At 44.3% G+C, this 72089-nt stretch overlaps 1 protein-coding gene across 1 annotated transcript; it reads left to right on the top strand.

The window, feature by feature from the left end:
- Positions 1 to 17772: 17772 nt before the first annotated feature.
- Positions 17773 to 55832, top strand: LOC311138237 (chemokine-like protein TAFA-2; the record flags this gene model as incomplete). The annotated part of the gene is made up of 4 exons (XM_084172911.1): positions 17773 to 17884; positions 35221 to 35370; positions 39690 to 39814; positions 54957 to 55832. The coding sequence occupies 4 exons, from the start codon at positions 17773 to 17775 to the stop codon at positions 54966 to 54968; spliced, it is 399 nt and encodes a 132-aa protein (XP_084029037.1). The 3' UTR covers positions 54969 to 55832.
- Positions 55833 to 72089: the final 16257 nt, after the last annotated feature.

Below are 72089 nucleotides of genomic sequence, written 5' to 3'. Positions count from 1 at the left end.
ATGACTGGACATGACAGTATGACTGGACATGACAGAACTGACTGGACATGACAGTACTGACTGGACATGACAGTACTGACTGGACATGACAGAACTGACTGGACACGATAGTACTGACTGGACATGACAGTACTGACTGGACATGACAGTATGACTGGACATGACAGTACTGACTGGACATGACAGTACTGACTGGACATGACAGAACTGACTGGACATGCCAGTACTGACTGGACATGACAGTACTGACTGGACATGACAGTACTGACTGGACATGACAGAACTGACTGGACATGCCAGTACTGACTGGACATGCCAGTACTGACTGGACATGACAGTATGACTGGACATGCCAGTACTGACTGGACACGACAGTACTGACTGGACATGACAGTACTGACTGGACATGACAGTACTGACTGGACATGACAGTACTGACTGGACATGACAGTACTGACTGGACATGACAGTACTGACTGGACACGACAGTACTGACTGGACATGACAGTATGACTGGACATGCCAGTACTGACTAGACATGACAGTACTGACTGGACATGCCAGTACTGACTGGACACGACAGTACTGACTGGACACGACAGTACTGACTGGACACGACAGTACTGACTAGACATGACAGTACTGACTGGACATGACAGTACTGACTGGACACGACAGTACTGACTGGACACGACAGTACTGACTAGACATGACAGTACTGACTGGACATGACAGTACTGACTGGACATGACAGTACTGACTGGACATGACAGTATGACTGGACATGCCAGTACTGACTAGACATGACAGTACTGACTGGACATGACAGAACTGACTGGACACGATAGTACTGACTGGACACGACAGTACTGACTGGACACGACAGTACTGACTAGACATGACAGTACTGACTGGACACGACAGTACTGACTGGACACGACAGTACTGACTAGACATGACAGTACTGACTGGACATGCCAGTACTGACTGGACATGACAGTATGACTGGAGACATTAGCAGAATATTTGTTTAATATGATGGTAGCCTAGGCCTACTCTACTGACACTGACAACTGATAAATAAAAACGACCTCGTCTTGAATGCCACCATGTAATCTAGGCCGAAAAGGGGTCCTGGCTAAAAGGGATCCAGCTTTTGTCAAATGAACGTCAAAAGTAATTTTTTTGCATTTTAGCTAACCTTAACCTTTTTCCTAACCTTAACCTAATTCTCTTAACCTGCAGCATAAATTCTCCTAATCTGCTACGAAATGTCAAATATTACGTTAGTTTGACAAAAGCTGGATCCCTTATAGCATGACCATAAAAAGGGGAGACGCAAATTGCATGATATGATGTCCATATAGCCTGGAGGACATTATTGTCCCAAAAACTCCAGTGGTTATCATATATTCATATATTCATATGATTACCCAATGATAATTTGTTGAGAACTTTATTCATAAGAGGAGGGAAAATGTTTGGACATTACAGAATAGGACAAAGGCTTCAATGGGATAGGACAACCTACTGTGTTGACTATTGGTTGTTCCAGCCCAACAATAGATTTAATCTTTATATGACACTAAAACACCTGAAAGAATTAAACACAACCAAACACTTAAGAGCTCTGATGGCATAAGTAACCTGAAGCTGTGCCACTAGAGATCCTGGTTCGAATCCAGGCTCTGTCGTAGCCGGCCGCGACCGGGAGACCCATGGGGCGGCGCACAATTGGCCCAGCGTCGTCCAGGGTAGGGGAAGGAATGGCCGGCAGGGGATGTAGCTCAGTTGGTAGAGCATGGCGTTTGCAACGCCAGGGTTGTGGGTTCGATAAAATAATGTATGTGCTAACTGTAAGTCGCTCTGGATAAGAGCGTCTGCTAAATGACTAAAATGTAAATGTAAATGTATAACATCAGGTGTGCTTTTCATTTGTTTATGTACTACTGTAGGTTCACCAGCTGACTTCCATCAAGACACCCATGTCGACTGGATTCCCACTGTGAAGATGAGCAATGCTGCAGCAGCATCAGTTTCTACTTCTACTTCGGCCTTTTCCAGATATGAAAGGAGACATCCCTCAATTATATGAGATGGCTGTGCTTTGGACTATCTGAATGATTCTGTTGTGCCATTTGAGTAGAGAACACCTTCACCTTGTCGTCATGGCAAAAGTGCCCCCTTAAACCATATGAATATATAAAATGTAATTTGGAACGTGTAAAATACTATTGTTTATGATATTGTAAACATACTGTACTTTAATAATAGGTTATATTGTTGTATGGGTGAAATGAAAAATATTTTATCATCTCTGCTTTGCCTAGCCCCGTTGAATAAAAAGTATTTCTTATAGCCTAACTATTTTATTTATTTTACAATTTAAACACATTTATCATAGACAATGTAATTGTTGTGGTAGTCTTACGCAAACCACCTTCATTATCACAGTAGCACCTCCGAGTGCCAATCAGACCTTCTGAGAGAAAAGTATCTGGCATTGAACTTGGTGGTAGTAGTTGTGTGTATGTTTTAAGCTAAGGATACCATCATCTCCTGCTTCCAGACATTTCACCACCTAGATTACAAGGGTTGGATTTGCACTAAACTATTTAATGTCAGCACAAGGCATGTACAAAATCCAGTATAATAATTAGCCTCATATACATTGTCTACTGGTATCATTTTAAAATTGAGAACATATAGCTGAACAATATGTATACAATGTGTGAGTTAAGCTATTCTCTGCTTCAGATGCACAATGTCAAGGGCTGCATTGCAAATGCCCATAAGGCTAATGGCATCATACTGTAGGGCAGTGGTTCCCAACTCCGGTCCTCCAGTACCCCCAACAGTACAGTTTATTGTAGCCCCGGACAAGCACACCTGATTCAACTTGTCAACTAATCATCAAGCCCTCTGAGTTGAATCAGGTATGTTTGTCTGGGGCTACAACAAAAATGTGTGCTGTTGGGGGTACTGGAGGACTGGAGTTGGGCTGTTGGGGGTACTGGAGGACTGGAGTTGGGCTGTTGGGGGTACTGGAGGACTGGAGTTGGGCTGTTGGGGGTACTGGAGGACTGGAGTTGGGAAGCAGTGCTGTAGGCCTATGGCTTGGCTAGCTAGTTAGATAGCTGGCTAATTGTTTTTGTTTGAATGATGCATCTGGACACTGTACCAGCTTTTTTGTTTCACCTGGCTGCTGGTTCCTGATCTTTTGAAAACATCAATTAAGGAGTCACCTCAAGCTTGAGAGGAATGGGAGATGCAGTAAAGGAATGCAGTGCAGAGGGCTCGTAGTGAGGACGACTGGCAACTACTCTGAACTGTGTGTGGTGAGCTTTCTGGCGGCCAGAGCTGCTGAGGCATCACCCAAGTAGGTGCCATACATTGTGAAGGAGGAGAGGTCCAGTGGCTACACGACTCAGGCTGGTTTCCAGAGTAGCCCTCTACATGATCGTCACCAGACTCTTCATCAATCATCTCCCTGACCACCTTCCTCTGATCAAGCCATGAACTGTCTTCTCCATCTTTAGAGGATGCATACGCTCAAAGACTTGGCCTCTATTGGTTGACCTAGCTAACTATAGCTAGGCTATTCATGATGATGTATTGCTTGTTTATTTTTTGTTTTTGAAGCGCTTTGACATTCTTATGAAAGTGCTAAAGTAAAGTGTGAGTGTTAGTTCATGTAAGGCTTTATTTATACATTTTTGGGTGGGGGGGGTTGCAAGAGGGGGTGCCGTGGGATTATTTAAGATACTCTTTATCACATGAATATAGTTTTACTCTGAAGATGCTATGTCGGTTTGAAAAGTTTTTGCAAAATCTTGAATACTTTCAAGTTTAACCTATTTAAGACTCAATGTAGGGCTTCACTGTGGGAAAAAAAAGTGCTTGCTAAAGGAGAAGTAGCATCAAGATTCTGTCATTCCTCTAAAAGAGATGAAAGGTTACCTCATGCAACATTTAATTTGGAGGCGGTATTGGGGTCAGCAGAAAGTCCTCCCATTGCTTTGTAATTGCCACTTGGTCGGGCACAGGAACCAGTGGGCTCCATCACGTTCCACATCATGTGACTCAGAGTTAGAATATTATGCCAGTAAATCATTGAGGATCATTGAAGGGGAGATGTAAGAGACAGGTCCATGGTGTAAGAGGCGGGTGCTTGGCATGGCTGGTTCAGCCCCATGGTCAGTCACTTTCTATGAGATCAATTTCCTGATAATTCAGATCTGGGCACTCAGTCGTATTGGAGTTTAATCATATGAGTACAAGCATCACCGTTTATTGTGTTTATTCTAGAGTGACTTATATTGCTTTAAATCAGCAGTATAATTTTCTGCTTCAGCAGACACATTGTTGGATGAAATGTGGAAATAAAGCTTGAAGATCCACTTAGCATGACTTTGATCCTATTACAGATCATGCATTCAATTTATGTGTTCTCTTCACGGTTTTGAATATTCATTTAGGGGAATGGAACACACAGTCCAAAAATGTCATTTGATGTGTGAGTCTATATCAGAAGTGACAACTGCTTTGACGAAAAGCCCCCCCACATAGAACCAACGAGCAAAGCTTACTGGGAGTTAATTCCTCTGAAATGCTAATAACTCTGCCATATATCTGCAAAATCTTTAATCCAGTCGTGGAAATAATGTCGATGTAACTGAGAGTAGGGTAGTTAGCGTGCGGTTCTAGGGAGTGGATTCTTTCTTCCAAATATTTGAAAATACCTTTTAAAAGACTGTTGAAAATACATTATACAATCAGGTAAACCAGAAGAAAAGAAATATCATGATGATATCAAGGTGTCTGGGAAATTAGTTATGTTTTGGCAGTGTAGAAAGCGTATTTTTACAGCAAATATATAACCTGACCATGACGTTATATAAGATGTCAGCCTGACGTCAATGCAACTAATTTTGCCCGCTGGGTAGTCCAACTGTAGCAAGACATGCTGTCAGTCAGAACCACTGGGTAGTCCAACTGTAGCCTGGTGTACTGTCAGTCAGAACCACTGGGTAGTCCAACTGTAGCAAGACATGCTGTCAGTCAGAACCACTGGGTAGTCCAACTGTAGCCTGGTGTACTGTCATTCAGAACCACTGGGTAGTCCAACTGTAGCCTGGTGTACTGTCAGTCAGAACCACTGGGTAGTCCAACTGTAGCAAGACATGCTGTCAGTCAGAACCACTGGGTAGTCCAACTGTAGCCTGGTGTACTGTCAGTCAGAACCACTGGGTAGTCCAACTGTAGCAAGACATGCTGTCAGTCAGAACCACTGGGTAGTCCAACTGTAGCCTGGTGTACTGTCATTCAGAACCACTGGGTAGTCCAACTGTAGCCTGGTGTACTGTCAGTCAGAACCACTGGGTAGTCCAACTGTAGCCTGGCGTACTGTCAGTCAGAACCACTGGGTAGTCCAACTGTAGCCTGGCGTACTGTCAGTCAGAACCACTGGGTAGTCCAACTGTAGCCTGGTGTACTGTCAGTCAGAACCACTGGGTAGTCCAACTGTAGCCTGGTGTACTGTCAGTCAGAACCACTGGGTAGTCCAACTGTAGCCTGGTGTACTGTCAGTCAGAACCACTGGGTAGTCCAACTGTAGCCTGGTGTACTGTCAGTCAGAACCACTGGGTAGTCCAACTGTAGCCTGGTGTACTGTCAGTCAGAACCACTGGGTAGTCCAACTGTAGCCTGGTGTACTGTCAGTCAGAACCACTGGGTAGTCCAACTGTAGGCTGGCGTACTGTCGGTCAGAACCACTGGGTAGCTGTAGCCAGGCATGCTGTCAGTCAGAACCACTGGGTAGTCCAACTGTAGCCTGGTGTACTGTCATTCAGAACCACTGGGTAGTCCAACTGTAGGCTGGTGTACTGTCATTCAGAACCACTGGGTAGTCCAACTGTAGCCTGGCGTACTGTCAGTCAGAACCACTGGGTAGTCCAACTGTAGCCTGGTGTACTGTCATTCAGAACCACTGGGTAGTCCAACTGTAGGCTGGCATGCTGTCAGTCAGAACCACTGGGTAGTCCAACTGTAGCCTGGTGTACTGTCAGTCCGAACCACTGGGTAGTCCAACTGTAGCCTGGTGTACTGTCAGTCAGAACCACTGGGTAGTCCAACTGTAGCCTGGTGTACTGTCAGTCAGAACCACTGGGTAGTCCAACTGTAGGCTGGCATGCTGTCAGTCAGAACCACTGGGTAGTCCAACTGTAGCCTGGTGTACTGTCATTCAGAACCACTGGGTAGTCCAACTGTAGCCTGGTGTACTGTCAGTCAGAACCACTGGGTAGTCCAACTGTAGGCTGGTGTACTGTCAGTCAGAACCACTGGGTAGTCCAACTGTAGCCTGGCGTACTGTCAGTCAGAACCACTGGGTAGTCCAACTGTAGCCTGGTGTACTGTCAGTCAGAACCACTGGGTAGTCCAACTGTAGGCTGGCGTACTGTCGGTCAGAACCACTGGGTAGCTGTAGCCAGGCATGCTGTCAGTCAGAAGAGAGGGGTGCTGTGGGATTATTTAAGATACTCTTTGAAGAGGTAGAGTTTCAGATGTTTTCAAAAGATGGTCAGGGACTCTGCTGTCCTAGCTTCAGGTTGAAGCTGGTTCCACCATTGGGGTGCCAGGACTGAGAAGACCTTGGACAGGGCAGAGTGGGAGATGCCCTCCCGTAGGGGTGGGAGGGCCAAGAGACCAGAGGTGGCGGAACGGAGTGCTTAGATTGGGGTGTAGGGTGTGAGCATAACCTGAAGGTAGGGAGGGGCCGTTCCACTTGCTGCTCTGTAGCCAGCCTTGTGATCTTGGGTGTATACTGTAGCAACACAATAGTTATCTGAGCCCTCACCTCTTCCCTAGGTTATCCACCCTGAGTGCACTGGCCCCAAACACACTGGGAGGAGAGTGGATGAGTGAGGAGTGTGTGTGTGCGTGTATGTGTGTGTGTGTGTGTGTGTGTGTGTGTGTGTGTGTGTGTGTGCAAATGTGTGTGTGAGGGAATGTAAATATAAACCTGGAGAACCCAGAGAGTGCAGCCAGGCATTATAGACTACCCGTGGCAGGCAGGGGAGCTCCAACATTATTGAGATGACCTCTGCCATATTATAAACTGGAGGGGATGTTTTCAGCCAGGTCAGCCTGCCCAAAGTTAGCTCCGTTAACAGGGCCAACAGGGCTTTGTCAGCCTCTTCCTGTACTGTAACTAATGTTGCCAACTCTGAGACCCCGGGGGGGAGCGAACTCTGAGATTCTGCCACATTTCTCTACCCTGGTTTGCTGAATTCTGTTGGGGCTTCATTCAACTTCTAACCTCAATTTGGTTGTCAGCTTTAGACAAGATAAAGGTTGCCAGTCGCTCTGAGTGTGTTTGTGGTGGGTTATTGAACCAGAAACAAGTATGCAAATCAGTGGGGGTTTAGACAGGAGAGAGGGGGTAGAGAGAGAGGGGGGATAGAGAGGGGAGATAGAGAAGGGAGAGAGAGACAGGGGGAGAGAGGAGAGAGAGATGGGGGAGAACGAGGGGTTAGAGAAGGAGGAAAGAGGGGAGAGGAAAGAGAGCAGGGGAGCAGATATCTTGGAGCCATTGTTAAATAGTGCAAACTAATAGCTCTTAGAATGCTGTTGCTATTTCCCTGGAAGCGCAATGGTGCTAGTTCTAATTGATTGGTTCAGAAACAGAACCGTGGGAGCATGGCAGGAGTTCTCTACGCTCCACAGACTAGCACTGGGTGGGTGCCTTGGACTCACAAGCCTCACCCCAAATATATTTTCTAAATCCATACTTCCAAGACCAAGGGCAACAGAGCTGAGTTAATCTACACCCATTCCAACTGGTAGACAAATACTTTTTGTGTGTGCAGAATTGATCCAAGATTTAAACAAATCTATTATACATTATAAGGCAGTATTCTGACTTGAGATCCATTCACTTAAACTGGAAGTTGAACTCTCACAAAGTCTCCCATTGACATAAATTCATGATGTGTATGTGAAAGTCTGAGTTTAGAACATCGCCCATAGTGTCTCTGTTTTCAAAATGATTTCTTGGGATGTATACAATTGGGTGTCAGCAAGCTACCCCTGGGTCATGGATAAAGACCCAACTGAAGTCTTCCCATGATGTTCTTTACTGGTTGTAGCCTTAACTTTTATACAAGATGAATCAAGGGGGGATACATCATTGTTTATGCATCACTTCAAATCAATCTCAAATAGATCTACATATTTTCTTAAAAGCATTGAAATTCCCATATCTGTGGGTTACGCTTTGGGTTCTTAAGTCTTTGGCTCTTACCAAAGTAGGGTGATGCCATGAATAGAAATCCACTCTACTCTGCGTTCCACTGCCAATCTAGCCATATGCTCCAACGTTAATTGCATTTAAGTTCCAGAATGTTTGTGTTTTGTTTCCTTGATTGCATGCTTAGGTATTCCCAAATAATCTGTAATTGTGTCAGTTACTCAGTGTGGAGTAAAGTCGAGGGCTGGCACTCCTTCATGCCTAGTGGTATTGAGAGTGACCATCTCCACCATTGGCAAGTACAGTACATACTAATGATGTACCCACCTGTGTGCTACCTTTTGAGCTGAGTCTGGGTTATCCATAGGGTTCAGTAGGATGCTCCAAGGACATCTACTGATGATCTACCACTGGTTATGTACTGGTGATATACTGGTTATATACTGGTGATATACTGGGGATATACTGGTTATATGCTGGTGATATACTGGTGATCTACTGGTTATATACTGGTTATATACTGGTGATATACTGGGGATATACTGGTTATCTACTGATTATCTACTGGTGATATACTGGTGATATACTGATCATATACTGGTTATATACTGTTTATCTACTGGTGATATACTGGTTATATACTGGTCATATACTGGTTATATACTGGTGATATACTGGGGATATACTGGTTATCTACTGATGATATACTGGTTATATACTGATGATGTACTGGTGATATACTGGTGATAAACTGGTTATCTACTGGTGATATACTGGTTATATATTGTGATATACTGGGGACATACTGGGGATATACTGGGGATATACTGGTTATCTGCTGGTGATATACTGGTTATATACTGATGATATACAGTGATATACTGGTGATATACTGGTTATCCACAGGTGATATACTGGTGATATACTGGTTATCTACTGGGGATATACTGGTAATCTACTGATTATCTACTGGTGATATACTGGTGATATATTGGTAATCTACTGGTAATCTACTGATTATATACTGGTGATATACTGATGATATACTGGTGATCTACTGGTGATATACTGATTATATACTGGTGATCTACTGGTGATATACTGGTAATCTACTGATTATATACTGGTGATATACTGGTGACATACTGGTAATCTACTGATTGTCTACTGATTATCTACTGGTGATATACTGGTTATCTACTGGTAATCTACTGGTAATCTACTGGTGATATACTGGTGATATACTGGTGATAAACTGGTTATCTACTGGTTATCTACTGGTAATCTACTGGTGATATACTGGTGATATACTGGTTATCTACTGGTTATCTACTGGTAATCTACTGATTATCTACTGGTCTTCAGGTCATCATACCTTGAACCTGAACCATGAACCTGTAAACCACCTGAGGCCTGGATTAGCATGCCCTCCTGTTCTCCTTTCTGGCATTCCAGTCATTTCCCCTTTACATCTCAACCCTCCGTGTACTATACTGTAGCAGATGTCTGGGTCCAAGTCCAAAGCTGGTCCAGGCCCAAACTGTACTACAGCCTAGCCTTCCAGGCAGAGAGCCCAGAGGGTAGGAGCTCAGCAGAGCACAGACACACCTCACCCACCATCATTCCATCACACACCCACCACTACACACAGGAAGGAAGTTAGAAGGATGGTTGTCTGGTTCAGGGCTGCTAGTGACGTCACCCCAGAGTCAACCCACACTCTCACCAGCTCAATCCTGTTCCATCCTGAGTAACCTCTACAGTTTGGCTACAGTACATCCTGTTCCATCCTAAACCATCTCTACAGTTTGGCTACAATACATCCCTCCTGTTCCATCCTAAACCATCTCTACAGTTTGGCTACAGTACATCCCTCCTGTTCCATCCTAAACCATCTCTACAGTTTGGCTACAGTACATCCTGTTCCATCCTAAACCATCTCTATAGTTTGGCTACAGTACATCCCTCCTGTTCCATCCTAAACCATCTCTACAGTTTGGCTACAGTACATCCCTCCTGTTCCATCCTAAACCATCTCTACAGTTTGGCTACAGTACATCCTGTTCCATCCTAAACCATCTCTATAGTTTGGCTACAGTACATCCTGTTCCATCCTAAACCATCTCTATAGTTTGGCTACAGTACATCCCTCCTGTTCCAACCTAAACCATCTCTATAGTTTGGCTACAGTACATCCTGTTCCATCCTAAACCATCTCTACAGTTTGGCTACAGTACATCCCTCCTGTTCCAACCTAAACCATCTCTATAGTTTGGCTACAGTACATCCTGTTCCATCCTAAACCATCTCTATAGTTTGGCTACAGTTCATCCCTCCTGTTCCAACCTAAACCATCTCTATAGTTTGGCTACAGTACATCCTGTTCCATCCTAAACCATCTCTATAGTTTGGCTACAGTACATCCCTCCTGTTCCAACCTAAACCATCTCTACAGTTTGGCTACAGTACATCCTGTTCCATCCTAAACCATCTCTACAGTTTGGCTACAGTACATCCTGTTCCATCCTAAACCATCTCTATAGTTTGGCTACAGTACATCCTGTTCCATCCTAAACCATCTCTATAGTTTGGCTACAGTACATCCCTCCTGTTCCAACCTAAACCATCTCTATAGTTTGGCTACAGTACATCCTGTTCCATCCTAAACCATCTCTATAGTTTGGTTACAATATATCCCTCCTGTTCCATCGTAAACCATCTCTACAGTTTGGCTACAGTACATCCCTCCTGTTCCATCCTAAGCCATCTCTATAGTTTGGCTACAATACATCTCTACTGTTCCATCCTAAACCATCTCTATAGTTTGGCTACAGTACATCCTGTTCCATCCTAAACTATCTCTACAGTTTGGCTACAGTACATCCTGTTCCATCCTAAACCATCTCTATGGATTGGCTACAGTACATCCTGTTCCATCCTAAGCCATCTCTACAGTTTGGCTACAGTACATCCTGTTCCATCCTAAACCATCTCTACAGTTTGGCTGAGTACATCCCTCCTGTTCCATCCTAAACCATCTCTACAGTTTGGTTACAGTACATCTCTTCTCTTCCATCCTAAACCATCTCTACAGTTTGGCTACAGTACATCCCTCCTGTTCCATCCTAAACCATCTCTACAGTTTGGCTACAGTACATCCCTCCTGTTCCATCCTAAACCATCTCTACAGTTTGGCTACAGTACATCCCTCCTGTTCCATCCTAAACCATCTCTATAGTTTGGCTACAGTACATCCTGTTCCATCCTAAACCATCTCTACAGTTTGGCTACAGTACATCCTGTTCCATCCTAAACCATCTCTACAGTTTGGCTACAGTACATCCTGTTCCATCCTAAACCATCTCTACAGTTTGGCTACAGTACATCCTGTTCCATCCTAAACCATCTCTACAGTTTGGCTACAGTACATCCTGTTCCATCCTAAACCATCGCTATAGTTTGGCTACAGTACATCCTGTTCCATCCTAAACCATCTCTACAGTTTGGCTACAGTACATCCTGTTCCATCCTAAACCATCTCTACAGTTTGGCTACAGTACATCCCTTCATGGAGGAATGAGAGGGAGTTTAGAAGCAGGAATATAAATAAATCTGTCAGGCATCTTCCCACATGTAGGGGAGAATTCCAAAGGGACTAATTAGAGAAAATAAGCCAGCTGAGCCACTCATCTGAAACCATACCACTCTTCTAGAAAATCAGGTGCAGAGTGCAACCCTAGCCTGCATCGCTGACTCACTCTGTCCAATATGTTGGAGTGTTTGTTTGGAGAATTCTTCTTACCACGGTTAAAGTAGCATTTCACTTTGTATCTAATTTTTTTGCCTTTTAACTTGATAAGGTGATTCAATGTTGATACTGTATGTAGGCTTGGTCAAATCGCTGTACAGTATGTTTTTATTTACAATAAATGGTATGAAAAATGTATTGCAATTCCATGTTGTGGTTTCATTTTTAGGAATTGAGAGCTGCTATACATAATTTATTGCCTTTGGGAGGCACAACACATTGGGGGGATTAATTTGTGAATAACGTCTGATTTCTGTGCAATATGATTAATTTCATAACCAGAAAACATTTAATGATCATCGACCCTTATCAATATTATTCAATAAAGCCGGTTTGGTATACTATTTATTATGCCCAGATTTTCTCTATCTAATCCATTAGAAGGATGCATGTTTATCTAGGTTCTGTTGGAGAGAGTAGACATGGCTTGGCTTGGCTCGGGGGCATGACAAGTGACACACAGCCAGCTGCATCACACATAAAAAACAAGCCTCAAGAAGAACAACACTGGTTTGTTTTGCCCTCCAACCACAACACATCAGCTTTGTCCACCCAGCTGCCCTATTGGTCCCATTGACTAATCTCTGTCATTAACCAGGAAATGCTGCATCTTTAAGCCTTGGAGATGTACTGTGGGAAGATCTCAATTGCGTACTCCTCACGTCCTCTCTCCTCGTTTCCTTCTCAAAACCTATTGGATGAGAAAGCCAGAGGACCCTCCCCTCTGACCTTCTCCTCCAATGGGTTTTGAGAAGGAGACGAGGAGAGAGGACGTGAGGTGTACGCAATTGAGATCTTCCGTTTCCTATGTCCAGTTGTGCATTATACAGCATGTATGCAGAAAGACCATCCCTCAGCCTCCCTCAACTAACCTAGTGGTGTCATGTCCTAGACCTGTACAGTATGTGCCTGAGCCAACTCCTCTATAATTGTCATGCCATGCATGTGTTGCCATGCATACCACATGCAGAGAGTTGAGCAAAACTCCTCTAACAATCGTTGTCATGCCATACATGCATGGTGTGACAACAATAGTTGTCTAAATAAAGCACATACAGGTCTAGGACCAGTAGTCACCAAGTGATATCTTCACCTGTTCAGCTGGTTTTCCATTCCCCTCCAAACCATTCTGATACGCCACCTGGTCCCATCATCATCTCTATCAGGGGGGATAATTGTCCCTATTTTCCAAGGGCCTTCAGCCACCTGAACACAGTGGTCTGGTCTGGTTAGGTAGATGGAGGTTGTGCCCAGACCTGGGTTCAAATAGTATTTGTTTTATTTCAAATTCTTGCTGTGCTTAATTCAGCTTACCTGGCAGCGCAGTAGAACCAGGTGCCAAAATGGAATTGTCCCAAAACGGTCCAAAAAACCGCCCATCTGGCACTCAAGGCAGGCTGAATGAAACACTCAAAGAAAGGGAAAGATATACTATCCGAATCCAGGTCTGGTTGTACTTGACAGAAGCCATCAAAGAAGCCTCCTCTACATAGGCTACAGTAGATAGAACCTCCCATTAGATGCCACCCAGCTCTACAACTGTAGATGTCTCCCTCTCTACTCCCTTCACGAGCCACTGCCAAATAAGCAAGAGTTAAGCTCTTTGCATGAAACCAATCTTTTCACTAATTTGAGTGGATACACTGGCAAGGAGTTGAAAGGATGGCTGTGATTTGTGACTGTTTTTCCTGTGAGAGGAGTGGGCTCTGTTGGCAATAAGATGAGCCTCTGATTTCATTCTTTGTAGTCCTCTCCCAGGGCCTCTTACACAGCCACACTGTATTACTGAACAACAGACTCTGAACACTACATGATTACTGAGCTGGGGAACAGGGGGAGAGGAAACAAGGGAATGAGGGACAGTCAGACGTCATTTATGAAGAGGGAAACGGGGGAATGAAGGACAGTCAGACGTCATTTATAAAGAGGGAAACGGGGGAATAAGGGACAGTCAGATGTCATTTATGAAGAGGGAAACGGGGGAATGAAGGACAGTCAGACGTCATTTATAAAGAGGGAAACGGGGGAATGAGGGACAGTCAGACATAATTTATAAAGAGGGAAACGGGGGAATAAGGGACAGTCAGACGTCATTTATAAAGAGGGAAACGGGGGAATGAGAAACAGTCAGACATAATTTATAAAGAGGGAAACGGGGGAATGAGGGACAGTCAGACGTCATTTATAAAGAGGGAAACGGGGGAATGAGGGACAGTTAGACATCATTTATAAAGAGGGAAACGGGGGAATGAGGGACAGTCAGATATAATTTATAAAGAGGGAAACGGGGGAATAAGGGACAGTCAGACGTCATTTATAAAGAGGGAAACGGGGGAATGAGAAACAGTCAGACATAATTTATAAAGAGGGAAACGGGGGAATAAGGGACAGTCAGACGTCATTTAAAAAGAGGGAAATGGGGCAATGAGGGACAGTCAGACATCATTTATAAAGAGGGAAAGGGGGGAATGAGGGACAGTCAGACATCATTTATAAAGAGGGAAAGTGGGAAACGGGGGAATGAAGGACAGTCAGACGTCATTTATAAAGAGGGAAACGGGGGAATGAAGGACAGTCAGACGTCATTTAAAAAGAGGGAAATGGGGCAATGAGGGACAGTCAGACATCATTTATAAAGAGGGAAAGGGGGGAATGAGGGACAGTCAGACATCATTTATAAAGAGGGAAAGTGGGAAACGGGGGAATGAAGGACAGTCAGACGTCATTTATAAAGAGGGAAACGGGGGAATGAAGGACAGTCAGACGTCATTTAAAAAGAGGGAAATGGGGCAATGAGGGACAGTCAGACATCATTTATAAAGAGGGAAACGGGGGAATGAGGGACAGTCAGACATCATTTATAAAGAGGGAAACGGGGGAATAAGGGTCAGTCAGACGTCATTTATAAAGAGGGAAACGGGGGAATAAGTGTCAGTCAGACGTCATTTATTAAGAGGGAAACGGGGGAATAAGGGTCAGTTAGACGTCATTTATTAAGAGGGAAACGGGGGAATAAGGGTCAGACATCATTTATAAGAGGGAAACGGGGGAATGAGGGACAGTCTAACGTCATTTATAAAGAGTGAAATGGGGGAATGAGGGACAGTCAGACGTCATTTATGAAGAGGGAAACGGGGGAATGAGGGACAGTCAGATATCATTTATAAAGAGGGAAACGGGGGAATGAGGGACAGTCAGACGTCATTTATAAGAGGGAAACGGGGGAATGAGGGACAGTCAGACATAATTTATAAAGAGGGAAACGGGGGAATGAGAGACAGTCAGACGTCATTTATAAAGAGGGAAACGGGGGAATGAGGGACAGTCAGACATAATTTATCAAGAGGGAAACGGGGGAATGAGGGACAGTCAGACATCATTTCATTTTTTCTATTTATAGATCTTCTTGCACTATAGAGAGGTACAATACTGGAGGTTGTGGTGGGTTTGTGGTTGCTGCAGTGTTCCTTTAGCTATGCGTTGGTAAGAGAATACAGCACATAATTTTAGGAGAAATGAAAAGCACCTGTATGTTTACACTTGAATACTAACAAGTTATTTAGCTAAATCAATTCACACTGAATCTCAAACCTCAAATACACTACAAGTTCTTAATTTCCGGGTAATCAAATTAAGATCCTGAATCTGTTATTCTGGTTTGTGGGAAGGAAGCCACATTGTACTGTATCAGCAGGATGGGACACCCTGCTGTGTTTGATACCCAACAGGTCTGTCAGATGATGCTGATCACTAGTGCTCATAAGGGGGCCAACGCACAAAGTGTCACGGATCCCCCCGGTACTGCTGCTCATTCCGTTCACCAGTTCCAGAGGTCTACGTCACTGACCTGGATCATTACCACCAACCCCAGACTGTCTTGTCTCATTACATCCCTTTGATATATATACAGTGGGGGAAAAAGTATTTAGTCAGCCACCAATTGTGCAAGTTCTCCCACTTAAAAAGATGAGAGAGGCCTGTAATTTTCATCATAGGTACACGTGAACTTTGACAGACAAAATGAAAAAAAAATCCAGAAAATCACATTGTAGGATTTTTAATGAATTTATTTAGAAATTATGGTGGAAAATAAGTATTTGGTCAATAACAAAAGTTTCTCAATACTTTGTTATATACCCTTTGTTGGCAATGACACAGGTCAAACGTTTTCTGTAAGTCTTCACAAGGTTTTCACACACTGTTGCTGGTATTTTGGCCCATTCCTCCATGCAGATCTCCTCTAGAGCAGTGATGTTTTGGGGCTGTCGCTGGGCAACACGGACTTTCAACTCCCTCCAAAGATTTTCTATGGGGTTGAGATCTGGAGACTGGCTAGGCCACTCCAGGACCTTGAAATGCTTCTTACGAAGCCACTCCTTCGTTGCCCGGGCGGTGTGTTTGGGATCATTGTCATGCTGAAAGACCCAGCCACGTTTCATCTTCAATGCCCTTGCTGATGGAAGGAGGTTTTCACTCAAAATCTCACGATACATGGCCCCATTCATTCTTTCCTTTACACAGATCAGTCGTCCTGGTCCCTTTGCAGAAAAACAGCCCCAAAGCATGATGTTTCCACCCCCATGCTTCACAGTAGGTATGGTGTTCTTTGGATGCAACTCAGCATTCTTTGTCCTCCAAACACGACGAGTTGAGTTTTTACCAAAAAGTTCTATTTTGGTTTCATCTGACCATATGGCATTCTCCCAATCCTCTTCTGGATCATCCAAATGCACTCTAGCAAACTTCAGACGGGCCTGGACATGTACTGGCTTAAGCAGGGGGACACGTCTGGCACTGCAGGATTTGAGTCCCTGGCGGCGTAGTGTGTTACTGATGGTAGGCTTTGTTACTTTGGTCCCAGCTCTCTGCAGGTCATTCACTAGGTCCCCCCGTGTGGTTCTGGGATTTTTGCTCACCGTTCTTGTGATCATTTTGACCCCACGGGGTGAGATCTTGCGTGGAGCCCCAGATCGAGGGAGATTATCAGTGGTCTTGTATGTCTTCCATTTCCTAATAATTGCTCCCACAGTTGATTTCTTCAAACCAAGCTGCTTACCTATTGCAGATTCAGTCTTCCCAGCCTGGTGCAGGTCTACAATTTTGTTTCTGGTTTCCTTTGACAGCTCTTTGGTCTTGGCCATAGTGGAGTTTGGAGTGTGACTGTTTGAGGTTGTGGACAGGTGTCTTTTATACTGATAACAAGTTCAAACAGGTGCCATTAATACAGGTAACGAGTGGAGGACAGAGGAGCCTCTTAAAGAAGACGTTACAGGTCTGTGAGAGCCTGAAATCTTGCTTGTTTGTAGGTGACCAAATACTTATTTTCCACCATAATTTGCAAATAAATTCATTAAAAATCCTACAATGTGATTTTCTGGATTTTTCCCCCTCATTTTGTCTGTCATAGTTGACGTGTACCTATGATGAAAATTACAGGCCTCTCTCATCTTTTTAAGTGGGAGAACTTGCACAATTGGTGGCTGACTAAATACTTTTTTTCCCCACTGTATATACGTGTTTGTGGAGTAATAAAACCCCTAATACGTATTCCTGCGCCTGTCTTCGAATCATTATACAACGTGACACAAAGCCAGTTGCTTTCTCCATTGTGATTTTGTCTTGTACTGTAGGACTGTATGTTGAGTTGAGACACCCCAATAATGCCCTAATTACTGATATGTGACTGACCAAATTTTCCCCACCCTGTCTTTTCAGAATGCGGGAGCGAGACCTACGGAGCGTGTGCAGAAGGGTGCTGCTGCTGGCTGTCTGTCTGGTGTCTCTCTGGGGACAGCTGACCCTCGCTTCGTCACACAGAAGTCACATAGGTACGTCAACACAATTACAGTAGATACTATATGCATCTCTATGGGCACGTCACACACATCCTCATCATAATGATGGTGTGTAATTACTGTCAGCAAATTGTGTAATAACTTAATACATATGTGCAATAACGTAAACTGTTCAACTATTATGGGGTAAATGCAAAGCACCTACTATGTAACAACATGTTATTACACAATACTTCATGTAAAGTATTTCCTATACAGTATGATGGATTTGATTTACATGGCTTAACATAGCTCTTCCACCAGGTTCTCAAAGCACTTGACATTGTATGGCTTTAGTAGCGTCCACCTAGGCGATGTCAGGCAGCCATTTTGGGCCAGAAAGATCCCCACAACACATTGCTATCAGCTATCAGCTATCACAGTGGAGAGGTGAGGATGTTCACAATGGTCAGGTGCTAGGATAATGTAGCCTACTGTAAAAGCAGTTGTATGGATTGGTTCTTCACTCCAACAGATCTCACTATAAAAGCAGTCATATGGATTGGTTATTTTCTCCAACAGATCTCACTATAAAAGCAGTCATATGGATTGGTTCTTTGCTCCAACAGATCTCACTGTAAAAGCAGTCATATGGATTGGTTCTTCACTCCAACAGATCTCACTATAAAAGCAGTCGTATGGATTGGTTCTTCACTCCAACAGATCTCACTATAAAAGCAGTCATATGGATTGGTTCTTTGCTCCAACAGATCTCACTGTAAAAGCAGTCATATGGATTGGTTCTTCGCTCCAACAGATCTCACTATAAAAGCAGTCATATGGATTGGTTCTTTGTTCCAACAGATCTCACTGTAAAAGCAGTCATATGGATTGGTTCTTCGCTCCAACAGATCTCACTATAAAAGCAGTCATATGGATTGGTTCTTCACTCCAACAGATCTCACTGTAAATAATTAGGGGACACTTATAAGTTGTGCGACACTCAAACGAGGAGAAGCTGATGAAATAGGGATGTAGGGTGCTCTGGGGTCACGTGTTGATCTTTTTGGCTTCAAACAAAATGCCAATATAACAAAACAACAACAGACATTTACAGCTTTAGGAGAACCGTTGAGAAGTTCAGAGTGATTTTAGTGGTGAGAGAGAGTGAGGGATCCCCAGGGCGAAAAGGTAGAAATTGTGACGTAACGTTGAAATAATTAGGTAATTTCACTGGGGGTGAACAGCGACACAACTAACGACAGCCGACTGGAGAGACGTCTCTGCATTAGACAAAACAACAACAACACTGGAACAGCAACACTGATCGCAGATGAAATGAAACCCTGGGCTACTAGAGACAGGTAATAGAGAAAATAGACTCCAAAAATACCTAAAGTTCAAAATGTTCTCATGATAAACACACTTGGGCACATTATTAGTTTACTAGTATCCAAGCGCCTGTAGTATGGCCACAAGCCATGTTCTTCTCCATAGAAGCGGGTGCACCATTATGCGGAGTGAGTGTGATTGATTTGGAAGAGATGGCCAGACCACACAGCCACTCGACAGCCCTGGAAAGTGGACTAGTTGCCAGTCACTGGTCTCTGAGGGCAGGGCCAACACTGAGGTAATCACAAGGCAGGTCCCGCAGCTCCAGAGGTCAAGCCAAGGTCTGCCCAATAAACAAACCTCTTTAGCACCGCTGTTTATTGAGGTGGGGGCCTCGCCAGAGCAATTGAACCTTTCACCGTAACCTGACGAGAGCACAGCCGAGCACATTAATAAGACTGCAAGCCCCCAGAGCACCATCCACATTCATTAGTTATAGTCATGAGAGGGAGGGAGGGAGGGAGGGAGGGAGGGGAGAGAGAGAGAGAAACCAGTTACTTTTATGCTGGTGTGATCTATACAACAGATTCATGAAATCGCTTGGTCAAAAGTCTGTCTGAATCACACACAACACATCAATCGTGTGGATGTCTTTCAATAGCTGTGTTTCATTCAAATAAAATCAAATAAAATGTTACTACGAGCAGATCCCTTTTTTTCTCTCATTTTGAAAACAGCAATCAGGCTCTCTCTGATTTGTTAGTCAGTCAGCAGCCCGATGGACAGATGCTGAAATGCAATGGAAAGGAAAACGGGCGTGAAAAACACATTGGCCAAGCTGATTGTGTGATGCAGTGTGACAGCTCTGCTTTTCTGGAGATGAAGTGCTCACACTCTGTTATATCTCACAGTGTAAGGGATTAAACCTCACTGCTCATAGATACTGTATAACTCTGAATCTCAAAATTAATTTGATTTTTTTTAAATGTGGTTGGTTTATGTTGGGTTTAAGGTTTAACTAACATCACATGAGACTGTGCAGATCTGCTTATGAGTTGAAATTGTGCAGTCAGTCCCCCTCATTTGCATTCCAGTGCCATATTTGCGTATTTACTCATGGTGAATACTTTCCAAAAACTGTGTGATACACTCTAATGGATCATTCTCACACTGGTTCTTATGCTCCATGGGATTCTTGTTTTTATACGCAGATATTCATTAGCATTTTAGTCAAATTCAATTACTATTCTTTCATATCATGAAGAGACAGTTCCTTTACAAATCAGAATGGATATTTAAAAGTGATTTTGGTTTGCTCATCATCACAACAGCAGATCATGGTGGTTTGGATACTTATGTCTTCTTTTGATGGGAGATTTGCATTTTTGAATTTGTACAGGAAGCTACTACCTGTCAGTCGCAGTGGTATCACCTGACACCCAACCACACGTGTTGTGTGACCAATGAGTAATTAACGATAATCTAACATCCATATTATAAGCACCATAAATGTTTTACTGAGAAAGGTCACATCGACAGAGACGTCGACCAATCACAAGGTGCAGAGGTAATTGTGTGAGCTGGAATATTCTTATGATTAGCATTATGTGAACCAGCCATGACTTGGCTCTGTCTAAACTTGCCTGTTTAGAATAGAAACCAAATATTTAAGTCAGCCAAGCCTATACCGATATTTACTATTTTCTTCTGTGTTGAAATGACCCATAACCTTTTCCTGCCTACAGCTTTTCCATTTAAAAAATCAAATCAAACAGTCACTGTAATGCATTTCCTGCTTCAATATTCCCCCTCTGAAAGAAATAGTATACCGTCAACTAACAGTGAGATAATGATATCAGACTGGTTCTGATTGACTGACTGATATCTGTACTCTGGATGCCATGTGGACGTTTGGGGAGCCTTGCAGATTTGTAACGGTGAACATCAAGTAGCCTGCAGCCAAAATAGGGTAGAGAGAACAGCATAGCTCTGGGACTAGTGCTGTCATTCTGCTGGGCAGCGGGCGGGCGGTGGCGGCAGAGCAGGTCATGTCCTCCCTAGGGACAGAGCTAAACGTGGTGGAGAAGACAGAGCAGTGTGTGTGTGTGTGTGTGTGTGTGTGTGTGTGTGTGTGTGTGTGTGTGTGTGTGTGTGTGTGTGTGTGTGTGTGTGTGTGTGTGGCCCATGTCAATAGATTGGGATGAGGAGATAAAATGAGGAGATGTAGATGTGGGGCCTGTTTGAAATGCACTGCTGGGTGACAGACAGGGGAGGGGGTCAGGTCAGGTGGCTCTGTTTCCTAGTGGCAGACCATTGAGATTAGTCCCATGCTATAGACCTCTCTGAATGGCAGCTGGTTATATGAGCTGGGAGGATGTGAGGTATGATGCAGTGTTTATCCATGAAGGATTTCATATGTAGACTGCAGTATATTGTTGTTGTTCTTCTTCTGTGCTTTGTGAGGTGTTTAGGAACGTTGCCACATTAGGTAAATGTTTTATCGTGTAAAAGGTTGAGTCATAACAGAAAGACACATGAGTAGATTTGCTTGACACTAAACAATTTCTTACAGGCACTGTTTGGTTTGTATGAACGACAACAACTCTATCGTACAAGAGCGGTTACTACTGTAGTTATCAGGTAAAGTGTGGTTTGGTTAGGCCCCCTGCTGTGGCCCAGCGGTTCACACATCTCCGCAGTGATAACTCTCTTTTGTCCTACTCCAATTAGGGTTCCAATAGAAAGCCATTATCCCACACCACATTGGGAGCTAGTTACTTACCTCTAACTACCCTGTAACTCAAAAGAAACCTGGTGGTTTTTAGACTTTATAGAAATGAGGGACGGGGTTGAGAGCCTCGATCTTCAATTCGATGATAATGAATTTGCAGTGAGGATGAATGCAATTAGCAGAGGAGTGCTAACAGCGTAGCAGTAATTGGGTCTACACTGAGAGCCTTGCCCTTACAATTGGAACCCCTTTTAAGTTTAGTCAATTGTGTTGTTGTTAACTGGAAACGCCTGGTTGAGGCTGAGCACCGAGGATATCACCTTCCAAATTGGCCACCGTCCCATTCTTTTGCATTCCTCAAAGAAATGTAACACTCTGTGGAATTTCTAATGCCTTGAATAATTTAGAGCAATAAATATGCCAATGATGGGCATTATATACTATAAAGATTATATGTTGGTAATGTGTCAAAGTGAGGATTATGGTTCAGAACACGTTCCTCTTGGTTGTGTGTGATTAGCTCGGGATTGAGCTGAAATATTCAGCCCAGGTAGGCTATATATGTAGGCCTATGTATGTGCTAGTTACAGGGAGCATGGTTAGTACATGGGGAAAGATAATGAGTTATGTCAGTTCAATATATCTTTCTAATTTTCTCTTGGTGATTGAAAACATTTCTTCAAGCGCTCATTAAGATTATGATATTTCTATAGAGAGGGTGAGTAACATTTCAAAGAAAGTATGAACATTTGACAGAAGTTCATGGATATTTCTGTTATCCTTGACATCATGATTCTAATAAAATGTGGTGAGTGATGATTGGTTCAAGTCGCTTCATGGTGAGCTATGATTGGCTCATACCACTTCCTGGAAGACATTTTATTTCTAAGGCCTATTCAATCTAAAGTAGCAGCTAATGGGGATCCAAATAAATACACCATCGTACAACATATCTCTTCCATTCCATCTGGGTAATATGTTTACGGGCTCTTTATTGTGATTATGCTTTATTTCCCTCCCACAGCGAGGCATAGCTTAGCATCTGACTGAATGTTTCAAATAGCTTAGCATCTGACTGAAAGTTTCAAATAGCTTAGCATCTGACTGAATGTTTCAAATAGCTTAGCATCTGACTGAAAGTTTCAAATAGCTTAGCATCTGACTGAAAGTTTCAAATAGCTTAGCATCTGACTGAAAGTTTCAAATAGCTTAGCATCTGACTGAAAGTTTCAAATAGCTTAGCATCTGACTGAAAGTTTCAAATAGCTTAGCATCTGACTGAAAGTTTCAAATAGCTTAGCATCTGACTGAAAGTTTCAAATAGCTTAGCATCTGACTGAATGTTTCAAATAGCTTAGCATCTGACTGAATGTTTCAAATAGCTTAGCATCTGACTGAATGTTTCAAATAGCTTAGTATCTGACTGAATGTTTCAAATAGCTTAGCATCTGACTGAATGTTTCAAATAGCTTAGCATCTGACTGAATGTTTCAAATAGCTTAGCATCTGACTGAATGTTTCAAATAGCTTAGCATCTGACTGAACGTTTCAAGTAGCTTAGCATCTGACCTAATGTTTCAAATAGCTTAGGATCTGACTGAATGTTTCAAATAGCTTAGCATCTGACCTAATGTTTCAAATAGCTTAGGATCTGATTGAATGTTTCAAATAGCTGAGCATCTGACTGAATGTTTCAAATAAATTAGCATCTGACTGAATGTTTCAAATAGCTTAGCATCTGACTGAATGTTTCAAATAGCTTAGCATCTGACTGAATGTTTGAAATAGCTTAGCATCTGGCTGAATGTTTCAAGTAGCTTAGCATCTGACTGAATGTTTCAAATAGCTTAGCATCTGACCGAATGTTTCAAATAGCTTAGCATCTGACCTAATGTTTCAAATAGCTTAGGATCTAACTGAATGTTTCAAATAGCTTAGCATCTGACCTAATGTTTCAAATAGCTTAGCATCTGATTGAATGTTTCAAATAGCTTAGCATCTGACTGAATGTTTCAAGTAGCTTAGCATCTGACTGAATGTTTCAAATAGCTTAGCATCTGACTGAATGTTTCAAACAGCATAGTATCTGACTGAATGTTTCAAATAGCTTAGCATCTGGCTGAACGTTTCAAGTAGCTTAGCATCTGACCTAATGTTTCAAATAGCTTAGGATCTGACTGAATGTTTCAAATAGCTTAGCATCTGACCTAATGCTTCAAATAGCTTAGGATCTGATTGAATGTTTCAAATAGCTGAGCATCTGACTGAATGTTTCAAGTAGCTTAGCATCTGACTGAATGTTTCAAATAGCTTAGCATCTGACTGAATGTTTCAAACAGCATAGTATCTGATGAATGTTTCAAATAGCTTAGCATCTGACTGAACGTTTCAAATAGCTTAGCATCTGACTGAATGTTTCAAATAGCCTACCATCGGAGTGTTTTGTCACAGTGCTATCCCAACATGGCTGAGAATAATTCAGGCATGTCCTATTCTAAACGCTAATTCCGATGCTGTTATTACTGTTGCAGATTGATGGCCCCCGATTGTAAATTAAATAAATGTGCTTTAATAACTGTCCTTTGAAGTGCAGTACGATAATATAAATCCTTCCAGACATTTACCAGTGCTCATTCCCAGCCAAGCAACATTGAACAGGGTTTTCAGTGAGAGAACCCCGACTCTTCTTCCAATCCTTTCTTTCCAGCCATGTTACGATACACCCTACTAGCTGTCCACCAGGGGCTGAATCGTGGCTGAATAAAGTGAAATATAAGCTTCTGAAATTCAGTCTATCAATCACCTCTCCATCTCTCAGCTGTGCTCCATGTCTCCTCTACCTCCCGGCTTGCATCTCTCTGCTAGAATGAAGTGCAGCACAGCACAGCACAGTGTCCACATCGAACCCATAAAAACACTATCAAGGCTGAGCAGCAAGTTTTATGTGAATGGAGCATAAAATATAATGGGTGGGACTGCTGGAGAGTTTCCTGAAATGGCTTTTTTTTTAAAGGTCTCTTGACATTGGTCTGCAGTGTGAGCTATTAGGGAAAGGCACATATTGTGAGTTGAGAGAAAATTGTCAGGTCGTATTCACCTTGACCTGGGGGTGACTATAGCAACTCAGCAGCTGGGCACTACAGGTTGGTTGGTGAATACCCAAATCCAATGTTCTCCAAGGCAATCCACTATTTAGTATGAGAACGAAAATTACTGCACATAATATAGGTAATATTCCACCTTTGGTCATAAGTGGATTTCTAAACATATATATGCAGCCTGTTCAACTGATTCTATCTACAGTAGCTATACTCAGATATAAAGACATCTGTCAGTATTCAAATCATAATTCCCTTATTGTAGCCGACTGGAGATAGAACTGGAAATGTTTGCCACTCTGACGCGGCAAACAAGGACCTTATCCCCCCTTTGTTGCTCCACAGCTCTGGGTGTCTTCTGACATTCTGGGTGTCTCCTGACATTCTGGTTGTCCTCTGACATTCTGGATGTCTTCTGACATTCTGGGTGTCTCCTGACATTCTGGGTGTCTTCTGACATTCTGGATGTCTTCTGACATTCTGGGTGTCTCCTGACATTCTGGGTGTCTCCTGACATTCTGGATGTCTTCTGACATTCTGCCTGTCAATCAACCCTGAGAGTGGAGCATTAGCACAATTGGTTTAAGATTATTATTATTTTTAAACACTTTGAGAGAGGAGACTGCAACCCATTTAGAGGTGACATGACGGCTCTCTGACAGATAACGAGTATGTGTGGCGTGTGAGATGAGAGAATATAGAAATGAACAGGATGCTGCTGCGCTATACACTATGATCTCTCTACTGCTATGGTCTCTTGGAGGGTTGTCACCACTCTGCAGACGACAAGAGTGAGAAGGAGAGCTAAGGCCATTGCTGTTGGGGATAGTTTGAGAGAAAGCATATCTGTTTTATGGTAATGAACCAGAGAGAGGATTAATAATGGTTAATAACATTGTATAACATGTTATAATACCGATAATAAGCTTTGGTGAATGGAACTAAATTATAATGCCAATGTGTGATAGAGTAGATTCGCCAAATAGTAAGTGTCTGTGCAATGCTGCAATGCAGACTATAAACAAACCCTGGGAGAATGTGCATGTACTGCAGAATAGCTCTTGACGTTACAACAATAAAGAACAGCAGTGTATGTCTGCCGTTCCCAAGTTTACACAGTAGTTATTGATTCTTCCAAGGAAAAGGAGCTTCACAATCAGAAACACCTCTACTCACCAACACAGTGGATTTCGAGGCATACGATGCTCTCGGAGCCAAGGTTGAGTAATGTTCTCCAGTCCTGCATTTACAACGACTGGCAAGTGTCTGGCTTGTGACTGAGGGTGTCATGATACAGTTGATGTTGCAGTGATGGTCAAGTAAGGCGTACTCATCTGTCTGAAGTCCATAGTTTATGGCTTCTGTATAGTATGATATTATATCCTCTATATTTGCTCCTTGTTGCTTGAAGAGCACCTTACAGAGCACCTTATAGAGCACCTTACAGAGCACCTTACAGAGCACCTTATATAGCACCTTTTTAATTTTTTAATTTTTTTATTTTACCTTTATTTAACTAGGCAAGTCAGTTAAGAACAAATTCTTATTTACAATGACGGCCTACACCGGCCAAACCCGGACGACGCTGGGCCAATTGTGTGCCGCCCTATGGGACTCCCAATCACGGCCGGTTATGATACAGCCTGGAAACGAACCAGGGGGTTCGCCTCAAGCACTGAGATGCAGTGCCTTAGACCACTGTGCCACTCGGGAGCCCACCTTATAGAGCACCTTATAGAGTACCATATAGCTGAGGATGTTTCTCATTAGGCCTTATGCCACTTTACAATAGTTTAGTACTATTCCTGTGCAACAAACAAATCCATGGAAAAACTGTGGAAGTCTGTATAAAGTCAGTCTTCCATAGTTTTATTTGTTGCACAGGAATAGTACTAACCTACCGTAAAGTGGCATAAGGCCTACTGAGAAACATACTCAGAGACACTTTGGCGTCTGTGGAGCTTTCTCTAGCCTGTCTCTGTGATGTGGGCTTATTTCCTGGGCACAACCGAGTGTGATTGTCGAGCTCAGCAGGTTTACAGCAGGAGAGATATGAGTCAATCTCTTCAGAATACCGTAAGCCAATTAAGCACAACTCTTCTGAGACTTACTCCTCAGGAAGCTTGAGGGAAGAATGTATCAGGGAACCAATATTTATATGCCTGCTTTATACGCAATAACATGATAGAGGTGGAAAAAAATAACTCTGCTATCTCTTTTTCATATTCCTCCTTCATCTAGTCCATACATCTCTCCCTCCTTCACCTAGTCCATACATCTCTCCTTCACCTAGTCCATACATCTCTCCCTCCTTCACCTAGTCCATACATCTCTCCCTCCTTCACCAAGTCCATACATCTCTCCTTCATCTAGTCCATACATCTCTCCCTCCTTCACCTAGTCCATACATCTCTCCCTCCTTCACCTAGTCCATACATCTCTCCCTCCTTCACCTAGTCCATACATCTCTCCCTCCTTCACCTAGTCCATACATCTCTCCCTCCTTCACCTAGTCCATACATCTCTCCCTCCTTCACCTAGTCCATACATCTCTCCCTCCTTCAATTAGTCCATACATCTCTCCCTCCTTCACATAGCCCAGGGTTCTTCAATTCCGGTCCTGGAGGGCCGAAACACTTCTGTTTTTTATTTCTACCTGGTAGTTAATTGCACTCACCTGGTGTCCCAGGTCTGAATTAGCCCCTGATTAGAAGGAGAGGATGAAAAACAGAGGTGTTTCGGCCCTCCAGGACCAGAATTGAAGAACCCTGACATAGCCCATACATCTCTCCCTCCTTCACCTAGTCCATACATCTCTCCCTCCTTCACCAAGTCCATACATCTCTCCCTCCTTCACCTAGTCCATACATCTCTCCCTCCTTCACATAGTATATACATCTCTCCCTCCTTCACCTAGTCCATACATCTCTCCCTCCTTCACCTAGTCCATACATCTCTCTCTCCTTCACCTAGTCCATACATCTCTCCCTCCTTCACATAGTATATACATCTCTCCCTCCTTCACATAGTATATACATCTCTCCCTCCTTCACATAGTCCATACATCTCTCCCTCCTTCACCTAGTCCATACATATCTCCCTCCTTCACCTAGTCCATACATCTCTCCCTCCTCCTCTCTCCATCCTCCCTTTCTTTCTCTCTTTGCAAATGTTTTCCAATGTTATGAGAACCTTAGGATTGATCCCAGGTATTACATCACTGCTTTGACTATTGACAATAAAATATGTAGCAGACAGACAGTCATATACTCAGCATTTAGTGGCTGTACTGTACAGCACCATCTCTCCTTAGTGTTAAATGGTCCATGAGCAGCTTGAGCATACAATCTAGTCGTCATTTATTCATGGTGTGTTTCTATTGTCAACCTGTTTTCCTGGCTGCTGTGGTCTGGGCCAACGCCCGCTCGTTACTCTGTTGACAGTGTTGTGATTTAGCCCCTCCCCAGAGCAGCAGGAACAGGAAATGAGGTTAAGGACATTTTGTTTTCTTCCTTTACTGGTTCAAAAAAGGAGTCAGTGAAGCTAAACCAGAGGCTTGGCTCCATTCGTGCCTCAGTGGACAGAGAAGTTAGTTTCCTGTCTGTCAGGGAGATACAAACACGGACTATTGCAGTCAACAACACGGTCAGGAAACAACCTTTACATTTGTGACGTTAATTCAACTTGAACATTATAGATCAGCCTACTAGCTAAGCCTCCCTGATAGTGTGACCCAGTGTGAGTGTGTTTGAGCTCTGTTCACGCGCAGCCCAGATGGTCAGGTTGGTTTTCTCATTAGTTCATACCCGTTTCATAAGTGACTGGCTGTAAATTGCTGTGGCGGTGACTAGTTAATTGGGTTGTCTCTCTCTCTCTCTCGCTCTATCTATCTATCTAAAAAGCTTTTTATGCCCTCAGCAGTGTCCGTGAGTGAGTAATAATAACCGTGAGGATGTGCTGGGGCACATGCAGCTTATCATGACTACAGGATTAGATCAAACTGTGCAAAACACAGTAGTCCTAACTGAATGGGTCTTGTTTGAGGTTATACTGTAGCTTCTACAGTGCTCTAACCCTCTTTAACCTTGTTTCAGTTAAGCCTTTGTATCTATTGAAGATTTCTGCAGTAAAAAGCCAGTGGATGCTTTAAAAGCCTAAAGGCATTTAAAACCCCCCTCTCTCATGTTGCCTTATTGTAAGCCCTATGTCAGTGTCAGTGAGCCAATAGATATGATATACAGAACTGTGCTTAAAACAACCCTCAACGATCGCTGCACATTGATCAGACTGAGGTTGTTAGTTAGAGTTCTCTCCAGGGTTGTTGCAGTGGTGAAGGCTGATGTGATGGCAGAACACTGTGTCCTCTCCTTCTCCTCCTTGTGCTAGACTGAACTGCTGAGTCTGATGCACACTGTCAGAAGGGTACAGTTAGAAGGCAGTCTTACTCTCTGTCTGAGGTGCATCTGAAGTAGATGACGGTTGAAGAATATTCCTCTAGAATGCTTTTGAGCCCCTTAGTGTTGCAAAATTCCCAAGTTTTCCAAAAGTCATGATTGGATGATTTCAGATTTCCTGCTTATTGCCTCCTGATTCTGTGAATCTTCCAATCGGGCTTTCTGGAAAACCTGTGAATTTTGGGAAAGCTTCCAGAATTGTGCCGCCTTAGAGCCCATTCTAGTAAGGGCCTGGGAAACATGTCAGCTCTGGTACATACTGAACAGTCATTTATTCACCTCCTGATTGAACCTTGGTCATGGAGAGGTGGCATGGTAAATGGTTAGTACTACCCAAGATCATTGGGACGTCCCTACTCCCATAACCCTTACCTAACCCTAATCCTTACCTTAACCATAAAATGTAAACTTCAATGGGGTAGGGGCGTCCCAAGGATCCCAGATAGCATGGACCCATGGTAAATGTTGACCAAAAGCAGCATGTTTGCTTAGGTTTCACTGAAGATTTTCCATGATTGCCATTATTTTATGATGTGTGTGTGCCATTTTTCTGTGTTATTATCACTTAGTATGACTGACAAGTTAAAAGATACATTTATTTTATCAAGGATGTTGTATGAACTGAAATTCTAATATTCACAGCGATGCAGTTTTCATGGCTATTGGGTTCAATGCGGAATTCTCTTTATTTTCTGCTGTGGCTTGACTTTCTCTACCTCTTTGTCAGTGTTTTGTATACTGCGCAAAACAAACGCCTGAGACACTTTCTGGAGAACACAGGGTGTATCAAGACAAGTGACTGCCACACTGCAATGCTAATTTCCCCATGAACAGAAATCATAAATAAACTGACAGGAAATTTGGCTATTTATTTCCATTAGTTTTTGTTTGTTATTTGTCATCATGTTAGCAAACTATTGATGAAAAATATGACAGCAACTATATTTTTGAGCAGGGAAATTTGAGTTGATATTTCTTTTTTGTTTCAGAGGCTACATGCAGACTGACTATGCAAAGTTTTATTTTTAAATGGCCCATAGCCTCCATGAAATGTCACATTTCTATTTTTCTATATTAGATGTTTCCACCAATCATTATCATATATTAATTGAAAACAAACATATTCCTGAGAAGCAAATAGCTTTCGACAAGTGTTAGTTCCATCTCCAAACCTAAAAATTGCCTTGTGTCTGGAATTGCTTGTCAACAGAAATCTATCAGCATCATTTACATTTTGTTAGAGCTGTTTGAATATATTACAGAATATTTGAATATTATTTTTTACCACAAAACTAGCCACAAATACTATAATGTACTATTTTTTGTCTACTTTTTGTACTGGATTCATTTAATTACACAAGCATTCAGCAATACAGTATGCAGTTATTTATAACATTAAATGTGTATGACAGTCAAGAACATTTGCAAACTACAGGTCCACTGGGTAGATTATTTTAAAAACTAAAACATTGTGTGTGTGTGTGTGTGTGTGTGTGTGTGTGTGTGTGTGTGTGTGTGTGTGTGTGTGTGTGTGTGTGTGTGTGCTATTCAATAAGAAAATATTCTGAATTTATTGCTACAGATTGAATTTATGCATTCAAGCTGTGCCTTTAAAAGCAAAGCTCCCCATGCTGTAATACTATGAGACCATCTGAAAAACATACTCATTAGCTGCTTCTTGCCTCCACTAGATTTATCAGTGTTTCTCTCCTCTATGACTCATCAAAGCTCTAAATAACTGCTGGATGCATGTTGGCACTTATCAATCAGGGATCAATTAATATGATTGCAGAGAGGAGCTCTGTGCTTAAAGTGCTATTGATTGCTCGGAGGTCCGGACCTCACGCCAGTCCTCATTAGTGTTGCCTGCAACCCTGCTCCTCTCTCCTTCCTGCTGACGTGGGTGCTGGCTGATTCTAACTGATGACAATCCTAAATGACGTGCTTTAAGTGAAACGTATTGATCACAGGTGTTGGGAGCCATTTGGCCAGCTGTCTGGACGAGCACAGCTGGACAACACTGCAAGACGAAGAGGAGGAGACGCTTCTATCTAGCTGGCACATTGAGACATTATCCTGGCTATACTATTAGTACTGTGCATCCTCTCCATTGATCTCAAAGAGATCCTAAAGAGCCTGGTGGTACACTATATATACAAAAGTATGTGGACACCCCTTCAAATTATTATTATTATTATTATTATTATTATTATTATATATTTTTGTAGGTAAGTTGACTATCTGGGGAATAGTTACAGGGGAAAGGAGGGGGGATGAATGAGCCAGTGGATTCGGCTATTTCAGCAACACCCATTGCTGACAGATCTATAAAATTGAGCACACAGCCATGCAGTCTCCATAGACAAACATTTGCAGTAGAATGGCCTTACTGAAGAGCTCAGTGACTTTCAACGTGGCACCGTCATAGAATGCCACCTTCCCAACAAGTCAGTTCATCAAATGTCTGCCCTGCTAGAGCTGCCCCAGTGAACTGTAAGTGCTGTTATTGTGAATTGGAAATGTCTAGGAACAACAACGGCTCATCCGCAGCGAAGTGGTAGGCCACACAAGCTCACAGAACGGGACCGCCGAGTGCTGAAGCGCATAGCGTGTAAAAATCGTCTGTCCTCAGTTGCATCACTAACTACCAAGTTCCAAACTACCTCTGGAAGCAACGTCAGCACAACAACTGTTCCTAGGGAGCTTCATGAAATGGGTTTCCATGGCCAAGCAGCCGCACACAAGCCTAACATCACCACACGCAATGCCAAGCGTCGGCTGGAGTGGTGTAAAGCTCGCCACCATTGGACTCTGGAGCAGTGGTCCATACAGAAATGGTTTGTTGAGATCGGTGTGGAAGAACTTGACTGGCCTGCACAGAGCCCTGACCGCAACCCCATAGAACACCTTTGGGATGAATTGGAACGCCGACTGCGAGCCAGACCTAATCGCCCAACATCAGTGCCCAACCTCACTAATGCTCTTGTGGCTGAATGGAAGCAAGCCCCTGCAGCAATGTTCTCCCAAGGTCAGCAGGCTGAGGATATAGGGTGAGGGTATAGGCTTATGGTATAGCAGTCAGCCGGCTTATGGCCTTTTTTGTTGTTGTGTGTAGTTACTAGCCAAGGCTCGCCACACCCCTCACATCCCCCCTGTAACACACACCCTGATCTCCCTCACCTCACCCCCTACCCCATCCCCACCGTGCACACAGCTTGGTGTGGGGTTTGACTCAGTCGTTTTCACAGGTTCCTCTCCTCACAGCTCTGGGTGCATGCTGCCAACTGCACCTTAATGATTAAACCCACCCAGTCTTCCAGCTAGCCAGCCCAGAGCCAACCCTGTACTGGAGCTCTGTTGATCTGTTGCGCTGGCTCTCCTCCTCTCAGACCACAAATACCCTGGTGGGCGTGCTGGGGGTGGAGGAGCAGCCGATGAACCGGGTGACTTGGCAAAGCTAGCCTTGCAGGGCTAGCGGACGTGGCAGCTCGGTTTGGAGGTTGAGGCGTTGAAGCAGTCATTTCTCTGCGGTAGAATGCTCTGTACTTTTTAGTGAACAAGTTGATCAAATTATTATGGAGAAATCACAGGCAGCTATTATTATGATATTTCACAGTTCTCTGAATCTATTGCGTGTTCTCAAATTCTCCTCTTGATCACATAGCAGATAATTTCCTTCAACTCTGACATTGGATTGTTCTGTTTATCTCCCAGTATAACAGAGTGACTGAGTGTCACAGAGCTTTACTAGACCATTATTGATTACCTATCAGTCACACACAGCTATCTCCCCCTCTTCAAAAAAGTTTGAATACTCAATTTGAGCAATTGAAACTGTGACCCAGGGGTGTGCCTGTGGCTTAAAGATAATCACATCACAGACGAAGACCCTCACCTGTGTTTGCATCAGTAAGGTTGTGTTGGCTGGAAAGCACTCAATCACCAATTGTTAACTGGCCTTTTGTTGGAATGTGAATGGCCCCTTATTGATTGGAAGCAAAATGTTTTTAATGTTGTAGATGAGATTTTTGGATTGCTCACTAATGACAAGATGGAGGCCCATTTTCAATCTATTTTCAATTCAGGTCCCAAATTGAAAATCTTTACAGACGAAATTAAGGCTGATCTGAAAATAACACTGAAACTTTTAATCGTTAATTCTCCACTGACAATGATGTGTAAATAACTAAAGAATTACACATAGGCCTACTAAGACGAAAGGTCATGAATATAAAATAGACACAAATTGATTTTTTATTTAATCTAAAAAGACAACTGTGTACATGAAGGATATAGTCACCCGCAGTGAACAATTATTCCAAATATTAAAAGGCTCATTTTGTAAATGGTATAACACAGGTCATACTGTTATTGATGTAAACTCAATTGACACAATAATTCTGTAGTCTTTCAATCCACGATTCCTTACATCAAAGGAGGCATTTAAAAACACACCATCGACAACGTATTTCTGCTAACGTTGCTGTGAATTGATGCATTCCTAGTTCAATCATCTCCACTGTCTCCATTTTATACTTGGAATTAATAATTCAGCACCAATCTATATGGGGTATTTTTAATATGAGGTTATCACTTACTTCATGAAGCAATTACTATATTGTCCATGTTCTCACCACTGAAGTTGTGGCCCTCTCAGCTTTTAAAGAAGGATTTTCCCTATGCATAATTCATCAGTTGCAGGAAAGAAAAGGCCCCCTACGTGGAGAACAATTTAAGCATGAAAGTACATGAGAGATGTATCTGTGCAGTGAGCTGCAGGTCAGCTATATAGAGGTCCCTGGCTGGTAGGTTGTAATACACTTCCTCCTCCCCACTCTCCTCTGGCTTTTTTAAAGGCCATTTAAGGTCAGGAGGGGTATTCCCAATCAAGATACGCATTGCTTTAGTTGGATTAGACTCTGAAGGGTACATACTAGGATATGTCTTATAGACTCGGTAGGGTGCATGCAAAGATATGTCTTATAGACTCGGTAGGGTACATACAAAGATATGTCTTATAGACTCGGTAGGGTACATACAAAGATATGTCTTATAGACTCGGTAGGGTACATACAAAGATATGTCTTATAGACTCGGTAGGGTACATACAAAGATATGTCTTATAGACTCGGTAGGGTACATACAAAGATATGTCTTATAGACTCGGTAGGGTACATACAAAGATATGTCTTAGACTCTGTAGGGTACATACAAAGATATGTCTTATAGACTCGGTAGGGTACATACAAAGATATGTCTTATAGACTCGGTAGGGTACATACAAAGATATGTCTTATAGACTCGGTAGGGTACATACAAAGATATGTCTTAGACTCTGTAGGGTACATACAAAGATATGTCTTATAGACTCGGTAGGGTACAGTCTTTGTCTGTCTCCCCATATCCCTCAAATTCAGAAATGGACCTCAAAGCCAGTTCCACTGCTTTTTTTCAATCTTCCCCTCTAATCAGGGACTGATTTAAACAGGTGGGTGTAATTATTTATCAGGTAGAACAGAAAACCAGCAGGCTCAGGCCCTCATAGGGAAATATTTGAATACCCCTACATGTAGTGCCCTATTCTGACCAGAGCCCTATGTGGCAGCCCTATGTGACAGTTCAAACCTGGGCCAAACATACAAAGTGCACTAATGAGGATAGGGTCATTTAATATATGTCCTTACAGACACAGCTGTAGCCTACAGTATGTGGTCTGCAGGAGCTGGAGTGTTGAACATGATTCTAACATGGAACCACCTCTGTTTGTGTTTGCAGTGCATGTCAAAGCAGGGACCTGTGAAGTGACCGCCGCCCACCGCTGCTGCAACAAGAACAAGATCGAGGAGAGATCCCAGACGGTCAAATGTTCCTGCTTCCCTGGACAGGTTGCCGGGACAACAAGAGCGGCTCCATCTTGTGTGGACGGTACGGTCGTTGTTGTTGTTTCTTTATTGACAGGATTAACACCACTGTAAGATGCAGTATATTGTACCAACATTGGTCTTGTGTCACTTAGAAATAGTGTTGTTTCAAAAGATTTTTTTTCTCCTCGAAATTTCAACATTTGTGACCCGTTTAAGAAGCTAGGCGTATTCGCACATCACTACTTCACAGGAGAGGCATTTTAACGTAAAAAAAATATATATATTATTTTGCAGTAATTCCTTCTGGAACATGTGAACTTTCATGTGCCTTAATAGCAAGCTTGTATGCCATCTGTAAATATGAATAAAATTCTTAAATTCTGAGCCTAGTTGGTTTAGCCACGGAAAAATACAGGAACCTTCCTGCTATCCATTATTGGCTGAGATAATGGATGGGCTGGACATGCCGAGAGATGAGTTCGGAATGACCCAAAACACACAGCCAAGGCAACAAAGGAGTGGCTCAAGAAGAGGCACATTACGGTCCTGGAGTGACCTAGCCAGTCTCCAGACCTTAATCCCATAGAAAATATGTGGAGGGAGCTGAAGGTTTGAGCTGCCAAATGTCAGCCTCGAAACCTTAATAACTAAGAGAAGATCTGCAAAGAGGAGTGCAACAAAATCTTTCCTGAGATGTGTGCAAACCTGGTGGCCAACTACAAGAAACGTCTGACCTCTGTGATTGCCAACAAGGGTTTTGCCACCAAGGACTAAGTCATGTTTTGTAGAGGGGTCAAATACTTATTTCCCTCATTAAAATGCAAATCAATTTATAACATTTTTGACATGCGTTTTTCTGGATTTTTTTGTTGTTATTCTGTCTCTCACTGTTTAAATAAACCTACCATTAAAATTATAGACTGATCATGTCTTTGTCAGTGGGCAAACATACAAAATCAGCAGGGGATCAAATACTTTTTTTCCTCACTGTACATGTCTAAACAAAAGACTCCACTATGCAAGTAATCATTTCACTTAACTGTTTACACCTTCTGTATCCTGTGCATGTGACAAATTAACATAGATTTGATATAATAAAGTGTGTGTTTACCGGAGACCGTAATATGAATAACAACATGACCTGCACCAAAGTCAGATTAGGATATTGGCCAAGGACTAAATAAAGTGTATTTTTACTACTACTTTTTGCTACTACTTTCACCACTTTTAGTCTTGAAAGCTTTGGTTGTTTACTACACTACCGTATTCACTCTGTTTAGCACATGGCCTCACATTTGAATCCTTAAAGAGATGGGTGGGGCGAAGGCTTAAGAGGAACAATGCTGAATGGGTGTAGACAAAGAAGAGCTCTCCAGTAGGTGTACCAAAAATGTCATGGGTCATTTTCTAAAAAGTGGGGTTACAAGTTTATCAACTTTCAAAGCAGACTTACTTTTCCGTTGTTCCTCAACTACAGTGTATGATATACCATTTTCTAGCTCGGAGTCTCTACTTTTATCCAATGTAGAAAATACAATTTCAAATTTTGATATATAGGACCGAATCCAGGTGATGGGTCACATTTTTTATTATTATTATTATTATTATTATTATTATTATTATTATTATTATTATTATTATTATTATTATTTAGGGTAAGATATTTTCTTCTACTGATCAATCTACTGATCAATCTAACCATTTAATTGGTAAAGAGCACTTCAGAGCAATTGTCTCAGAGCATTCTGTTTGTGATCTGTTTGGGATATTTCAAACCGACCCAGTCATCTTCTTATTGAGCCAGCCATTTGCTGTCTATGTGCTGTCTGTCTGCTGTCTGTCTGCTGGACTATGAGACACTAAGGCCTGGGGATCTGCTGCACTGGCTCACTGAAGTAGAGAGGGGGGCAGGTAATTTAATATCATGTCCACAGTGGCCCCTCCGACAGGTGAATCGATCCCTGTCCTGTGTTCTGTACTGTAATGGCTCTGACAGGGGCTTCCTCCCATCTTGACACTGCTTGCTGAAGCATTATAAGTCTCAAGGGAAGCCTTACCCCCTACAGGCCTCCTTAGAGGCAGCTGTAGACCTTGGAGCTCTGCTCCTCTCCCACCTCCACCACACCGCTCTGTTTATTCCCCTCCTGCCACTGTGTTCATCGGTTTGACATTGACCCACACCCTGTAATACACTTCAGCCAGGCAGCCAGCCAGCCAGTCAGCTCGCAGTCATGGAGGATCTCTCACTACTCTACTGTCAGTCATGGAGGATCTCTCACTACTCTACTGTCAGTCATGGAGGATCTCTCACTACTCTACTGTCAGTCATGGAGGATCTCTCACTACTCTACTGTCAGTCATGGAGGATCTCTCACTACTCTACTGTCAGTCATGGAGGATCTCTCACTACTCTACTGTCAGTCATGGAGGATCTCTCACTACTCTACTGTTAGTCATGGAGGATCTCTCACTACTCTACTGTCAGTCATGGAGGATCTCTCACTACTCTACTGTCAGTCATGGAGGATCTCTCACTACTCTACTGTCAGTCATGGAGGATCTCTCACTACTCTACTGTCAGTCATGGAGGATCTCTCACTACTCTACTGTCAGTCATGGAGGATCTCTCACTACTCTACTGTCAGTCATGGAGGGTCTCTCATTACTCTACTGTCAGTCATGGAGGATCTCTCACTACTCTACTGTCAGTCATGGAGGATCTCTCACTACTCTACTGTCAGTCATGGAGGATCTCTCACTACTCTACTGTCAGTCATGGAGGATCTCTCACTACTCTACTGTCAGTCATGGAGGATCTCTCACTACTCTACTGTCAGTCATGGAGGATCTCTCATTACTATACTGTCAGTCATGGATGATCTCTCACTACTCTACTGTCAGTCATGGAGGATCTCTCACTACTCTACTGTCAGTCATGGAGGATCTCTCACTACTCTACTGTCAGTCATGGAGGATCTCTCACTACTCTACTGTCAGTCATGGAGGATCTCTCACTACTCTACTGTCAGTCATGGAGGATCTCTCACTACTCTACTGTCAGTCATGGATGATCTCTCACTACTCTACTGTCAGTCATGGAGGATCTCTCATTACTATACTGTCAGTCATGGATGATCTCTCACTACTCTACTGTCAGTCATGGAGGATCTCTCACTACTCTACTGTCAGTCATGGAGGATCTCTCACTACTCTACTGTCAGTCATGGAGGATCTCTCACTACTCTACTGTCAGTCATGGAGGATCTCTCATTACTCTACTGTCAGTCATGGAGGATCTCTCACTACTCTACTGTCAGTCATGGAGGATCTCTCACTACTCTACTGTCAGTCATGGGGGATCTCTCACTACTCTACTGTCAGTCATGGAGGATCTCTCACTACTCTACTGTCAGTCATGGAGGATCTCTCATTACTCTACTGTTAGTCATGGAGGATCTCTCACTACTCTACTGTCAGTCATGGAGGATCTCTCACTACTCTACTGTTAGTCATGGAGGATCTCTCACTACTCTACTGTCAGTCATGGATGATCTCTCACTACTCTACTGTCAGTCATGGAGGATCTCTCATTACTCTACTGTTAGTCATGGAGGATCTCTCACTACTCTACTGTCAGTCATGGAGGATCTCTCATTACTCTACTGTTAGTCATGGAGGATCTCTCACTACTCTACTGTCAGTCATGGAGGATCTCTCACTACTCTACTGTTAGTCATGGAGGATCTCTCACTACTCTACTGTCAGTCATGGAGGATCTCTCACTACTCTACTGTCAGTCATGGAGGATCTCTCACTACTCTACTGTTAGTCATGGAGGATCTCTCACTACTCTACTGTCAGTCATGGAGGATCTCTCACTACTCTACTGTCAGTCATGGAGGATCTCTCACTACTCTACTGTCAGTCATGGAGGATCTCTCACTACTCTACTGTCAGTCATGGAGGATCTCTCACTACTCTACTGTCAGTCATGGAGGATCTCTCACTACTCTACTGTCAGTCATGGAGGATCTCTCACTACTCTACTGTTAGTCATGGAGGATCTCTCGCTACTCTACTGTCAGTCATGGAGGATCTCTCATTACTCTACTGTCAGTCATGGAGGATCTCTCACTACTCTACTGTTAGTCATGGAGGATCTCTCACTACTCTACTGTCAGTCATGGAGGATCTCTCATTACTCTACTGTCAGTCATGGATCAAAATACCTTCCATTCACACTCACTGACATGTTTGTAGAAACATATATTTTTTTGTTGGTTCAGTTGTTACAGCAGTCTACTAGTGGATGTGTCTTTTCACCGTCTTGTAAAGGTCACGCACAAACCGCTTGTGTTCCTCTCTCTTTGCCTCTTGCAGCATCCATAGTTGCCCAGAAGTGGTGGTGTCAGATGCATCCATGTATGGATGGGGAGGAGTGTAAAGTGTTGCCTGATCTGAAAGGCTGGAGCTGCAGTACTGGAAACAAAGTCAAGACGACGAAGGTGGGTGCATAATGTAACCAAATGCATCACATGTACTGTTACACACACACACACGCACACACACAAACGTACACAAACACACACACACACACAAACAAACGTACAATTTTGTTCCTTCTAAAGTCCAACATGACGTAGAATTTTCATGAAGTAAAGGTGTTGATTGGTCCTCTACATAGCCAACTGTAATCACCTACTGGTTGTGTGTCTGTACCTGTAAGGACCAATACATTAAAAGTTCATAAGATCAAAAATGCTCAATTCTGCTGAGATACTGTCAAATATGTGTATGTTGAAGGAGCAGTATCTAGAGGTTGCAGTGAGAGACCCACGCACACACACTTTTCCACTTGCTTTCTTTTATCTATAAAACTCTCTTACAAAAACTCCAGCCGGACCTCACATCAGTGGTTCCCAACCTTTTTCGGTTACTGTACCACCAACTGAATTTTGCTCTGCCCAGAGTACCCCTGATTTACCCCCTAATGTGCATTTTACCAGTAGGCCTATGGCCTCATGAGTCTTCTCAAGTACTCCCTGTGGATAGGCCAAGTACCCCCAGGGGTCCTAGTACCCCTGGTTGGGAACCACTGCCTCACATCCTTAAGGGGATGGCCTTAATTCAGGGATGGCTACCTCTGGAAATCCCTTTGGTGTCCTCAGAGTTGGGTAAATCTGCTTTTAGTTTCCTTCCACCAATGTGTAGAACAACCTACAGAGTTCCCTACAACTTGATGTTCTGGTCCCTATTGGGCAATTCAAAATGTTAATTGAGGACCTCCTTGCTGAGGAATGTGATTGTTTTTCTTGAATATTTTAATTATATTGTATTTAATTTGACATTGTATTTTAGGTTATTTTGTAAATTGTGTATATGCAGGGCTCCCTTGTAAAATAGACCTTTGTCTCAATGGTGACTCCCATTCAGATAAAGGTCAAATAAATATTTACCCATTTTTATTTTTATTTTCATATGAAAAGTGTCATTCTGAAGTACGTATGACAGTTTGACAGCAGGCTGGTGATAAAGATGAACAATAATCATCTTGAAATAGAAAATGCAAGTCTATGGCTAAGACGACTGTATATCCCAGCTCCTACAGCTGCTGAAAACATGCCCACCTAGGAAAGCCAACATTATCCTTAAAGGCCCAGTGCAGTCAAAATTCAGTTTTATATCATATTGTACAACAGCTGTTGATACTAACACTGTAAAAGTCGGTAAACATTTGATCAGTGTTAATTCCTGATAGTTGCTGGTTGAAAATGCAATCTACACAGCACCTTCTAATCAGCAGGTTTGCATGGGCGGGAGTTTTGGCTTTCCATGGTGACATCACCATGCTGTAAATTGGTTAATAGACCAATAACAAAGAGAGTTCCAAACATCTCTGCCAATAACAGCTAGTTTTCAGTTTTCCCCTTCCCACTCAGATCCAGACAGTCATAGCACAATTATTGCTTGCTATTTTAATGGCAATAATTTACAGTAAGGTACTTAATTGTTACCCAGAAATTATTAGAAATTGATATAAAACGGCTGCATTGGGCCTTTAAACATCTCTGCCTGCCTGCCAGCCTGCCTGCCTCTCTGCCTGCCTGCCTATCGGTGTACAGAGAACTCTTGCGCTTCCATCTGACCCACTTGCATTTGGCAATGGGATAAGAGAACAGGCTTGGGTTGGGGCCTGCCTTTGAAAAAATCTGAGTAGTCTTGGATGTAACTTCAAACGTCAGCAAGGAAACAAAACAGGCAAAAAAATAGAAAAATCCCTCAACAACAAAGAAACAGCCTGTGAAGAAACTGAGCCGTGGAGGTGGATGCGGTGGATGTTCAGAGCGGGATAGGGTGACTTCCAGAGGTTATGTGTGTCTGTGTTTGGGGTGGGGGTGGGGGAGGAAGGGGATGTGTGTGACACAGTGGGCCCAGAGCCATCTATCACAGCCTGGTGTTTGACTCACCAAACGCCTGTACTTGAGCTGCCTTCTCCATTATTCATTGTGTGGAGGGCCTGGGTGAGGCAGGTTAATAATGTATACCCCCTCTCACAGAGGCAGGCAGGCAGGCAGGCAGGCAGGCAGGCAGGCAGGCAGGCGGGCAGGCAGGCAGGCAGGCAGGCAGGCAGGCAGGCAGGCAGGCAGAGATGAAGGGATGCAGGCAGAGAGGCAGGCAGAGATGCAGGCAGAAAGAGAGGCAGGCAGGCAGAGATACAGGCAGGCAGAGAGGCAGGCAGAGATGCAGGCAGGCAGAGAGGCAGGCAGAGAGGCAGGCAGAGATGCAGGCAGGCAGAGATACAGGCAGGCAGAGAGGCAGGCAGAGATGCAGGCAGGCAGAGAGGCAGGCAGAGAGGCAGGCAGAGATGCAGGCAGGCAGACATGTAGGCAGGCAGAGAGGCAGGCAGAGATGCAGGCAGGCAGAAAGACAGGCAGAGATGCAGGCAGACAGAGAGGCAGGCAGAGAGGCAGGCAGAGATGCAGGCAGGCAGAGTGGCAGGATGCAGGCAGGCAGAGATGCAGGCAGGCAGAGAGGCAGGATGCAGGCAGAGAGGCAGGATGCAGGCAGAGAGACAGGCAGGCAGAGAGGCAGGATGCAGGCAGAGAGGCAGGATGCAGGCAGAGATGCAGGCAGGCAGAGAGGCAGGCAGAGATGCAGGCAGGCAGAGAGGCAGGATGCAGGCAGAGAGAAAGGCAGGCAGAGATGCAGGCAGACAGAGAGGCAGGCAGGCAGAGAGGCAGGATGCAGGCAGAGAGACAGGCAGGCAGCCTGGGGTGCAGGTGACTGCTACACTACAGTAGGGCTTGACAGAAGCTCAGTCTGTTTGATTTGGAGACCCTGAGGGCTTCCTTCCATGTTGCCCACCACCACCATCCCCACGGAGAGACAGTGGGAGAGGGACACCATACACCCATAAACTAGACTAGGGGGCTCAGTGACATGTTTTCGCCAAGGACTTAGCTACACGGTTCTGTAAACAGGTGACATCTGTGAAGATTGATTATGGGCTCAATTCAATGGAACCTGCATTGTGGTATTTAAAGGGTGACTGAACTTCCTGATTTGGCCTCATTGAAGTTTTGGTTCATTAAGAAATGCTAGCGGCCATGACTGAATTCAAACGTCAGTTGGTTTGGGGCTGTGTTTTGATGTAGGTGTGTGTGTTCACAGGTGAGAAGAGTTTGCCAAATTATTTAGCTAAAGAGTCAGCTAGTGTGCAAATGTGGCAAAGTTGGTTTGACTTTGGGTAGCCCATCTCTGGGGCTAGTTAGGGACCGTCAATAAATTACAGAATGTAAATGAGACAATATTTTCATGTTGAACACCTTTTAGTTTTCTCATTCAATATCAGTATATGCATTTCTACAATGTATAGTTGGTTTAAGGTTTTTAAGTCATTGAAATTTTGAGCTATTGGAATTTTAACATATTGTCCCATGTACATTGTGGAATTTACCGATGGTCCCTAACTAGCCCTATAGGGATATCGAAAGTCAACCCAAATTTACCACAAGCATTACGATTGGGTCGTGTGCAGCTGCACTTCGAATTGATGATTACTTGTGTGCTGCCAGCTGTGGGCAGGATTGAAACAAACCCAACCTTAATTTACTTTGTGATGCAGTCAAGACCACAAGTCTCACAAACAGTTTTGGGTGACTTGACTTTATGACCAAAACTATCCTATTTACACTTTGTAGTCAATTTTGACAGTCGGATAAATGTTTCTGACTCATATCGATGCCACATAGGCTGTTTTCTAAATGAGAAGTTTGTTTTTAGGGGCAGTTGCTCTTTAAGCAGTAGGTTTTTGTTCAATGGTCTAATAAAATCCCAGAATGGTTTTGAGTTCTGTAAAAACCTACAACAAGGTAGGCTCCTTAAAAGATAGATACTTCCAGTTTTCAGAATAAGAAGTGTGCGTGTGTGTGGGTAGTAGCATTCATTCAATCACTTTATTTGTTTTCTATAGGTGCTAATGTGTGTTTTTACGATGTTAAAGTGGTAATACATTATTTTGTAATAAAAAGAGTCCCCCTATAAATCAACAAACTATCAATAGACTATCAGTGGCTCACCATCTCTCCATATTGATCCAAGTCCTATTTATGGCTGATAACAAATGAGGGTGTCACTTCACATCATGACAGATTCACAATAACAAATCACCTCCACAAAGCCCCCAGGGCATCTCTCAAACGACCTTAGCAACTCTCCATTCTCCCCATGTCAAAGAGCAGACACAAAGCCTCACGTAGGCCAGGTAACACCAGACCAGGGGTTAGAAGCCTGCCAGTAATGTCACCAGTCATGCCCTCTCCTCTGCTTTCACATCATATCAATCAACACACATCACACATAACAAGCGTCACAGAGACAATTCACAGGACAAGTGTTGTGATGTTTATATAAGAGAGAATTAGTTGGATGTCTGTGATGAGAAGCTGGGTAAGTTTGCAAAAGAACATGCCTATAAAGGCCTTACTGTGTTTGGACTAAGGATGTGACAAATTGAAAACATTTCTTAACGTTTAAACTGCCATTTTTTAAAATCGGTTTTCCATTCATTCACAATGCAGAATAATGGTCCTATTAAGTATGTATGACCGCTAGGACCGGGCAATGAAGTTATATCTACCGCAACCCTTTACAGACATAGAACGCAGCTACAGTAATGTGGATAATTGATAACTTTTCAGACAATTAAAAAAAGTGCTGCATCAAAAGCGTCTGTACCTTTTCAGACAGTAGAATTCTGCTCCGGTATATAATGTTATATTTACATTTACATTTACATTTACATTTTAGTCATTTAGCAGACGCTCTTATCCAGAGCGACTTACAGGAGCAATTAGGGTTAAGTGCCTTGCTCAAGGGCACATTAACGTCATTTAGCAGACGCTCTTAGCCAGAGCGACTCACAAATTGGTGCGTTCACCCTATAGCCAGTGGGATAACCACTTTACAATTGGGGGGGGGGGGGGGGGTAGAAGGATTCCTTTATCCTATCCCAGGTATTCCTTAAAGAGGTGGGGTTTCAAATGTCTCCGGAAGGTGGTGAGTGACTCCGCTGTCCTGGCGTCGTGAGGGAGCTTGTTCCACCATTGGGGTGCCAGAGCAGCGAACAGTTTTGACTGGGCTGAGCGGGAACTATGCTTCCGCAGAGGAAGGGGAGCCAGCAGGCCAGAGGTGGATGAGCGCAATACTCTCGTTTGGGTGTAGGGACTGATCAGAGCCTGAAGGTACAGAGGTGCCGTTCCCCTCACTGCTCCATAGGCAAGCACCATGGTCTTGTAGCGGATGCGAGCTTCAACTGGAAGCCAGTGGAGTGTGCGGAGGAGGGGGGTGACGTGAGAGAACTTGGGAAGGTTGAACACCAGACGGGCTGCGGCATTCTGGATGAGTTGTAGGGGTTTAATGGCACAGGCAGGGAGGCCAGCCAACAGCGAGTTGCAGTAGTCCAGACGGGAGATGACAAGCGCCTGGACCAGGACCTGTGCCGCTTCCTGTGTAAGGCAGGGTCGTACTCTCCGAATGTTGTAGAGCATGAACCTGCAGGAGCGGGTCACCGCCTTGATGTTGGCGGAGAACGACAGGGTGTTGTCCAGGGTCACGCCTAGGCTCTTCGCACTCTGGGAGGAGGACACAGCGGAGTTGTCAACGGTGATGGCGAGATCATGGAACGGGCAGTCCTTCCCCGGGAGGAAGAGCAGCTCCGTCTTGCCAGGGTTCAGCTTGAGGTGGTGATCCGTCATCCATACTGATATGTCTGCCAGACATGCAGAGATGCGATTCGCCACCTGGTTATCAGAAGGGGGAAAGGAGAAGATTAGTTGTGTATCGTCAGCGTAGCAATGATAGGAGAGACCCGTGGTGCGGAGACAGCTTCTCGCCACGCCACTTGGTAGGAGCGACCGGTCAGGTAGGACGCAATCCAGGAGTGAGCCGCGCCGGAGATGCCCAGCTCGGAGAGGGTGGAGAGGAGAATCTGATGGTTCACAGTATCAAAGGCAGCAGACAGGTCTAGAAGGACAAGAGCAGAGGAGAGAGAGTTAGCTTTAGCAGTGCGGAGAGTCTCCGTGACACAGAGAAGAGCAGTCTCAGTTGAATGACCAGTCCTGAAACCTGATTGGTTTGGATCAAGAAGGTCATTCTGAGAGAGATAGCAAGAGAGTTGGCTAAAGACGGCACGCTCAATAGTTTTGGAAAGAAAAGAAAGAAGGGATACTGGTCTGTAGTTGTTGACATCAGTGGGGTCGAGTGTTGGTTTTTTGAGAAGGGGAGTAACTCTCGCTCTCTTGAAGACGGAAGGGACATGGCCAGCGGTCAAGGATGAGTTGATCAGCGAGGTGAGGTAGGGGAGAAGGTCACCGGAGATGGTCTGGAGAAGGGAGGAGGGGATGGGGTCAAGCGGGCAGGTTGTTGGGCGGCCTGCAGTCACAAGTCGCAGGATTTTATCTGGAGAGAGAGGGGAGAAAGAAGTCAAAGCATAGGGTAGGGCAGTGTGAGCAGGACCAGCAGTGTCATTAGACTTAACAAACGAGGATCGGATGTCGTCAACCTTCTTTTCAAAGTGGTTGACGAAGTCATCCACAGAGAGAGAGGAGGGGGGGGGGGGGGGGGGATTCAGGAGGGAGGAAAATGTGGCAAAGAGCTTCCTAGGGTTAGAGGCAGATGCTTGGAATTTAGAGTGGTAGAAGGTGGCCTTAGCAGCAGAAACAGATGAAGAAAATGTAGAGAGGAGGGAGTGAAAAGATGCCAGGTCGGCAGGGAGTTTAGTTTTCTTCCATTTCCGCTCCGCTGCCCGGAGCTCTGTTCTGTGAGCTCGCAGTGAGTCATCAAGCCACGGAGCTGGAGGGGAGGACCGAGCCGGCCGGGAGGATAGGGGACACAGAGAGTCAAAGGATGCAGAAAGGGAGGAGAGGAGGGTTGAGGAGGCAGAATCAGGAGATTGGAGGGAGAAGGATTGAGCAGAGGGAAGAGATGATAGGATGGAAGAGGAGAGAGTAGTGGGAGAGAGAGAGCGAAGGTTGCGGCGGCGCATTACCATCTGTGTAGGGGCAGAGTGAGTAGTGTGGGAGGAGAGCGAGAGAGAAAAGGAAACAAAGTAGTGGTCGGAGACATGGAGGGGAGTTGCAGTGAGATTAGTAGAGGAGCAGCATCTAGTGAAGATGAGGTCAAGCGTATTGCCTGCCTTGTGAGTAGGGGGGGACGGTGAGAGGGTGAGGTCAAAAGAGGAGAGGAGTGGAAAGAAGGAGGCAGAGAGAAATGAGTCAAATGTGGACATAGGGAGGTTGAAATCCCCCAAAACTGTGAGGGGTGAGCCATCCTCAGGAAAGGAACTTATCAAGGCGTCAAGCTCATTGATGAACTCTCCAAGGGAACCTGGAGGGCGATAGATGACAAGGATATTAAGCTTAAATGGGCTAGTGACTGTGACAGCATGGAATTCAAATGAGGAGATAGACAGATGGGTTAGGGGAAAAATTGAGAATGTCCACTTGGGAGAGATGACCACATTCTTTTGGAGAGACTGGAAACCCAAATTGGTCTACACGGACAAGTTCTGGCCTGGTTTAGATCCTACCTGTCGGAAAGATATCAGTTTGTCTCTGTGAATGGTCTGTCCTCCGACAAATCAACTGTACATTTCGGTGTTCCTCAAGGTTCCGTTTTAGGACCACTATTGTTTTCACTATATATTTTACCTCTTGGGGATGTTATTCGAAAACATAATGTTAACTTTCACTGCTATGCGGATGACACACAGCTGTACATTTCAATGAAGCATGGTGAAGCCCCAAAATTGCCCTCGCTAGAAGCCTGTGTTTCAGACATAAGGAAGTGGATGGCTGAAAACGTTTTACTTTTAAACTCGGACAAAACAGAGATGCTTGTTCTAGGTCCCAAGAAACAAAGAGATCTTCTGTTAAATCTGACAATTCATCTTGATGGTTGTAAAGTCGTCTCAAATAAAACTGTGAAGGACCTAGGCGTTACTCTTGACCCTGATCTCTCTTTTGACGAACATATCAAGACTGTTTCAAGGACAGCCTTTTTCCATCTACGTAACATTGCAAAAATCCGAAATTTTCTGTCCAAAAATGATGCAGAAAAATTAATCCATGCATTTGTTACTTCTAGGTTAGACTACTGCAATGCTCTATTTTCCGGCTACCCGGATAAAGCACTAAATAAACTTCAGTTAGTGCTAAATACGGCTGCTAGAATCCTGACTAGAACCAAGAAATTTGATCATATTACTCCAGTGCTAGCTTCCCTACACTGGCTTCCTGTTAAGGCAAGGGCTGATTTCAAGGTTTTACTGTTAACCTATAAAGCGTTACATGGGCTTGCTCCTACCTATCTTTCCGAGTTGGTCCTGCCGTACATACCAATACGTACGCTACGGTCACAAGACGCAGGCCTCCTAATTGTCCCTAGAATTTCTAAGCAAACAGCGGGAGGCAGGGCTTTCTCCTATAGATCTCCATTTTTATGGAACAGTCTGCCTACCCATGTGAGAGACGCAGACTCGGTCTCAACCTTTAAGTCTTTACTGAAGACTTATCTCTTCAGTAGGTCATATGATTGAGTGTAGTCTGGCCCAGGAGTGTGAAGGTGAATGGAAAGGCTGGAGCAACGAACAGCCCTTGCTGTCTCTGCCAGGCCGGTTCCCCTCTCCACTGGGGTTCTCTGCCTCTAACCCTGTTGCAGGGGCTGAGTCACTGGCTTGCTGGTGCTCTTTCATGCCGTCCCTGGGAGGGGTGCGTCACTTGAGTGGGTTGAGTTACTGACGTGATCTTCCTGTCTGGGTTGGCGCCCCCCCCTTGGTTTGTGCTGTGGTGGAGACCTCTGTGGGCTATACTCGGCCTTGTCTCAGGATTGTAAGTTGGTGGTTGGGGATATCCCTCTAGTGGTGCGGGGGCTGTGCTTTGGCGGAGTGGGTGGGGTTATATCCTTCCTGTTTGGCCCTGTCCGGGGGTTTCTTCGGATGGGGCCACAGTGTCTCCGGACCGCTCCTGTCTCAGCCTCCAGTATTTATGCTGCAGTAGTTTATGTGTCGGGGGGCTGGGGTTAGTTGGTTATACCTGGAGTACTTCTCCTGTCTTATCCAGTGTCCTGTGTGAATTTAAGTATGCTCTCTCTAATTCTCTCGTTCTCTCTTTCTCTCTGAGAACCTGAGCCCTAGGACCATACGTCAGGACTACCGGGCATGATGACACCTTGCTGTCCCCAGTCCGCCTGGCCTTGCTGCTATTCCAGTTTCAACTGTTCTGCCTGCGGCTACGAAACCCCTACCTGTACCAGACCTGCTGTTTTCAACTCTTAATGATCGGCTATGAAAAGCCAACTGAGAGACCTGAGCCCTAGGACCATACGTCGGGACTACCGGCCGTGGTGACTCCTTGCTGTCCCCAGTCCGCCTGGCCTTGCTGCTATTCCAGTTTAAACTGTTCTGCCTGCGGTTATGGAACCCCTACCTGTCCCAGACCTGCTGTTTTCAACTCTTAATGATCGGCTATGAAAAGCCAACTGAGATTTATTCCTGATTATTATTTGACCATGCTTGTCACTTATGAACATTTTTGAACATCTTGGCATGGTTCTGTTATAATCTCCACCCGGCACAGCCAGAAGAGGACTGGCCACCCCTCATAGCCTGGTTCCTCTCTAGGTTTCTTCCTAGGTTTTCGCCTTTCTAGGGAGTTTTTCCTAGCCACCGTGCTTCTACACCTGCATTACTAGCTGTTTGGGGTTTTAGGCTGGGTTTCTGTACAGCACTTCGAGATATTAGCTGATGTAAGAAGGGCTATATAAAATAAAATTGATTGATTGATTGATGAGGATTCCTGTGCCACCACCCCTCTGACCAGATGCTCTCGGGGTATGCGAGAACACATGGTCAGATGAGGAGAGAGCAGTAGGAGTATATTGTTTCCCTGACAACAAGAAACGTTGCTGATTGATGTGCTGCTGTGTTGTTTAAGCTGTTTTTTATGGTAGGATAGCTAGATGTGCTTTCTTTCTACTAAATGTCTTGATAAGTAGCGATATTTAACAAACTTTAAATTACTTTTTTAGGGAAGAGTGGTCTGCACGCAGGCAGGCTAGGATTGAGAGTTCTGGTCGCCTAGTGATGGAAGTTAATCCCGCTTCAGAAGCGGAATTACTTTACAGACAAGTAAAATGCCGTTCATGTCTCCAGAGAAGGTTTTGTGTCTGCGTTTAAAAAGCTGTAGTGTAGCCTACCCTAAAAGGCAATTTATGCTTGCTCTGGAAATGCGATCAGGAGGCTCCGTATGGAGGGTTTGACACAATTACGGAGTTTGCGGAGGCCAAATCAAGCTCCATACCGCATCGCCGTGCTTCTACCAAATGTTTTAACAATGTGGAGGTCTTTGTGTTGCTCCGTATAGCTCTGCATTGACATGATTGGTTGACGGTAGGTGGGGGCGGGAGGTCCTGTATAAACACACACTCACTTCCTTGACTACTTCCTACACAACAGCTCTGCTCTGCTCTGACTTCTGCGGAGGCTGCATCACAGTAAATGCTGCACGGCCACTGCAGATGTCAGATTGACCATGCAGAGCCTTTAACAGCCAAACAAACATGCAGTAGCCGAGGCGCTTTCAAGGGGCCACATACCATTATATTATAGGGTAATCGATACAGGCTATACCGGCAGCCTACTGTAATTTCATATTATGAGCGAAAAACATCCCCACCCACTCAGCAACGAAGAGGAGCCTACACTGTGCTCGCAAGACTGCCCCGAAGATAACTCTGTATTCCGGCGACATCGGTCCCATGAATAGCCTAAGCTAGTATATTCTACACGCAACAGACCGAATACAGACCGAAGACTGGTGAATACACACTGGTGTCATCAAGAGAAAGAGCAGGCAGGCCAGCTCGAGTGAGAGAGAGGAGGGGGCAGGCAGAACCGTGCGCATATGTCTTGGTAATCTGCTTCTTGCAATGTCTTCATTGTCTTGCACGCCTCACATATTCACCAAAGTGGTCTAAAGTTCGCCTCTTCCTCTCTGGTTTTATTTAAATGATACCCAACTTTCCCCAGGCCTTTATAGCCATATAGTCTAGTTAGGCAATAACATGGAAAATAATTTTTCGTGATAACTGCACCGTGATTTTAATTATGTGGGGGAAAAACTGTTTTTTGGTTAGGGATGTTTCTTAACGTTAAGGATACCAACTTCGTTTAAATGTGTATAATGTTTAAACGTTCACACCCCTCGTTTGGACTAAGGTAATGAAGCAGGGTGCTTGGGGCCCATGTTGATTTTCTGTATACATACTGTAGGTCCACTGTAATGGACGTTCTTAGTCATTGTAAGCCTTGCCACACGTGATGTTACATGGTTGAGCCCTCTGCTAGTGCAGATACAACTATGTCAATCCTACTGGTCCATTCAAACCCTATTTGTGACAAGCAAAGAACAAAATCAAAATAACAAAATAATTGTGCTTCTTTATTAGTGGTAGGCATTTGTTTGTTTGTTTTCTGTTTGTCCATGAAGCTTTGAATCAGGGGTTAGTTTGAGCCTGACCAGTCAAATGGGGTCTTTTATCCAAGCTTCCTGACGAGTCTCACTGAAATGTGAAGATTAAACTGTGCCTCCCGAAACAGCGAGGGGTGAATCTTCTGTTCCCCTGTTCCAGCGCCTACGAACAGAACATTACAGCCTAATGTATTTTTAGATGTTAGATGTTTGTGTGTGAGGTCTGTGAGAAAGGGAGACTCAAATCAAATCAAATCTTATTTGTCACATACGCCTAATACAACAGGTGTAGACCTTACAGTGAAATGCTTACTTACAAGCCCTTAACCAACAATGCAGTTTTAAGAAAGCATACCAAAAACATAAATAAAAACAATATTCACTAAAAAATACAATATAAAATAATACTAAATAAAAGTAACAAATAATTAAAGAGCAGCAGTAAAAATAACAATAGCGAGGCTATATACAGGGGGTACCGGTACAGAGTCAATGTGCGGGGGAACCGGTTAGTCGAGGTAATTGGGGTAATATGTACATGTAGATAGAGTTATTAAAGTGACTATGCATAGATAATAAAGAGTAGCAGCAGCGTAAAAGAGGGGGGGGGGGGGGGCAATGCAAATAGTCTGGGTAGCCATTTGATTAGATGTTCAGGAGTCTTATGGCTTGGGGGATGAAGCTGTTTAGAAGCCTCTTGGACCTAGACATTGGCCGACTGGAATAAGGCATATCTTAGAACAGTGTGCATTGGAGCACTGACACCTCCTGTCGCCTAGCTCCGAGCCCTACGCTCCGCGTAGCTTTTCAGCAGGCCAAGACCATGGAGCCTCCGTCACTCACTAATTGAATGACACTAAGAAGTGCCAATACACAAATAGGAACACCTATGAATGTGTGTGATAACGAGCCCCATTTATACTTCTTCATACTAAATGTGTTAGCATGTTGTACTTAAAGGGCACAACACCAAAGAGAGGACAACTAACAGCACTGTTATTATGACCATGTTAACACCAAAGAGAGGACATCTAACAGCACTGTTATTATGACCATGTTAACACCAAAGAGAGGACATCTAACAGCACTGTTATTATGACCATGTTAACACCAAAGAGAGGACATCTAACAGCACTGTTATTATGACCATGTTAACACCAAAGAGAGGACATCTAACAGCACTGTTATTATGACCATGTTAACACCAAAGAGAGGATAGTTACCCAGTTAGCAATGAGCACTCGGGAGGCCGGCGTCCCTCCAGAGTGGTTGAGCGCCGTGCGACAGCTTTTTTGCCCATCGGCCTCATTCACGGGGCGCCCCCAATAGGCCGCTTTGTAAAGCGGCAGCCGTTCTCCTGCCGCTCACTTGCCATTTTCCTCACACTAAACATTCGGTGGTGATAAACACAAACAATTAAACCATTCTTCAGTTCCAGAAGCCTGTGTCTTTTTCTTTTCCAAAAGCTAGCTACTGGCTACTATCAAGACATCAAAGACAGGTCTGAAAACTCAATGAAGGAAAGGAGGTAACAAGGATAACTTCCTATTGAAGGCTTTTCGGCTTCTTCTGTGGTGTTTAAGAGGTGCCACCACCTATATTGTACGAAGTGATCAACACTTTTCTTCAAGTGGGTGAAGCGGTTTAGGGAATGGCATTTATTGCTGGAAAGGAACCATTTGTATTGCTTGAAATATAGTATATTAAATCAATGGCAAAAATGTAGGCAAAAATGATTTGGGCATAATCAATATATCATGAATCTACCTGAACTGTAAATTATTAGGTGTATCACTTTTTGTGTCATCCTCAATGATTTTAAATGCATTATGTCCACTTGTGGTTGGATTGTGTTTTTAAATTGGCAAATAAATCGAATCAAAATAAAATCACAACAAATGTAAGGTATTTATAGAAACAACAAAAACAGCTTGCAGCCTCTGTCTGGCTGTGGTTAGCTGGAAGGTGGCTGGCCCAATTTGAGATTAGAGAAATTCCTTGCTATTGTCTTTCAAATTAACTCATGTCTAGATGGCTTGCCTAGGGCTTATAGCTGTCCTTTGAGTGGAGGAAAAACGCCAGAGATGCAAAAGTGGCCTGCCAAGGGCTTATAGCGGACCTATGAGTGGAGGCTACCCGCCAGAGATGCAAATCACGTCTTGAATGGCAAATTCCGCTCGCCCACTGGCGGTAGGAAAATATAGCCTTGGCTGTAGGGAAAGCGGCAAATAGCAAGCGGGAGGAATTTATGGCACATGTCATACTGTACTTTGTAAGGGTCCTTTGGATTAATATTCACAGGTTGGCTTTTAATGGGATGAGTCATGTACTGGAGGCAGCTCTCAGGGTAGTCACTAGCTGGCACAGCCACAAAGTCATCAAATCTGATTTTAAACCTAACCCTAACCTTAACCATGACCTTAACCACACTGTTAACCCTAATGCCTAACCCTAGCCTTAAATGAAGAACAAAAAGTTAATTTTCCGATAGGCCTATAGCCAATGTTGATTTTGCAGCTGGCCCATCTAGCGGAAACCGCTTAGTTCTGCCTCTAGGGCAAGACTCATGACAATAACAATATAATAATAATAATATGCGATTTAGCAGACGCTTTTATCCAAAGCGACTTACAGTCATGTGCGCATACATTGTTACGTATGGGTGGTCCCGGGGATCGAACCCACTACCCTGGCTTTACAAGCGCCATGCTCTACCAATTGAGCTACAGAGGACCACAATAAACATCAATTATGTTACTTTGTGAGGGCCCTGTGGATTAATATTCAGTGAAATACTTAGGGTAGTAGTGTGTCAAAATGAATCATGTGCAGCATGTTTTGAAAGCGATGTACACCAGTGCTGTACATTCCATGATATATGCTTTACCATACCTACTGTACCACCAAGCAGGGGCTGATGTCATAGACCTTCATAGTTCCACAATGTACTGATGATGGCAGCCATTTTGGTGAAGCTGGAATCCAAACCAGTCTATTTGGAATGCATAGCAATAGAGTTCTAATTCTATGTACCACTGTCTTCCCACATACAATACACTACAGTACACTGTCTTCCCACATACAATACACTACAGTACACTGTCTTCCCACATACAATACACTACAGTACACTGTCTTCCCACATACAATACACTACAGTACACTGTCTTCCCACATACAATACACTACAGTACACTGTCTTCCCACATACAATACACTACAGTACACTGTCTTCCCACATACAATACACTACAGTACACTGTATTTGACTCTGACACCCTAGGACAGGTGAGTGATGGACGTAACAGCAGGGGATTCAAACTCAGCCTGGTGTATGCAGCACATTTGACAGATAGATCTACAGAATGACAGATATAGATTGACACAGTAACAGGCAGTGTGGTGTGGGTCTTACTGCTTAGTGCTTAGAGATGGAACTATTGGAATACACAACGCTCTATCTATGTTGTGGAATTAATCACTCAGTCTTCTTCTGGTTTTGTAGCCCAGCAGCCGGGTAAGACTAACTGAGGTTTTTACACACTGCCTGTGTCATCCTAGTTTAATCTGTAGTGTCCATTAATATTAACTAACACCCTGCTATCTCCCCTATTTACAGGTCACGCGATAGTGCTGTCTGTCCTGGATCTGAAGACTTGGCGTCGTCAGTCATTTCTTCCTTGACAGAAACCACAGGGTCTTCTTGGATGTGAGAACTATGTATTGAATGATTATGGGAAGGAACCAGGGTCCAATAAGGGAAAATGGAAAAACACTGAAATTCCACTGAATGGATGCAGAGCAGAGACTTGACCTGGAAATCACATAGAACCCCCCATCCAGACTACTGGACTACTGATTACATCCAATTCCTAGCCGTTATTGTATCACCCACCAAATTCCTGTTTGTGTTTTGTCCTCCAATGGACTACTACAGTAGGAGATCCAACCTGCAAGGTATTTATTCAGTAAAAAGACAAACTGTGGATTACGCAAGCAAGATAAACCTTAATGCGAAACGTGACGTGACATCTTCAAATCTTTTCCTCTTTTTGTCACTGAGAGCTCATTGACTCCAAAACAACGTGTCTGTGTTCGAGATCGATTTTACGTCATAAGCATTTCCATTCCTTTTTAGCCTTATGAAGCAGATGTCTCTTGTTTTTAAGGTTTTTGATTTGGAAAAAAAATATGAAGTGTACGGTTTTAGTAATTCTGTTGGACTATCAGGTCTGTTTTTGAAGACTTGAGACATCAAAGGAGATGGCACAGTAGAAAAAAGAGTTCTAACTACTACGTTTCAGTGTTTGAATTAAAAGGCACCATCAATTCAACGTCTATTCCACGTTGGTTCAACGTCATTTCATTGAAATGACGTGGAAACAACGTTGATTCAACCAGTGTGTGCCCAGTGGGATGGTTTCACCAAACCAATTAAAATTACATAAGCTGAGCTTCAACTGTTTTACTATCTGTTTTACTATCTGTTTTTAAAAGCCTGGTGACCAACATTGAGTAAAAGTGTCAGTATTATCTCAATAAACCTATGTCAAAAGGATACCACTGAATGAAGAAAGGGTTTGGTTTTGTATCATAGTTTCAAATGTCTCTGCAACACGATACATTTTACAACATTGCCAAGGCCACCATCACAAGACCACCAAATACTGTAAAGCCAAAATACAAAGCCAAGAAATTCAACACCGAATTGTGCATATAATTAAATAATTATAATATATGCACAATACAAGCACTTGTAAAAAACTAAACAAAACAAAACAAAAAAAGACAACACTTTGCAAGCACTTGTTTGACCTATATCACTGTAGCACAGTACTTTATGTTAAAGTTACTGTGAGGCAGGATATCAACAACACTAAAAGTGGTCATTCTTACATGGTCCTGTCATGAGGGTTGATGACGCATTATGAAACAGAGGTCAGAATGGGAAACCATGAACTGCGTGGAAAGGAGGCAACCTGGAAAGGAGGCAACCTACTGCACTGACATCATATAGCAACTCTCCCACAGGTAGCCTAGCGGTTAAGAGCGTTGGGCCAGTAACTTAAAAGTTGCTTGTTCAAATCCCAGAGCCAGCAAGGTGAAAAGATCTGCGCTCTGCCCTTGAGCAAGGCAGTTAACCCTCAACAACTGCTCCCTGAGTGCCGATGATGTCGATTAAGGCAGATTCAGAGGGGTTGGGTTAAATGCGGAAGACACATTTCGGTTGAATGAATTAAGTTGTGCAGCTGACTAGTTATCCCCTTTCCTTGCATTCTCTGGGAAACCATCAACTGTCACAGAGGTTGGCATATGCATGAACTTAGTTTCTCTCAGATTACATGATTTATATTCAGACGGTGAATCAAAACAGTCCTGTTTATGTGACAGTCCCAGACAGCCTTGTGCAATGGTAATGATATTAGCATACTATCATTTTCCAGTAGCCACACTGGAATCAATTAGCCAGTCCTGCAAATAGTGGACTAATTTAAGTGGAAGAGCACTGATCATTAATTCAGAGTTGCGTTAATTCAGAGTTGCATTAATTCAGAGTTGTGTTAATTCAGAGTTGTATACAAGGCACACTGTTTTTCCTCTGGGCTTTAATAAAGACATGTTTTAAGGGTAACCAAAACCAATACTGTAAAATTGACCATTCGGGTTAGTTTCTTAAACCAACTGCTGGCATTTTTTTAGCCATTTAATGAGTCCCTTGTTTAGTGAGTACCCCATTACCCTGCCCTCTACCAAAGTCGTTAAACGAAAGCCCTTTTTCCACAAAGATGCTCTTTCCTTCTGAGCGATTTCCTGTTAGGAAGCCGCCTGCGAGAAATCCCAAAAGCGTTGTTAGTGCATGTCATTAAAAGCTTACAGAAAATAAACCGGCTATGGAATTCAGGACGTACAGTCTCGAGCATGGGGTTGAACCGGATGGGGCGCAGAGAAAGGGAGAGAGAGAGAGGGCCTAGCAGCAATAGAGAAGGCTTAGTCCTGCCTGCTGAACCGCCTGACTGTTTAATCTGTGGGGGCCAAAGGCGAATGGCACGATCTTCCATTTCCACACCGATATATACTGCAGCCATTATAATTTTTTATGTCCTTATCAACATGCAGCTCTATTCCCCTCCCTGTGGAAACCAAACACAGGTTAGAGGCAGGCAGGCTGCTCACAGGAAGCACAGAGATACGGAGGACACAGGTGGAGCTGTGTTGATTTATGCCCCTAGGGCTTTCCTAACCCCAGCACACCCCGTAATGTTATGATATGTAACCTTATAATGTGGGGTTCTGCTTCTGCTGGTATGATAAGGATGATATGTAGATATCATAGATATGGTTCCTGGGTATAAATTGGTGACCATATGTATGGAAATTCCTGTATGTCTGTGAATATCAAATTAATTAGAGATGCTGCTCTGATGGTAACGTCTGAAACATCAGGGACAGATTTGATGAAGCATAAATAGACTTGTGTAACAGCTGTAAGTGTTGGAGTGGGAGTGGTTGGATGGTGCATTTAGAGATTATAGCTCAGTAAATGTTTAGTGGAAAGGAATAACTCCCTTAGAGAGAATTAACTTGGAAAATATACTGAACAAAAACATAAACGCAACATGTGAAGTGTTGGTCCCATGTTTCATGAGCTGAAATAAAAGAGCCCAGAAATGTTCCATATGCACAAAAAGCTTATTTTGTCCACCAGAGCTGTTGCCAGAGATTTAATGTTCATTTCTCTACCATAAGCCGCCTCCAACATCGTTTTAGAGATTTTGGCAGTACGTCCATCCTGCCTCACAACCGCAGACCACGTGTAACCATGCCAGCCCAGGACATCCATATCCGGCTTCTTCACCTGTGGGATCGTCTGAGGGGGGGGGGGGGGGGGTGCTGAGGAGTATTTCTGTCTGTAATTGTCATGAGCCTCTCACTCCACCGGGTTACCACCTTAATTTTCTTCCACTCTGCTCACCACTCTCTCTACTCAGCCTAACTAGCTCCACCTGTCCCTGCTCTGCTCTGCTCTAATTACTCTGCCAGCTGCGCTGCATTACCCACTACCTCTCCCAGTATTTAAGGCCCTGTCTTTCAGCTCTCCGGTGTCAGATCGTCTGCAAAGCTCACACCCGGAACCTGTTTGCTCGCGCTTCTGGCTCACCCTGGTTTTGTGACCCCGGACCTGCCTGATTTTTGGATACTCTTCTGCCCCAGGAGATCCAGACCTGCTTCTGCCATTACGACTCCTGACTACTCTTCAATCCCGGTAACTCTGACCAGCCTTCTGCCTTGCTACTACGTATTTTGGATTTCCCTTGAACTGTACTGCTGCCTTGTTTCATTCCGCCCTGTTGTGTCTGTGTCTCCCCCCCCCAGGACTTCTGGACCACCCACCACCGGCTTCATAGGACGCATCGCTGCCACTGGGGGGGGCACAGACCCAGCACATTGGACGGGATCCCTGTTACCCCTGGAGCCTTCATTCACTCCCTACTTCCCTTTTCCCTTAAGTTTTAATAAACTTTCTGGTGTGACGCAATTGTGGTCCTCTGGTCGTCTGTCTGAACCGTGACAGTACGATCTGACCATTATGGACTCAGCGCACACTTTCCCCGACATGGAAACCGATGAGCATGAGCAGCAGTTCCAGCAGCAGCAACAACAACTCGCCATGATCATTCAACTCCTCACCAACCTTACCCCAGCCAGTCTGCCCACCAGCCCTGCCCCCGAGTTACCTGCCCCGGTCATTGCAGCCGCTGCTCCGGAACCCAAGATTGGAAACCCCGAGCGGTTCAACGGCGACTCAACCCAGGTCCGGCCATTCCTGACTAGCTGCCGACTTCAGTTCTCCTTGCAGCCAAGGACCTTCGCCACGGAGGGGGCTAAAGTTGGGTATGCCATCACTCACCTGACGGGCCGAGCTCGACTCTGGGGAACAGCAGAGTTCGAACGTCAAACCCCCGCATGTGCAACCTTCGACCTGTTTGCTGAGGAGATGCTGAAGGTGTTTGACCTGGATTCACCAACCGCAGAGGCGTCTCGTGAACTGTTCAGTATTCGACAAGGCAGACGTACAGTCGCAGACCATTCCATCGACTTCCGAACCCTGGCTAGACGAAGTTCTTGGAACACACCATCGTTGGTGGACGCGTTCTTCCATAGTTTGGCTGACTATATCAAGGACGAGTTGGTCTCCCATGAACTGCCTTCCACTCTTGATGAAGCCATCGCACTGACTGTCAGGATCGACAGAAGGATACAGACCCGTCGTCGTGAGAGGGGGCGCCAAGGTCCACCTACTACCGGCATTCGGAGAGATCCGACTGGGCTCCTGTCATCTACTGCCACTCACCCAGGTCAGTTTGATCAGTCTGAGCCTATGGAGATTGGGCGAGCCTCTCTCACTCCTGCAGAGCGCCAGCGCCGCTTCACCTCAAACCTCTGCCTCTATTGTGGAGGTGATGGACATCGTGTGGTAACCTGCCCTTTAAAGGGCCGAAGCTCACCGGGCATAGGGGGAGTCCGGTTGAGTTCAATGACCATCCAGTCCTCCGACCGCAAACCCCTGCTGCAAGTTCACCTCCGCCTCTCTGACTCAACTCACACCCTGGCTGCTCTGGTGGATTCTGGCGCCGAAGCCAACATAATGGACATCAAGCTGGCACGCCAACTGGGACTGGAGAACCTCCGTTTGACACCTCCTATTCCTGCCCGGGCACTGGACGGACACTTACTCGGATCGGTCACTCATGTCACGGCCCCGGTCTCGATGGGTCTGTCCGGAAACCATCAAGAAACTATCCAGTTTCACCTGCTCCCCTCTCCAGGCCAACCCCTCATCCTGGGTTACCCATGGCTCCGCCGGCACAACCCTCAGCTCGACTGGGTGACCGGGGTGATCAGGGAGTGGGGAGAGGACTGCCACCGAACCTGCCTGCTTGCTGCCGCACTACCCCCTCGGCCAGTACCTACTAACTCCGCTCCTGACCTCTCCAATGTCCCAGAATGCTACCATGGTCTCAGAGAGGTGTTTAACAAAGCAAGAGCCACATCTCTGCCCCCTCACCGACCGTACGACTGTGCCATCGACCTCCTCCCTGGAACAGCCCCTCCAAAGGGTCGTCTTTATTCATTGTCTGCTCCTGAAAGAAAGTCCATGGAGGACTACATCAATGGCTCTCTGTCCGCAGGATTAATCCGTTCATCTTCATCTCCTGCTGGTGCTGGCTTCTTCTTTGTGGGGAAGAAGGACGGATCTCTTCGCCCCTGCATCGACTACAGGGGACTCAACGACATCACAGTGAAAAACCGTTACCCTCTGCCTCTGCTCACCTCTGCTTTTGAGTTGCTCCAGGGAGCCACTGTTTTTACCAAGTTGGATCTCAGAAACGCTTACCACCTAGTGCGGATCCGGGAGGGAGATGAATGGAAAACCGCATTCAATACACCAACAGGCCACTACGAGTATCTGGTTATGCCTTTTGGCCTCACCAATGCTCCTGCTGTGTTCCAGGCTCTAGTGAATGATGTACTGCGGGACATGTTAAACAAGTTTGTCTTCGTTTACCTGGATGACATCCTAATCTACTCCAGAAACCTGTCTGAACACACCCGCCATGTCCAGCAAGTCCTTCATCGTCTTCTGGAGAATTCCCTCTACGCCAAGGCAGAGAAATGTGAGTTTCACGTCAAGACAGTGGCCTTCCTGGGGTACATAGTGGCAGAGGGAAGTATCCAAATGGATCCTGCCAAAGTATCAGCAGTCACTTCATGGCCAGTTCCGGAGAACAGAAAGAAGCTGCAACAGTTTCTGGGGTTTGCTAACTTCTACAGAAAGTTTATCCGGAACTACAGTACCGTTGCTGCCCCTCTCACTGCTCTAACCAGCACCAAGCAACCCTTCACCTGGACCCCAGCAGCCGACAAAGCCTTCAGTACCCTCAAGGTGAGGTTCACCTCCGCTCCCATCCTCCAGATGCCTGATGTGGACCGGCAATTCATTGTGGAGGTGGACGCCTCGGATGTGGGAGTTGGTGCTGTGATTTCTCAGTGGGCTGCGGAGGATAGGAAGCTCCATCCCTGTGCCTTTTTCTCACGTCGGTTGTCCCCCTCTGAGTGCAATTACGACATAGGGAACCGTGAGCTGCTGGCTGTGAAGCTTGCCTTGGAGGAGTGGCGTCACTGGCTGGAGGGGTCCACCATTCCATTTCTCGTTTGGACCGATCATAAGAACTTGGAGTACATCCGCACGGCCAAACGGTTGAACTCCAGGCAGTCCCGCTGGGCCCTGTTCTTCACCAGGTTTAATTTCACTCTGTCATACCGGCCTGGATCACGCAACACCAAGCCAGACGCCCTCTCCCGTCAATTCCAGAAGGATGACACCCCCTCCAAGGACCCTGTGTCGATTCTGCCAAGTCCCTGCATCGTTGCAGCTCTGACCTGGGCTGTTGAGGAACAGGTGCTGGAGGCTCTCCGTAACCAGCCAGGTCCCAGCACTTGCCCAGCTGACCGCCTTTTTGTCCCCGAAGACCTGAGGTCCCAGGTCGTTCAGTGGGGACATGACTCCCGCCTAGCTTGTCACCCTGGCTCCACCCGCACTTACAACCTGCTCGCCCAGAGGTTCTGGTGGCCCTCTCTGAGAAGGGATGTACGGGAATTCGTCCAAGCCTGCCCCATCTGCAACCAACACAAGTCGTCCTGCCAGCCCCCAGCCGGATTGCTGCAGCCCCTGCCTGTGCCCAGACGTCCCTGGTCTCACATCGCCCTTGACTTTGTCACGGGGCTGCCCCCTTCAAGTGGCATGACCGTCATTCTCACCATTGTTGACCGTTTCAGCAAGATGGCACACTTCATTCCCCTCCCCAAGCTCCCAACCGCCAAGGAGACCGCCCAGGTGGTCCTGGAACACGTCTTCCGGATCCACGGACTGCCTAAGGATGTAGTTTCTGACCGTGGTCCACAATTCTCCTCCGCTTTTTGGAAGGAGTTCTGTCACCTGCTGGGAGCCACAGTCAGTCTGACTTCCGGATTCCATCCCCAATCCAATGGGCAGTCAGAGCGGGCTAATCAGGAGCTCGAGAAGGCACTGCGATGCATGACTTCACGCAACCCCCACTCCTGGTCGCAGCAATTGACATGGGTGGAGTACGCACACAATTCTCTGACCTGCTCTGCCATCGGTATGTCCCCTTTCCAATGTGTTTATGGATACCAGCCTCCTCTATTTGCCAGCCAGGAAGAGGAGGTTACTTGCCCATCTGCACTTGCTTTTGCCCGTCGATGTCGCCGCACCTGGTCACAAGCCCGAGCCACACTCCTCAGATCCGTTGCCAGCTACACTACCGGGGCCAACCGTCGGAGAATTCCTGCTCCCACCTACCATGTTGGTCAAAGGGTGTGGTTGTCATCGAGGAACCTGCCACTCAGGGTGGAGTCGCAGAAGCTGGCACCTCGGTTCATTGGCCCATTCCCTATCATAAGAGTGATTAGCCCAACTGCTGTCCGGCTCCAACTGCCTAATTCCCTGAGGGTGCACCCCACTTTCCATGTGTCTAAGATTAAGCCCATCCATGAGAGTCCGCTGGTCCCTGCTGCGCCTTGTCCTCCTCCTCCACGGCTCGTCGATGGTGGTCTGGTTTACACCGTCCGCCGCCTGCTTCGGTCCAGACGGAGGGGTAGGGGTCTCCAGTACCTCATTGACTGGGAGGGCTATGGACCTGAGGAAAGGACCTGGGTGCCAGCTAGTCGGATTGTGGATAGGACTCTCATCACCGCTTTCCACCAACGGCATCCTGATCAACCTGCAATCCGTAGGGGCCGCCCCAGAGGGGTCCCTAACCGTCCTGCCCGCTCGGCTTCCTGTCCTGTGCCTGATCCTGTCTCGGGACCTGTCCCATCTCCCGACCACGGCCCTCCGGCTTCCTCCGAGGATGAGGACGTTCACTCGGACCGTTCGGAGAAGTTCTAGCCCTCCTCCGGCTCCCCTCCTCCCGCCCGGCGTGGTGTTGCTCTTGGGACTTCTGGGGCCGTCCCTTGGGGGGGGGGTTCTGTCATGAGCCTCTCACTCCACCGGGTTACCACCTTAATTTTCTTCCACTCTGCTCACCACTCTCTCTACTCAGCCTAACTAGCTCCACCTGTCCCTGCTCTGCTCTGCTCTAATTACTCTGCCAGCTGCGCTGCATTACCCACTACCTCTCCCAGTATTTAAGGCCCTGTCTTTCAGCTCTCCGGTGTCAGATCGTCTGCAAAGCTCACACCCGGAACCTGTTTGCTCGCGCTTCTGGCTCACCCTGGTTTTGTGACCCCGGACCTGCCTGATTTTTGGATACTCTTCTGCCCCAGGAGATCCAGACCTGCTTCTGCCATTACGACTCCTGACTACTCTTCAATCCCGGTAACTCTGACCAGCCTTCTGCCTTGCTACTACGTATTTTGGATTTCCCTTGAACTGTACTGCTGCCTTGTTTCATTCCGCCCTGTTGTGTCTGTGTCTCCCCCCCCCAGGACTTCTGGACCACCCACCACCGGCTTCATAGGACGCATCGCTGCCACTGGGGGGGGCACAGACCCAGCACATTGGACGGGATCCCTGTTACCCCTGGAGCCTTCATTCACTCCCTACTTCCCTTTTCCCTTAAGTTTTAATAAACTTTCTGGTGTGACGCAATTGTGGTCCTCTGGTCGTCTGTCTGAACCGTGACAGTAATAAAGCCCTTTTGTGGGGAAAACTCATTCTGATTGGCTGGGCCTGGCTCCCCAGTCATGTGAAATCCATAGAGTAGGGGCTAATTTATTTATTTTAATTGACTGATTTCCTTATATGAACTGTAACTCAGCAAAATCTTTGAAATTGTTGCATGTTGTGTTTATATTTTTTGTTCGGTATAACTACACTTTAGAGCAGAAGCTCAATCTCTATTTATACTCGACCATCCTCACGGCCAGACAATTGTCTGTTACAATACAGCATTTCCAGACTCTCTTCAGGCCGGGGCTTTAGTCAGGGCATTTAATATTTTGTCTGTCAATTGGAACAGTTCATTCACCACAGGATGCTCCTGATGATGAACACAATTAATTAAGTATACATTTTAGGAGAGACATTGCTCTCAAAGACCAGACCGCAGGGAATAGAGCGATACGAGGTGATACGGTTAGTGATCCAGGTTGACTCATGTTTGGTTAGAAATCATTAAATTACAGTAATGACTAATTTCTCGTTCCTGCATGCAATACGCCAGAGACCACCAAGGGTTTTTATAAAGAGCTCGCAAAGAATAACAAACACTGAACGGCTCAGAGAAGGGCTACGTGATTATACAGAGTAATTCAAAAGTTCATTAATAAAACAATACAGAAACATTCCTAAATTATTTGAGATAAAGGCAATTTGCATAATTCATTACGATTAATCAGACGGCAACCCACTGTGGCGCTCGTTAGAAGAGAAAGAGGACACATGAAACCGGTCCCAGAGAAAGGCCCTTTCAATCTACAAACAATGATTTGAATCTACCCTTGAATAGGAGAATTAACCTTTTTTGCACTATGACGTCCCGGACGTATTAAAACACAATCCTTCAGTGATTTACATTTATGTGCTCTAATATTCTATTAACACTGGAAAGCTTTTTCAGAAATGAATCCTCCGGGTTTTTGCATATCAAGGCATAAAAGGCTTTCAACGAAAGCTTGAGGGCAAGAAATCATTTCAGGGTGTTTTGAAACCACAGCTTGAATCTAAGAACGTTCTTGACATTTTGAAAAGAAGCTCAGTTCTCAAGCCGCTAACCTTGTGAGCTTATTACAGAAAAAATACATCTGACTAGGGGAGTGGAATTTTTGTTTGTGCCATATTCACTGCAGTATTTGCTATGAATGGATGTCCTTTGTCTGTAACGATGTCTAAATGGTAAAATGTGTAATATGTTGAAGAGATCCTAGATTTAGGGAGATAAAGCTTATTAGGTTGTTAACAGCGTAGTCCAGTGTTAGGGCACAGCTGTATAGTTGAGGCTAGACTTAGGCTTACTGTGCACTTTCTTAGGCCTGTCTGAATATGATTGCAATGCTATTACTATTATAGCAGTACCTTTTGTGTATATTCATCAGCCCAATGCGCATGCAAAGTCAATACGCATGGAATGTGAATACGCATGGATATCTCCAAAAACATATGTGGTTGAATTTCAGAACAGGGACAGAGGAAGCTCCTTTGATTAAATAGGCCTGTGGATGAGAAGACCTCATTTATAAACAGCAAAACTATTAGCTAAGTAACTAGTAGCTAAGTAACTAGTAGCTAAGTAACTAGTAGCTAAGTACCGCACTTGCACTTTAAGAGACAGATGAACAAGAAACAAAAGCTCCAGCTCACATAAACACCATCTGGTGAGTTTGTTGAGGCTGCACCTTGACAGGATGAATTAGTCTGGAAAAACTGTCAGATACATGGAACAAAATTAGATTTTCCCACCTCGTAATGAAATCTGACTGAGTGTAATGAAAAACCATTGGATCTTGAAAACACTTGAGATGAACTGTAGAAGTCTGCCTGTGAAGAAAGTTCCTCCTACATGTCGATCTAATTGTTTGGTCTCTCTCTCCGGTCTCAATATCTCACCATATCTTCCCCATATCATCTAAATTGGATGTTTGCCCTAATTCACTTTAGGTGGGAATTTGATGTTATTCTAACGGTTGTTTTGTGTTCTTCTCGTCAGCCATAAGCAATTTAGTTTGAAGTGAGGCAACTCCTCTTCTCTCTCTGCTGTGACCTGCAGCACAATAGGATAATTGTGCTCGGAGCCAAGGCATAGCGGCTGGAATTTTAATATCAAAGTATTCCTCTATGCCTATACCTGACACTTCCTCCTCTTCATGTTCCTCACGCTTGACTGGACTGAGGCTATTCATCCTGTGTATCACACAACACGGCCCTCAAGCATCTACATCCAGTCAGTCATTCATAGTGTATGTTCCCCCCTTTCAAAGGATTCTCTCTACCTGCTCTGGACAGCTCCTCTCCTTGCGAACACTAATGATGGATTCAGGAGGAAGTAGGTGACAGCTGATTGTACACACCCTCACTCATAGATTTGACCCTCTCCATGACACATAATGAATGTGTGAATCTGTCCAACTAGGTTTGATGGAGCCCTTCCCTCCCAGTTTGTTACTGTAGTGGTCCCTCTCCTTGTGTCCAAATATACTGTTGTAGTCTGGCATTAGTGCCGGCCAGCGCGTCTGTTTCTGTTAGGAACCCTCATCATAGACTCTCTCCACTCCCACACTGCATTATCACAATTCCCAGCGGTCAGAACAAAGAGCCTGCTGTAATTTAGAAAGGAAATGATATTTTGTGATAGTTACTGAGACAGATGGAAAGTGTGAGAGAAGAGAGAGAGATAGGGGCGGAGGACAGAAAATAAGAAAGTAACTTCCTGTGAACAGGTTAATGGGAGTGAGACTTGGAATGAGCTGATGCCTATCAGGACGTGGTGAGAGGGAGCGAGAGGGAGAGGGAGCGAGAGGGAGAGAGAGGGAAAGAGAGAAGGAGGGGGAGAGAGAGAGGGAGAGAGAGGGAGGGAAAGAGAGAGGTAGAGAGAGAGAGAGAGGGAGAGAGAGGGAGGGAAAGAGAGAGGGAGAGAGAGGGAGGGAAAGAGAGAGAGAGAGAGGGAGAGAGAGGGAGGGAAAGAGAGAGGCACTAAATGACATTCTGATGGATTTCAGTCTTTTTTCCATCCATGGCCCCATTTCTTGATGCGTGTGCATTTATATATTTTTTGGCTTGTAAATTGCCTAATGGACAAGTTACCGTAGCATGAGGTGGGTCGGGTCCAATAAGGCAGTTAATGATTCTGGGGAAATTAAAGATTCATTTCCAAAGTTACCCTTCGATGAGGTCAATGGCCAGTCATTTAGAAGATGGTTGAAGATTGATCACGAATAGAACCAACTGAAAATGTATCTCATCAAATGTTCTCTCACCTGTTTCAGCCATAGACGGCTTGTTTTCGTTTCTTGACATCACTGGCATGGTTAGTCATGCTTATGTGTAGCTATTAAATTGGAGACTGAAATCACAGGGAAGTAATGCAACTTGAAGCTATAGCTCCATGCTGGTTCTCCCCGACTGAACACTGCAGTGTGCACTGCATCTTCCCTCCAATACAGACGCCCAGGCTCTCGTTACATCAGCATGGCAGGGATCTGAGAAGATATCTGTTCTTGCTTTTGATGTAATTTGCAGAGATAGCATGTGTCTATATTTCGAACAAAATCGACTCTGGTAGAAGATTATATCACCTCTCCACAGTTCATTTAAAAAATGCTGTTTTATTAGAGGGGTGAGACGAGAGATGCTTTAAAGGGAAGATAAGATCTGGAGGAAAATTGGGGTTTGTAGAATGTTGAATTTGTTTCTATCTTATTTGATTATTCGTCAGATTTTTTTTTTTTATGACATTGAACTTTTTGAACTACTTGTAAAACACTTGAGGCAGCTTGCCACCCTATCATAACCATATGGTATTACTGTACATGTAAACAAGTGGACCTTGATGATGAGCACAAACAATTTATCGAAGTAAATAAGAACAGCTCAACATGGTTTCCACAGCCATAGAGTGATTTAAGATGCTTTTCCAACTGAGGTACTGGGGAACCTCCTCTAACAGATGTTCCTAACTAATTATCTATTGTAGCGCAGATCTCACATATCCCTGAATCCCATCCTGTGGGAGGCTGGTCATCCGTGTTTCATATCCTTGGCTCTGTCTCCGGTTCTCCTGTTACCTGGCGCACTCCCCTCCATCTGTACAAGGGAACCTAAAGCACAGAGGCTAGCCCACCAGCAACACACTCACCTAATTGCAGTCTACTATATATAGTGCCTTCAGAAAGTATTCACACCACTTGACTTTTTCCACATTTTGTTGCGTTACAGCCTGAATTTAAAATGGATAATATTGAGATGTTTTGTCACTGGGCTATACACAATACCCCATAATGTCAAAGTGTAATTATGTTTTTTGAAAAAAAAAATTGAATTAGTAATAAATTAAAAGCTGAAATGTCTTGAGTCAATAAGTATTCAAGTCTAAATAAGTTCAGGTGTAAAAGTGTGCTTAACAAGTCACATAATAATAGTGTTTAAGAATGACTACCTCATCTCTGTACCCCACAAATACAAGTATCTGTAAGGTCCCTCAGTCGAGCAGTGAATTTCAAACACAGATTCACCTACAAAGACCAGGAAAGTTTTCCAATGCCTCGCAAAGAAGGGCACCAAATGGTAGAGGAAAGGGGAAAAAAACAGATATTGACTATCCATTTGATCATGGTGAAGTTATTAATTATACTTTGGATGGTGTATCAATATACCCAGTCACTACAAAGATACAGGCGTCCTTCCTAACTCAATTGCCAGAGAGGAAGGAAACCGCTCATGGATTTCACCATGAGGCCAAAGGTGACATAAAAACAGTTACAGAGTTTATTGGCTGTGATAGGAGAAAACTGAGGATGGATCAACAACATTGTAGTTACTCCACAATACTAACTTCATTGACAGAGGGAAAAGAAGGACTCCTGTACAGAATACAAATATTCCAAAACATGCATTGCTTAAGGCACTAAAGTAATACTGCAAAAAATGTGGGAAAGTAATTAACTTTTTGTCCTGAATACAAAGTGTTATGTTTGGGGCAAATCCAATACAACACATTACTGAGTACCACTCTCCATATTTTCAAGCAAAGTGGTGGCTGCATCATGTTATGGGTATGCTTGTAAATGTTAAGGACTGGGGAGTTTTTCAGGATAAAAAATAAACGAAATGGAGCTAAGCACATACAAAGTCCTAGAGGAAAACCTGGTTCAGTCTGCTTTCCACGAGACACTGGGAGATGAATTCACCTTTCAGCAGGACAATACCCTAAAACACAAGGCCAAATCTACACTGGAGTTGCGTACCAAGAAGACTGAAAGTGAATGTTCCTGAGTGGCCGATTTACAGTTTTTACTTAAATCTACTTGAAAACCTATTTCAAGACCTGAAAATGGTTGTCTAGCAATGATCAACAACCAATTTGACAGAGCTTGAAGAATTTTCTAAATAATAATGGGCAAATGTTGCACAATCCAGGTGTGGAAAGCTCTTAGAGACTTACCCAGATAGACTCACAGCTGTAATTACTGCCAAAGGTGTTTCTAATAATACAAAGTATTGACTCAGGGGTGTGAATACTTATGTCAATTAGATATTTCTGTATTTCATTTTCAATACATTTGCAAAAAATGTCTAAAAACATATTTTCACTTTTTCATTATGGGGATTTTGAGGGAAAAAAATTGTGTGAGGAAAAAAATCAAGTTAATCAATTTTGAATACAGGCTGTAACACACCAACATGTATAATACGTCAAGGGGTATGAATACTTTCTGAAGAAGCTGTACACCTATTGGATAACTGTCCTACGCCACATGGCTTAGAATAAAGTCAGTTTACACCAAGTTTTGACTGTGTGCATATTTAGTGCTACTCAACCATACAAAAACTCAAAGGTTAGTAGAAACATTTCACAATAGCCATACATAATTTGTGGTTTATGCTAGAACACTGGACTGTTATGGGAACAGACCCTTTTAAATAGATGTGATCAAGGATGTAACCACACAGTGATGGCTAGCCCTAACATGACGAATTAGCAATCAATTAAGCTATGACCTAGGAGACATTTCAGAACTCCACATTAAACTTTACAATATTATATTCAATAATTTGTGAGAAATGCAAGCCCATGGGATTTGAGTCAACTATAACTCCTAATCCTGTGTGAATCCTTTCCAAAAGGAATGTAGGATCTGAGCATGGAAAACACGTTTTCTGCTCTTAACTTAACAGTACACCCTGCGATGAGGATGTAAGCACATTTACGTACATTAATAATTTAACAAAGAAGTATTTACAAGAGGAGCAAATTAAAACAGCGCACAAAACTTTCACAAACACCATCTAAATGTTTCAGAAGGCGAAGGTCAGTGGAAATAATAGGGTTTTTAGCTTCATAACACAGAATGACAGAACAGTTCTGGTTATACCAGTTGTCTAAAAACCCACAGCCACTACAGTACCTAGCGTGTTTTTACTCAGGCTAATAGACCAAACGGCTGAATGATTAAACAATAGTGGATACGGTAGTAGAGGGAGGTTCAACATCTAAAATAACCCACTCAGCCAGACCATGTGACTGTTACGAGAATTTCTATCTCTAATTCAACCTAAGCTTGAATCATTACCAGAGGTTGTAAGGCTCTGGTTTTAATCATAAATGATTCAAGGTCCACAACCAGCAAGAATGATCTGTATTTTTATTCATGGACAGCTCTGGCGCCAAAACCCATACACTCCTGTTTTATACCCCTTGACACACAAAGGCACTTTGCTCCGCCCACCTTTAGGAGGCTTTCTTAAACAGTTTCCACCTTCTCCTTCACCCTGGAATGTTTAGTCCCGCCCCCCTCTGTTAGTGGGTTGACACTACATTATAATTCTAACACAGTTTACACATTTATACTGTATTTGGGGTGAAATCCTTTAGTCATTATTCTTAAAATACAAATTAATCTAACAATCCACCCCTTTGACTAAATGTCTTCACATTCAGGATAAATGTATTTTACAAGCATGATTAATCTCAGAGATCACGTCAGAACTAATAAACATTTCATCCAATTGCGGTCTTTCAGGGTCCAAATCCTCGTCATCCACCAAGCCTGGAGGATCGTTTTTCACATTCCCCTGGTCAGAGTCCGGAGTCAGTCCATCTCTCATCATTGTTTAGATATTGCATTTCACCAACGCCTGACTCACCAATCCTCGGACACAGGGAACAAGACAACAACCACATAATACAAGAATACCCATACAAACACTGACCGCTCCTAAGATGGTGGCTGCTATGGTTTCCATTTACCAAATATTTCATCAAACCACCCTATCCACGATGTACTAACTTCTGAGTTCTCAGTTCATTCTTCACTTAGTGCAGTTAATTCTGTAAGAGCTCTGGTGACTGTCCCATCCAGTGTGGTGTTGTTAGGGATAAATGTGCAACAATGGCTTATCATTCTATAGACACCGGCCCTTTCTGCCTGATCTAGAACCAACCTCTACTAAGTTATGAGCGGGATGGAGGATCATCGCTCGGAGATCCCCTTTACTGCATCTCTAGTCTGGTCAATAAATCGTTGTTGGTTGTAATAGATATCATTTATCCAATCCACATTCTTGTTTATTGTCACCCACCAGAAAAATGTTGTGGTAAAACCCTCCCATATTTGATTCATAGCTTTGTATTCGTCTGGAACACCCCTGGGGATGCCTATACCATCTATCCAAATTGGCCTATTTCCTTCCTGACCTATATTTCTACTCCTCCTGATTATTCTTCCTGTCACTGGTCTTTGATGACTAATTCTTACAGGTTTGGACCAACAATACTGGTGCACAAGTACCCACCCATCCTTCTGGTAATGTCTGTCGAATGCTCCCTTTGTTAGTACATGCCCACCACACATCAGTCAGAGGGATGGTAAGGTTCCTAATTTTTCCCCTCCCTTCCTTATCTAAATCAGTCACATTAATTATCTCTTTACAGCCATCAAAATCACCCAACTTACGGGTGCCATTTCTATGTCTGTAACTGGTATTCGCCAGGAGTTAAAGTGAATCTAGGTGGGC

Source organism: Coregonus lavaretus (genome assembly GCF_964263955.1).
Source record: "Coregonus lavaretus genome assembly, chromosome: 12".
NCBI classification, from domain to species: domain Eukaryota; kingdom Metazoa; phylum Chordata; class Actinopteri; order Salmoniformes; family Salmonidae; genus Coregonus; species Coregonus lavaretus.
The sequence above is the reverse complement of the archived record's forward strand: the minus strand, read 5'-3'. Positions and strand labels throughout refer to the sequence as shown.